General features: G+C 40.5%; 1 protein-coding gene across 1 annotated transcript; it reads left to right on the plus strand.

The window, feature by feature from the left end:
• Positions 1-4,345: 4,345 nt before the first annotated feature.
• On the plus strand, positions 4,346-27,863 carry MTNR1B (melatonin receptor 1B). The gene is made up of 2 exons (XM_079317141.1): positions 4,346-4,568; positions 25,808-27,863. The coding sequence occupies exons 1-2, from the start codon at positions 4,352-4,354 to the stop codon at positions 26,674-26,676; spliced, it is 1,086 nt and encodes a 361-aa protein (XP_079173267.1). The 5' UTR covers positions 4,346-4,351; the 3' UTR covers positions 26,677-27,863.
• The last annotated feature ends 44,226 nt before the right edge of the window (positions 27,864-72,089 follow it).

Raw genomic sequence — 72,089 nt, forward strand, 5'->3', positions numbered from 1 at the left:
GGTTATATATTAGGAAAGCACAACACAAATTGGCAGAACAGTCCCAGGAGAGGAATAGCAGCAGCAGCTTGTGGTACACACAGTGTGTGTGTGTGTGTGTGTGTGTGTACATATATTTTATACAAAGTATGTATATACATATATCCACTTACACTAAAGAATGGGGAAGGTGGAATAGGAGAGCATGTTTAGGGATAGGACGGCTTTGAAATGTTTTGAAATTTGACACTGTCTGAATCACGTGTAATTTTAGTCCTGCAATGACCCTTGGAGTAATCTCCCCCAAGCAGCAGTCCCCTTTAATCACCTCACACTGCAGCACCTGGTCTAAGCTAGTCCTCAAAGCACCTTTTCAGTTTCAACAAAGACACGTGCAAGGTTATCTGTTCCACCTACTCCCCACACCCATCCGATGATCACAGGGCAATAAATGTGCACAGTCTTTGGAAGTGATCTCAATTTCTCTCTCTCTTTTAGCCTGAGATGTACTCAACCTAAATCCCTTCCCACTCCTCCTCTCTGTTTATTCCAATCTGTGGATTAAAACTTCAAAAATGGGTGACTCTTTTCATTGAAAATTCATAGCAAAAGGATCCTCTTATGTGCCATGGAAATTCCGAGTGACTAGAGCATCAATAAATTATTGAGACCGTGATGGTAGATCTCATTTTATGGGCAATTTCCAATAGGTAAAAAGGAGTTGGAAAATTATGGACAACAAAATAACCTTCCTCTAACTAAGGCTTTGATTTCTACATTAAAAGTATTAACGTTTCATGGAAAAAGATAAAACCCAGACCAGAAAATGTTAATAAGTGAATCTTCTGTTCCTACAGAAAAGAAAGACCCTTCTTGATTAGAGAACATACACCTTTTTTGTGCAGGCTCATAACAGCAGTGGATAAACAGACTTTGATTTAAACAGTGGGCTCAGGTTGATTTGAAAATATAGATCTATATAAAAAACCCAAATTGCATAGAAATTAAAGAGTTATAAAACAGAGAAGACTCCATCCCCTGCCATGGTGCACACAGTGAGAATAGTCAACTCAAATTGAGTATAGTTAAAAGTAGGAATACTATTTGGAAACTGTGCATTTTAGCTCTAAGTGCCCCTTGGTTTAGTAGAAATGTGTGCTGAAATAACAAACATAGAGGAGATGTAATTTCTTCTTCTGTGGAATACCTGAAATTCAAGAGATTTTGCAAAAGGGATCCTCTGCCCTGAAATTTCATTTTTGCTCATTAAAAGTTTTGGGTGCTATGACCAGTTACAGATTCAGAAAGTCAAATCAACAAATCACAGAGAGCAAAGTGCTTGAATGTATCACCAGGAAGCAGTTATTTGTCTTCAGAATGAAAAGAAAAAAAAAAAAAAAAAAAGACAAACAAGAGAGTTTTGCTTCAGGCAGCAGGGCAATGCATGGAATATTTGATTGCTCCACCATTCAGGCAATTCCTGGTCTTACCCTGCAACACAAGCAGAGTTTGCCTTTAAAAAACTTCACATTCCTTTCAAAAAGGAACACAAGACACAGTTAATTTTCATAGACATAGAAGAAAATTTCCCCAAATTAAAAAATATAAAGGTCTTAACAATTTAACTGTGAAGAATACATCTCATTCTTTGAGATGGAGAGCTTTCTGCAACGAGTTATTTCATATTAACTGCAACAATGGCTTTAACACCTATTTCACTTTGAAAGAAAATTTGGTTAATTTGAAATAAGGCTACTAAAAAGCTGAGTAAGATCATCCACAGATCATTTAATGCATCTTAATCAATCATTTTACAAAGCAAATAAGATTAACATTTATATTTTTTCCTTTTACAAGCAACTTGAAATAATAATTCCAATCTGAGTTACTGATACTAATGAAGAAAGTGGAAATTCAGTGCAGGAAACGAACATGCTCTTCACAGGTTGCTGAGGCAGGAAAGGTACCAGTTTTATTCCGACCTGCTTGTTTTTCTACTGTCAAATGCCAGCGCATCCACAAAAGTCAGACTCTTGTTCCAAAGCCAGAACACTCATTCTGTTTCACATTTTGTGGCAGGCTCGTACTTCAGGCCAAGCTCAGGCTACAGCTTTCTAATTTTTCTCTAAATCACTTGGTACACTTTTGGGAGTTATAAAACAAAGTGAGCAATGATACATAACAATTGTGTGTGACAGGGAGAAATGCATTGTTCCTCTTGTGGTGACAAACTGCAAACCTGGATAATGCCAGGAGCAAAGCCTACCTTGAAAAGCCACATTTATGCTCAGGGGCAGTTTAAGCCTTTGACAAACAGTTAAAGATAAAACCTGTAGTAATGACAGACAACAAAATGGTACAGTTCTCCTGAAAGCACTTGCACAGATTCTGGAAAGACGCCCAGAAAGAGCCTCAGGCATGAAAATAAATGATAATACGTGTAAGTTTTCCATAACAAGTCCATAAGTCTAGAGTAGTGCATATAATGGGTAGTGAGAATAACAACTTTCTGAAAAGGGAAATTGGAACAGAGGCAGATAAAGGGAAACATTGTAACACAAAATTTATTCTTAAGCTATTCCTAAAGATCATTATTCATGAGTGAAAAATCCTTCTTTGCACTGATGAATACAGAAAACAGGCATTTCCTTGGATCAACTACCTTTTCAACTTCTGGAGAAAGAAGAAGAAAAATCAAGTGAACTTTCTCTTCTATCAAGAATGAGCCTGTCCTGTCATGTGTGCAATTATTACCTTCCTATGTCAGAACTGCAAAATAACTATTTAGGAGTGATAATTCTCGGAAGAAAGTTCTTCCTTGGTTCAAGTCATGAAGGCGTGACTTTGTTTGAAAAAGCTGCAGTTTGAAAAGGTCATGACGCCTTACATATTGCCCTACATTAAACAGAAAGCACCTTAAGTAGGGCTGTTTTCTTATTTCCTTTTATTGTTATTTTTCTTCTTTTTTTAATCAGTGTAAATAAGCCTGGCACAAAAAGACTACTTCAGTTTATCTAAAATTGACTAGGAATTTAAATTGAACATTTCTAATTTGGAAAAAAAAAAAAAAAAAAAAAAAAAAAAACCACAATGTAATTTTTAGCATTTTGGTTAGACCGATACACGTTAAGTCTCAAAGAAGCAATGTGCCACGGTAAGTTATTAGCCGCTAGAAAAGACAGAAACTTGTCCTGTTCTTCCAAACTAACTCCACAAGGCAGGTTACCTCGGGATCTATTTCTAATTCAGAGGGGCGTACTCTGGAAGCAAGACAACGACACAGTGTGACCTGGATGTGCTGAAAACAATGTGAAGTAGGGCACAAACCCCTCTCGAGTCAGGTCTGCCGAGAGCAGCAGCGCTAATTGCCGGCCCCCGCCGTGCGAGCGCGGTGTCACCCTGCCAGCCAGGCACGGCGACCCGCGGCTGTGCCCTCCTCTGCCGCACGCCTCGCTTGTTTATTTAATGCAAATGAACATATGGTCGCTGTCACTTCGAGGGCCCAAAGGAATGTATGTTTCAAGCTTAATTGCAGAGTGCAGCCCGTCTGTCTGCCCTGCAGCCCGACGGGAAAATCCCGCGAAACGCGACAGCTTCCGAAGGCGACATCGGCGCGGGCACGTCCCGTCCGCGGCGCTCGCAGCCACTGCCCCGAGCGCTGCCCTTAGTCTGGACCTGGCAGCTGTGTTCAAACGAGAGGCACAAGGCCACGGCGAAGGCAGTGCACAGCTCCTTCAGATCTGCTGCCAGGCCGGCGGGGGAATGTGCCAGGAACTCCGTCTGGGCGCACCGTGTGCCTGGCGGTGAGAGAGGCGGGGGGAACGCTGGCCTTGCGCCGCCGGGAACACCGCGGTCCGAGCCACGGGAGGGAGGGGAAAAAACAACCAAACCCAGTCCCCAGAACCAAAACACAAACAGCCCCCAAAACAGCGCTCTCCCGGCGGCGGAGACAGCGGCAGGGGCAGCGCTTTGGGGCAGGGGTTTCTCCGCCGCCCTCGCCTGTCACCGCGGCTCTCCGGCCGCGCACGCTGTCCCCGGGGATGGCCGAGCGCGGCCGCCCCCGCTGCCCGCGGATGCTCCCGCGGATGCTCCCGCGGATGCTCCCGTCGCCCTCGCCGTTCGCCGCTTCCCGCTCGCCGCTCCCCGCTCCCGCCGGCCGCCCCTCCCTCCCTCGGCAGGCGGGGCCGTACCCGCCCCCGGGCTTCCCCCGCCGCCCGAGAAAGGGGAGGGGGCTCTGGCACCGCCCCATGCCCGCCCCTCCCTGCGGAGCAGCGCCCGGCGCGCCCCTTAAAGCCGTCCCCGCCACCCGCGCGGTCAGTCCGCGGGGCCGCCGCCGGTCACCGCGGGGAGGCGCCGGGACGGGGTGGCCGCGATGCTGGAGAACGGCTCCCTGAGGAACTGCTGTGACCCGGGCGGGCGCGGCCGCCTGGGCTTGGCGGAGCGGGAGGCGGCGGCGGCGGGAGCCCCGCGGCCCGCCTGGGTGGTGCCGGTGCTGTCCAGCGTGCTGATCTTCACCACCGTGGTGGACATCCTGGGCAACCTCCTGGTCATCCTCTCCGTCTTCAAGAATCGCAAGCTTCGGAACTCAGGTAAGGGCTTGACCCCGCACCCTGCCCGGCGGTGGCAGGAAGCGGCGAGCGCCCGGAGTCCCGCCGCTGTCCTGGTCCTCGCTTCCAGCTGTCCTGAGGAGCCGAGTCCGTGCGGGCCGCCCGCTGGAGGCGGGGGACCTGAGCCCCCATCCATCGGTTCTTGCCCTGTAGTGTGTGCAGGGACCCCAGGCGCTCAGTCACCCTGCTCAGCTCGCCGCCCCTGCGCTCCCTCGAGCTCCGTCCTGCTCTCCGTCCGGGAATGCAGGTCGTTCAGTGGCTCCTCATGAGGCACTATGTGGTCTCTACGGAGCTCCCAGGGAGGGGAATCCGTGCCATCCGCTTAAAATACCGGCGACAAAAAGCGTGCCCAAAGCGATCGGATGAATGAAGGAGGAGCTTTTAAAACTTATTCAAGAGTCCTAAAGATACGGTGCTGTGCATGCGTGGGGAAGCGGCTCATCCCGCTCTCTGGAGCCTGCATCAGAGTTCAAGGTAGTCTTACATGAAATCGCCTTCTTGTCTCCTTCCTCATAGCATATCCTTCAACAAATAAAGTGGGCTGTTGTCTTTGCATTGTGTCTGTAGTTTTTCCTTGTGTGTGCTAGAATGTTGCTCTGCAGCTTTTACTTGCTAAACTTACTGGCTTTATCTGCTCTTCTCTGCCGGGCTGGTTACACGTGTTCCAAACTACAAAACTCTGTAGTTATGCACCAGCTTCCCTGATTTGCCTCCTGGCCAGGTTGCCCGATTCGCGCACATCCCTCTGCGAGCGCATCCTACCCCTCCTCCAGCTTCCCCCATTGATGGAACCGATTGTTCCCTGATGCTCAGAGCTGGGTACACCTGCACTCGGCTGGATGCTGGATGTCGGTGCAGTATAAAGTGCTACCCCCGAAATTGTGGTGTACCTACTACAGTTCTCATAGTTCTTAGCTCTTCCCGGAACTCCTCATACCTTCGGAACTCGGGTTCCCTCGTTTTGCCATGCGCACGCAGGTCGGGATAACCAAACTTTGCTGGGAGCTGGCAGAAGTCCGAAGCGCTGCGTTCCCCGCACTGGGAGCCAGAGGGCTCTGCCATCGCTGCTCTGTGTCAGCAGGTGCTCCCTTGCCTCGGGGAAGGAGTGAGAACTGCTGGCTTGTTTCCGCTGGGGGTGGAGGGGGTGTTGGTTTGGGATTTTTAGCCGGTGTCGCCTCCCAAGCGCTGTCGTGTCTCACGTGCCGTGACCGGAGCTCCTGCTAACGGGGAATAGAGCTCCCTCGCCCTTGCTTTAAGCTAAACCGTGCTTAAGTGCAAAAGCAATTTATGGAGGGGTAAGCATTGCGTTCCCCCATCGCTGCACGTCTAACTGCAGACGGGGGATGCCGGCAAGTCCCGTTCACATGGGGCTGAGCGATCACACCACACCGAGCAGCGCCGGACCTGAGAGCGCCTGGAAAGGATGCTTTGGCTGAGCGAGGGGCGAACATAGGAGGCAGCCGCTGCTCCATGCGCTTGTGCTTGGGCTGTCCGTCCCGGGGCACCGAGCCGAGAGAAGCAGAGCCCTGCCGAGCCCGGTAGTGCCGGCACGCCCCGGAGCCGGAGCCCCGAGGGGGGCCGGGCTGAGCCGGGCTGAGCCGGGCAGGATGCAGCCCCGAAGTGGGACAGGGAGCCCCGAGGGAGCCGCCGTGACTCACCGGAGCTCTCCCGGCCCCCTCGGCGCCGGGGGAAGAAGAGTTCCCGAGGGATTCGCGCCTTGGCTCCGGAGGGGGGAAGCTCCAAGGGAACAGGCTCTCGCTGGAGAGGGAGGCCGGCCAAAGGCATCAAATCCCATCCAGGGGGAGGGAGAGAGGGCTCTCTTCTGAAACGTTCCCTTCGCCCAAACAGCAAAGGGGAAGGTTTGGACTGGACGGGAGTAATGCCTGGAAGAGTAAGTTTCAAGATGCTGATCAAAGTACTCTATGGCACTCTGGGACTGTTGGGAGAAAAACAAACAAACAAAAAAACCAAAACAAACGTAGTCGTCTTATCCGATTCAAATACCCACTAATTGATCTCCTTCTAGGATCATCCTTAATGTGATGTCGCTGACCTTGTCCTAAAGATCTCTTTATCTTTGATAAGTGCTGTGAAGAACAGCAGGGAATTCCTTCAGCATAATCTTCGTAAGGTTAAGTACCTTTTCAATTGGCAGTTCTTAGTTTTACGTCAGGGAGACATGACTCTCGGAGGTGAAGCTGAAAGGGCATGGTTTGGTAAATACCCACAGAAGTCTCTTCAGGTAAAATTTCTTAGGGAGGAAGCAGAGTGAAAGAGGACTGGAAACTGATGTGAGCAGAGTGATAAAGGGGTTGGGAAAGTAGTGGAGAGCTGAGGCAGTACTTGGGAACCCTTAGCCTCTGACAGGGAGAGAAGATGGAAAAGCAGGTGGACAAGAAATGACACATTTGTACTTGCAGGGGGAGTGAATGCAGTAGAAAGTGAAATGGTGAGGAAAAATGGCATGAAAGGCGTTAGACCTTGTCAGAAAAGAAAAACGATGAAGTTAAGGGAATGGTTATGACAGGAAGACATCCAGATGATCGAAGGAAAAAGGAAGAGCTATAGCATCATGAGCACCCAGCTCCCTCTGAAGAAGCTAATGAGAGATTTATTTTGGATGAGCATTTGGGACTTCAGATAAGTCACAGGTGTATAAGGAATAAATTAACCAGTTCTATGTACTTCTGTGGCACAAGAAGTAATCATACTTTCAGAAAGCAATACAGGGCTTTAGCAGTTTTTCCAGGACTTGTCAACACCATTCTGTTCTAAACTTCACAGGGAGATCTGATAACTGGATAACAATGTAATTGTGCATCACTCTCCTGAAAATTAGAGCATGATCAAAAGTGAATATATTCAAATGTTGTTATATAATGGGAGGTACAAGATTGGAGCGAAATAAAATGACCTATTAGCCTTTGGACTTGTGCTTATTATGTTCAGCAGGAGAGAAATAAAGAATGGGTAGGATTGATGTTTCTGGACGTTGCTCATTCTTTCCTCAAACATGGGATTTTTGCCAGCCTTACAACATAATGATTGTTTCAGATCATACAGAAGCCTCTTTCCCACATTTAAATTTGGTTATGGGGAAAATCTGTAAAGACTCTTCCAAGTAATGCATAGCATAATTGGTATGAATCAACACTCTTGTCTTACATAAGTGCACCCAGTCTTTCTGTGAGAGGCTGAGCAACTTTTGATCTCTCAAAGTGATTTAATTTACAGAAATTAATGCTTTTATCAGTTCTAATTTGGGAAGAGAGTAATTTCATCTATCACACTACAAAATTAAATAAAACTTTGTATGTGGAAATAATGAAATTAAATCAGCTTGCCTTTCTATTTGAAATGTCAAATGTGTTCTGAATTTTCAAAAACAATTATTGATTTTGTGTGTCTTCAATTAAGCATGCCCAGTTGAAGGCAGCTTTTACATTGCTGAACTTTAGAAGTGTTAAAGTTTACAGGAGCTCAACAACCACTGCTGGGTGATCAAGTATCCTGAAGGCACATCAAGTAAATCAAAGCCACTAGATGCTTTTAAGAACTTTAAAGATACTTTTGTATAGCCATGACTATAAATATAGCATTATGAGCTGGGGTAAGAACCTGGTGGGAAGCACTCTAAAAGGTGGGAACCAGCAAGGCATCTCCCAGAGGACAGAGATAAAGCAAACCTTTTATACTTCCTTGGTACTAAAGCCAGCATAAAATCAGTGAGAAGTGAGAATTAGGCACATTAACTCAATATAATTTCAAATAGTAATGAGGACTTGGAACCCTTTGACTTTTGGCAGAATATTAATATTAACCTTGGTGCATTGCCAAATAATGCATTAGCAGAAAGTGGTATTTTTAGTGCATTTTGTCAGCCCTCTTCACCCTCTCCACTATTTTCCTTTCTATATATATCAGCTAACACAGCACAATGAGACTGATTTCCATTATAATAGCAAGGTGCTGTTGCAACACAAATCAAAATTCATGTTTCTTTTATCTGTAAGAACATTGGTGTATTTGCATGTTTAGTTCTGTCTAATGTGTATATGGCTCTAGAGATGGACAATGCTTCTCATATGTACATATGTACAAAATAAAAAATCCTGCATGTAGAATTATAATATTGGTACTTATCCATCTGCTAAATAAACATGTTCAGCAATATAACAAGCCTTGTAGTCTTTTCCAATCTCTTTCCCTTTCCATAGCCTTCACTCCACGTCTCTGTGATATACCTGAAGGTAAGTTATCCTTATTGTTAAGTGCTGTTTTCAGTTACTCTTCATCTCTTTGGGCACAGCTGTTCTCTTTCCCTTCTTTATTCCTCCCCTATTATTTTTCCTGTCTACTGAGATACAGGACAGTTGTTTCCTGTGATGGGATCCATCTCTTAGAAAACTACAGTGCAGAAACCTGTTTCTGACACTGCTTGGAAAAATTGGAAAATGCCAGCTGTGATGCTGATGAGAACACATTTTGATGAGCAGATCATGAGATCCCACTCTGATGGTTTCAGCTTTTGTACTCCTGATTTCTTGGACCCTGGATCCAAGGAGCTCTTAGCTCTGGAGCTGGGTGTGTTTGGCCTTCATATTCTCTCTCACATTCAGCTTGAAAGTGCTCAATGCTAAGAAATTGATGGGAACATAGCTTCAGCATCCACAAGCATTCATTGAACCCAACACTAAAAATAAAACTCTTCTATCTCTTACTATGATTCAAACTCATTTTCACTTTATTTTAACTTTGTGATTATTAGCTGCTTACTCAGAGTGGATATCATTATTGTAATTTAATTTGAATGGATTGTTTCTCCACTTGTTTAGAACTTCTGTGCAATATTAATGGGGAGTAAACATATAAACCCTTCAACCTTTTTCTTTTTTCATAGTGAGCAACTCAAATACTTTTAGTTTCCTCTAAGTAACTGTGCCCTTCATTTTTCCTGGGTTTTTTAGGCTTTTCAGACCCCTTATCCAAACTAAATTAATGTCTTAAACAGAAAAGTGACCTGTTCCCAGTAGTGCAGATGAAGTACCACCAATACCCTCAAGAAAATATTAACATTCTATTCTGTTTTATCCTTTCCTGGATGTACAAAATGGACCTGGTATGCCTTGAAGCCACATTTTCCTTTTATGTGGTAGCATCATATAGGTGATTGTTCTGGGTGCAGTCACTTGCTGATGCAGCTCTCTCTTTTTTTTTTTTTTTTTTTTTTTTTTGTTACACAATTATTCCTACAGTACCTGACCTCATATCTCATGTTATTGTACTCTATCCACTTTCTGGTCTTTTAGTCCTCAAGCAAAAAAAGATCTTGACATTTCCATGTATCAGTGGAGGCTCTCAACTTTGTATTATCACAAAATTTCATTAGTTCTCTTTGTGTTTTGTGATGTAATACTTCTGAAACAGACAAAATTAGTTCAATGTAGGTTATCTCCCTCTGGTCCAACAATTTTCTTTCATCATTGTCCAGGCAGTGGTAGCAACAGACTGTAAGTGGTACCCTGGTGATTCCAAGGCTAGATCTATTTTGAGCAACCTCCCAGATCCAGAAAGTCCAACTCCAGCTTTTATTAAATAAAGATGATCAGATTAGTTGGTACAGCCACTTTGTATAAGCTCACATTGAATTTTATTCCATTTGTCTTCATGTGCATCTTTAATTTTCCTATCCCTCTGAGTTTGTCTCTCCAGTCTTGGCTACAATTGAGATTAAGAACCCAAAGATTTCTCAATTCATTCTTCCTTTTCAACAATTTCCCACCTTGAATACAGGTGCCATGTTAACATATACTCTATGGTAGATAAATTAATCTTCCAGAGGTGGCAACATGGTTTTATTGTTCTTATTACTCCCTGACTAATTGCTTTTCTGACTTACTGCAAGCACCATTCATGCAAAAAGAAACAGCATTTGTGCAGCACCATAGCAAAGGAGGAGGAAATGGGTAGTAAAGTGTGAGAGCACCACAGCTGCAAGTGAGTCATGGCAACACTGCTCTTTGGGATGCATGTGGGAGCCAAACTCTGAGAGAAATCAAATCATTCAAGCCTGAGAGAAATCTGCACTTCCCTATTGGCAGTGAAGACTAAAGAACATTTCAGCCCCTTTTTACAGGTCCCACATGTAGCTCTCAGTACTTTCAGAACACAACATTATCTCTGAGATAACAGATGTTAAAAAGTTCCTGCCATCAAGTGTATTCAATCTTTCTGATATTTTTGCTTTGTTGTAGATATGCTAATCCCTCACCTGTCAGCCTGCCTTGTCCCCAAGACCACCACTGTTGTCCTTATTAAAATGTCTAGCAAAATCTTCCTTCAAACCAGGAGACATTTTAACTCGATTTTCAGAGTCCCCCTCCTCCAATAACTTGTCTTCCCTTTCTTCTTTTTTACTGTGTTGAGAGGGCGTTATAGTCATTTTAGAAGTCTTTGCAAAGTCAAAGAAGTTTAGGGGGGTTGTTTGTGTTCATTTTACCCATTTTTGCTCTCTCCAGCAGTTTTCTTTGGTGGATATATATATTACTTCTAGCCTCATTTCTTGTCCCCAGTATCCTTACTGAGACAACTTCTCCATCTAAATCTGGAACTTTTTCTCATATTTTTTCCTCTTTTGGATGCAAATTACAGAGAATATTTTTTGTACCTTTAATATGAAGAAATGCCAACCTTCCTCCACATTCAAGTCCCTAAGCTTCTCAATACAGCTGATTTCACTTTCCTAATTAGCTTCTTTTATTTATCAAAATGTGCAAGCCCCCTTCTTAGTCTGCTTTGTTTATTCTCCTATTTAATTTAACCAAAATAATCTCATCTGCTTTCAATACAACCTTATTTTCTATCGCTGGCTCTTCAGGGATGTCTTTGTTCTTTATGAAAACAAAGGCTGGGGGAAACTGGCAAATAGACTCTGAATTGAAGAAATCTGCTGGGTGTATATCCAGAGCTCAGCTGCCATTTCTGTGCTTATTTTCCCCTTTACATATGAGGACCTGCATTGTCCTGATGTTAAATTGGCTCCATTAGTGTTTTCCTACTAAAAGGGAGACGTTCTCATCCTAATTCAGTTTTCTCCATTCTTCACTGCACATTGTCTTTGCAACTCTTCCCCAATGCAATTTTGGCTTTTACCAGGATATTCTCTCTCACTCTCAATATGTCTCTCTCTCAATATCTCTCTTCATTCTCCTTATAGACCTTTTGGTCAGTATTTCTCTTCCCTGATCACTGGCACAATTCCATTCTAACAGAATTGTTTCCATAAAGTTTTATTTTTGTTTTTCACTGGGCTTGGATCCCCTATTTTATTGCATAGGTTCCTGCACCCTTTAACTGACTCTATTGCTTTTTATATTATCACTCCAGTTGAACTCCACAATGTTTGAGCTCCTATTTTCTATATTTTTTGCCACCACCTTCCTGAAGCCAAAATTCCCTTGCCCTGGGTGTTAAGTGAAGAAACTATATAGTTTCTTCTCAAGCTCTCTTCCCATCTCTCAACTTCAAGTTCTTTTTATTCATTCTGCCAGCTTGGATTGCAAGCTGGTATCCCATATGCTTAGGTGAAGTCTGTCCATGAAGACATGAAACCTCTTCCCAGAAAATACCCCCAAATGATCAATACTCCAAATCTTTCTATATAACTTCTAGAACTATTCAGTCATGTGCCCATGACTCATCTCATACTTCTAATTATGCTTCTTTTCTTGGGAGGAAACAGAATAAGTCCATCACCAATTTCATCCTTTTTTTTTGTGAGACTAGTTTCAAACAGTTACCAAATGAGAAAATAAGTCTTCAAAGGTACTTAGGAAATAATAACTCTAACTTTTTTAACATGCAAATAATTCCAAGAGTAGAAGAGCAAAGTGAAAAGCCAGCATTACTAATTTGCAAAATAAGAAAGTTTCTTTAACAAAAGAGGTGAATCTTGCAGGTAAATTTAGAAAAAAAATGAAAATTTAAGCCTAAGATTGTTGTAGAAAAGAAAAAATCCAAAGGATACAGAATTGTAAAGTATTTCAGAAATAGGAAGTTTGTAAAGTAATTATGAGCCTAGAGGGATTGAAATAAATATTTAGAAGTACAGAAATATCATAAAATAGAAAAATAACTTCTCTATCAACCTGCATCACAGGGAATCCTGTTATGGGTAAAACTATAACTTGGGGCAGGTTATTCTGCAGCCACAGGGTATTTTGTATCCTCCTTTGAAGCAGTTATTATACATTATTGACAAGTTATCATTGCTCTAAATTGTCATTTACTTTTATCCTGTACAGTAAGTATTCCATTTATTGATGAGCAAAAAGTTTATTTCCAAGATCAGGTCCAAGATACTTTTATTTTAGAGTCTAATATTAAGTCCTATTCCATTTAGTAAGTGGAACCATTGGTATGCTTATCTTTAGGGTAAATAGAATGAAAAGGATTTATTTGAGCTGTATGTTTTCTTGAATTAGTAAAGAAGAATCTAAGGGTGTATTTATGCTGTGTATTTCATTTGGCACAAGTCCACCCTACCCATGTTTCAAGGGAAGGAAAACCAAAGGATGCTGTTAGTGCAATGCTTTTGATGCTTTTCCTACAACTCTGTATTCAGGCTCTCCATAAGGCCTAGTCTAATACAGTCACTTGGCTTTTGCCTTTTTTTTTTTTTTATTTCTGCTCAGAGTATGAATAAGTTTCCCTTCATCTCTTGAAATAACCAACACAAACATACTCTCAGATACAGGCAATTCGAAGGAGCTCTTAGCAGCTATATTATGGTATTTCCACTGTGTCTTAGGAGCACTCCCTTTCCTGCCAGCTCTCTCCTGGACTCTGGACTGACATTCCTTTTGCAAGACTCACTGACTGCATGAGGAATGACCCTCTGCAGTAAAGCTCTATTCTTGGATGAACCAGCAGAAGCAATTCAAGGATTCGTGGTGCTCTTTGGCACAGTCAGCCAGAGCTAAGAGACCAAACCTCCCCACAGAGCACTAGGACAACTCATCTTAAAAGACTAATTTTTCATCTATTCTTAGCAAATGGATATTCACCAGGTGACTTGAATTATTGTGTTGAGGATGTTATAGGAGACTTCTCTGATTCCATTAAATCGGTGACAAGCCATTCTCTGCCTCTAGGAGTAAATTCTACTCCTACTCCAATTCAGATCTATTATGAGTATCACTACCTTCAGATATGCTTCAGATTTTAGCTTCTTACAAGTTATCCTTTACAAGTATTGGTACTTTGGCACAGTTTGGTTATTGCCTTGTTTCCAGGAATACATATGGAAACAGCCATGTTATCCAGAGCTGATAAAACCCTTTTTCCATTTTCAGAAAGGAATGCTAATGCCATGGCAATTTTCATCTTCCTAAAAATCAATCCGAGCAGTTGTTCTGCCTTTTAACCTTCCATCTTGATATGGGGATAAAACAGATTTCCTGATAGCAAAATCCCACAGAAACATGTCTAAATCACTGTGATGTGTCCTCCTTAACAACAGTAGCTGCTTTAGAATCTTCTGTTTTACTTTCGATCCCCATACTGATAAGGACTGAGCTATATCAGGAAGTCAGCATTTTCCTGACATTTCAGCTGCACATGAAACAGCTATGTCTTGACATGAAAACAGATAAAAACAACCTAAATATGTTCATCAAATGACTAGAATATTGATTGCTGGGATTCTTTTTGAATTATTTATTAATTGTAGAGGTATCTGATTACACTGTTTAATAAATGCTGCTTAAATTATGTCTTCAGAGAAAACAACACTTCTGACAGACTTACTAATTTTTTTAGCTGTTTTTTATAGACTAGGTTCAGTTTCAGTGTTTAAATACCATATGAAGATAATAATTTATATAATAGTTCCATAAATATTGTAATCATTTTGCTATAGAACATCTGCTTACCTGTTGGTTTAGATTGCCATATTTGCAACATAGGCAACAATTGTTGTCAGAAGATATCACATGCAGCTACAGGAGCTAAGAGTCTGACTAACAGGAAAAATATCTGCTTGGTAGCTCAGCCCTTGCAAATACAATTATGTTAACTAATTGGAAGTTTAGAACTAGCAGCAAGTTGTAAAATATATCACTGCAAAAATGACAGGAACCAATGAGGCATCCTCATGTCTCTATAATTTGCTCCAATACTGCCTGAAATTCTCGGTGTCCTCTCATTCTAAAGCCAGTTCCTTTTTTCCAAATCAAGCATACACAACATTTCATTTGAGTGCAAATAGGGAAAAGAACGTTTTGTGAGATAGCTGTCATCTGTGACTATATATAATAATAATCAATCTAGGTATTTTTATGTCCTACTTCTTATTCAAGTAAAAATAACTTACCTATTGAATATTGTCCACATAGTTTAATGAAAAAAGTGTCTGTTCAAGATGCCCATTCTGTGCAGATCCTATCCATGGTGAAATTCATTAAAACTACATTCTTTAGGACTTTTAAAATATGTTCTTAGAAGTAGTCAGTCCTAATCAGCTTTTCTACTGACAAATAAAAGGCTGTTATATTAAAACATGCTGCTTTTCTTCAAGACAAGTAAGACTGCAAGTTGTATAGTCACTATGTGCCAACTGGGAGTTGTCCATCCCTCCTTTCTGTGAATTGCCACTTAAGGTTCTTAAGAATCTTGGGAATATATTCAAAAGACTAAGTTCCAACCAGCTTGCTTGAAATCAGTTGTTACTTGCTGGAATGCACAGGGTGAAATTTTTGGATTGTTACAGAGGAAAAAAAAATATTAATAGGGGACTAGTATCTTTGTATGCCTTTGTCTTGTTATGTTAGAGGTCATGACAGAAAGAATATTTAAAATTCAAGCTTCCCTGCCACAAGTCAGATAGTGCACCATTATACTCCAGGTGTTTTACTGGCATAAAATATAGTGCCAGAAAGTGAATGTTGTGCTGTGGAAGTTTAGATCGTTTCTACTCAAGGACAAGAAGTCTCCCTGTGATATTTTTCAAGTGACTACAAAAGTACTTGTTATTATATTCACAAGTGGGGTTAGAGGTCATGGACAGAGGATTACTTTCTGAATCAATTTTCATGTTAAACAAGACTTCTCTTTCTTCTTTTATTCTTCACTTCGCTGTTATTAGAAGCAAAATGTATAAAATATTAATCAGATCTTGGGGCAGGCCTTGTAAAAGGATGATTTAACCACACTGATTTTCCTAAAAAAATTATCTACTCATAAGTGGGTTGAAAGAATTTGTAAGATTTTATCTATGATTACCATAATGATAGGTAAAATGGGTGCTGGGTATGAAACCTCAACTACACAATCCAGAGTCCAATTGCAGCACTGTGCATCTGTTGTTTTAAAGAAGAGGAAAAATTAACTAATCTGAGGTCCTGTAATTATGCCTTTGGTTAGATAATCTAAAAACAATACAATCATCTTTAGTCACTCTTATGAAACATCTGGCAGGCCAGGACCATAAAGACTGTAAAACTTGCTGTACAGTCAGCTTCCTGGTTAAAGATGAAGCAAGAATATCTGCTCTGCTTATGGAGAGCAAACAAAATAGTGAGGTAGGTGACCTTCAAACACTCTCAGACATTTTCTTGAAGTATATATATAGTGATTTATATATAGTGATTTCTATTTCAAATTATATTGGTTCTGTCTAGTTTGCAAGTGTATTCACAGAGTAGAAGAGTGTGACTCAGTAGGTTAGGCAGACAGAAGTCACCCACATGTCTCTTTCTGGATCACAGGTCACCAGGTCACTCACTGGTGTACCAGCTGGAGCTGCCACAAGGGGCTGGTCTGAAGGGCTGGTTGCACAAAGCAGCTTGTGGAACAGGATTCTGCAGGGTAAGCTGAACCTAGTATGTGAGTATCTAGATAAGGAGGAACATTCTAGCCCTGCTAAAGCCCATGGGAATTGCTTTCTGGAAATGATTTTGCTGGGAGCTGGTGCCTCCTGCTTCTTTCCATGCAGCCCTTAGGAACTCCATGCTCTACCCCCACAGAGTTCTGTACCTTTACTGGTCTGTAGATTTACTGATCTAGAAATGTTTATTGGTCCAAGCTCTCTGTTTAGCTCAGACACTTTTGTCCAGTTAAAGGTTGTTCAAAAGGTTCTGCTCATAAAGGATCCAAAGGCAGAAGTGTAAGAAAAACAAAGCCCCATCTATTCTAATCTGCACTGGGGTCTCTTCTGACCAAGCAAGTTTAGCTCACTGTTAATGACCTTGTCTGGTCTCTGCATGCATACTAACAGGTATGATCTTAAGTAGCCACTGCTATTTAGTAGATCGAGTAGACCCCTCATCTGTCACAAAAGTGACAGCATCTTGCCTCTATTCCCTAGTGAAAACAGTAAATATCCTGTACCCTGATTCCTTACTGGAACAGGTCACCCTGAGAGGTTGTTGGGTCTCTGGGTAGACAGTGGAAGGCTGACTGGACATGGTCCTGAACAACCCACTGTTTATCCCTCTTTGGATGGGAGGGTTGGACTAGATGAACTCCAGAGATCAAATCCAGCTTTCATCATTCTATGGCTATATTGGTTACATGCCTATCACCCCTCATTTACCTATCTCAACAATATTATGGCTTGCAGGCCCAGCCACAGCAGAGTTGTCTTGTCATTTTTCAAGGTTTCTACTGGCACTCAGAAAAGACCTTGATTCAGCAAATGATCATTACACACTTTGTCTGTATTGAGTTGGAACACAAAGCAGCTTATACTTTAGAAGAGAATACACAATCATCTTCTGTAAAAGCATTTTATTTATTCATCTGTTCACATGCTGTTTACAAACCTATGAGTAGCATTATAAGATGAATCATGTCACTGTACTTTGCTTTAAGACCTTGTTTCCAAAAGAAGCAGATGGCAGAGACTGACAACAGCTTCTGAAGACATTTGTCTCCCTATGCATGTACAGTAAAGAATGAGGTCTTCCAAAAACTCAGAACAGAAAGGGTAAGACTTTTCCATATTGAGAGGTTATAATGGCCAATTTCATCAAGTATCATCTATTTTCTTCCATGTTGAAACAGAAAACAAGAGAAGAAAAGATTATAATAAAGGGACCCCATATGCTGTTAGAAGCATTGGCAACCTGTCAACATGTGTTTTCCAATTAGATGTTCCCTGTACTCTATTTACTGCAGTGTATCAGATCCTATTTTATAAAAATCCAGGATCCTCCAGTGTGTCTGGGAGTCGAACACAGGAACACCCAGAAGTACATAGCAGGAATGATGGGCTCAGATTTGGTTTCTTTAAGCAGATGGAATCAGTTGACAAGTACATTATTAGCACAAATTTTTCCCAGGCTGCAAGTCCTTCACCTGCAGTCCTATGGAAAAATTGGGTAAACAACTGTGGAAATTGCCGCTTGCATGACTTTGGTTCTGTAACAGGAGATGCCAACATTTACACTGGTCAAAAAGTTCTGGGCTGTTTAAGTTGGTTTGCAGGGCTAAACCACAAGATGCACCATATCATGGCTCATCAAATCTCTTGGCAAATTGGTCCTGAGTGTGCCCCACAGTAGCCAATAGTCCCCAGTTTTATTCACTTCATACACCAGCCTCAGTATCTTCAATAATATCTTAAGCCTTATATTTTAAAATAGAACTATCTAATGTCTGAGATTTATTGGTTTGTTTGGTTTTTCAAATTCAAGTAATCTGCTAGCAAATATTAAAATAAAACAAAACACAAACCAAACAGCTTAACAAAACAAAACATGGTTTTAGTATGAACAAAATTATTTTCATTTTTCAATTTCCTGTCTTTTTTTCTAAAAGAAGGTGAAAGTTGTTATTCTAAGGACTTGAACAATGTTTTGTTGCAGTAACAAAGAAAAAAAAAACAACATAATTTCCTTTGACACAAATACAGTTTAAAGACAGTAGCAAAGATGAAAGTAATGAGAAAGGAGATAGAATGAGCTGGTGTTTCACACAGTATAAATTAAAATCTGTCAGGGCATAATAAAGTTTTTTCCAGGGTTTTTAGAAGTGAAGTATCCTTACTTTTTTTGCTTCCACCCTTCAGTCTTTTATGGCTGATCTGGAACAAGTTTTGCGAAGGGCTTTTGTTTGTTTCTTTCACAAAGCAACATCTTATAAAATCCTACATATTTCACCTTTTTTTTTTCTATTACATGCAATATAGTCCTGGGACACTGGGAAAAAAAAGTTATTAAAGATTATAGGTTGCCCAGCTCTTTACAGGATCTAACTAGATTGCACCTGTTGTACTTTACAGCTTTTCACATTGGTCCCTTTGTCAGCAGTAAATGAGTTTTTATACTTGCAGTTGTACATCTAGGTTTCCTATTCTTTCTTGGTTGAAGCAATCAACAGTTGTGATTACTTCAAGAGAAGAAAATTAAGCTGATATGTACTGGCAGATATAGAAAACATGACTCCTATCATGAACCAGGGAACAAACAGTCTGTAGTTGTTATTTAGTGATTGTGCTCAGCACCCAGAGGTTCTGAGGCAGGGCTGCCACTGGTCCCCTTAGTGCAAAGCCCTCAGAGTGAACATATTGGCTTTGCTCCCTGTGTGACATCTGAAACATAGGAGATTTTAAACTAAAGAGGGTAGACAGAGATTAGATATTAGTGATTCTTTACTGTGAGGGTGGTCAGGCACTGGCACAGGTTGCCCAGGGAAAATGTGGATGTCCAAAGCCTGGAAGTGTTCAGGGCCAGGCTGGGTGGAGCACTGAATAATCTGATCCAGTGGAAGGTGTCCCTGCCTATAGTAGGGGGGTTGGAACAAGATGATGCCTAAGATACCTTTCAACTCAAACCATTCTGTGATTCTACAAGTCTCTGATTCTCTCACAACATGGGCCTTTTCCATCCCAGATTATCCTCAAGGCAAGAGCCTGACTTCACTGTTAGGACATGGATATAAGGGATCTTCTTCCCTGAGCCTGCAGCTCAGTTTCAGATGGCTGGACACACAGAATGAGGCATAGCTATACTCATTCTCTGCCTTTAACAGTAGATGGAAGCAGGCACTGAGCAGAAAAAGAGAGCAGAGCAACCCTGCATGATGCTTCTGTATTATTACAACTTGTGATTCCTTCCATCTCAGAGGATTTCCTAAATCTAGTACGGTATGTCTATTAAGTAATCTTCAAATGTAGTACTTCAAATAAGTACTCTTACTAATACTTTTCCAGTCTTCCTCTGAACACAAGTAAAAATTTTACATCTGCAAAATCTGTTAAGGATTTACTACCTAGTGCAGCAACCTTCCTTTTCATTTGCTTTTAATACAGCTAGCCTTATTTAATAACTCTAGTTCTTCTATTGCCTCCATCCCTCAGCATCAGTATGCCACTATGATGTCCTTTGGGAGAAGAAAGGCAGACCAGTGCTGCCACTTTTCCCAGAAGTGGTATTATCAAACAGAGAAAAGTAAGAGCAAGGTTCATGAACCTAGAGTGCTCTTCCTAATCAGTGTCTTGGAGAGTTCCTGCACCTGTCCATCTCAGCTTCCCAGATGTTAAGTCACGAGAAGGATTTCCTACTTTTTTATTTTGATGAGCATACTGATAAAGAGCACTCTATATACAAGTGGTAACCTATGTATTCTGATTCTAGGCTGAAATTCTTGAACATAACCTAGAAAGAGACAAGCACGCTTACCCCAGAAGAGCAGCAGGGCTGGTGAGTAGGGCACTCTCTGGGGACTACGGGAGACATTAACTCAAGTCTTTCTCAAAGAAGGGTTCTTCTGTCATGGAAATGTCCTGACCACTAGGCAACAGTGAAATTTCTAGCAGTAGAGCCTGTCTTGCCTTCTCTGCCTCCCCTTTTCTCTCTGAAAATACCCAGAACTGGAGAAGTTCCCACAACCTCAGAAAGTATCAGAAGCCCAGAAAGTATTTATCCCCCCATAAATGTAGTGCCTGATTAAGGATCAGTGTTTTTCTTTGGAAGAACCAGTCTCTCATTTTCCTCCTGCCCTGCCAGGTGATGCAATATGCTGTCTCTGCTGTGGTTCCTGCACTAGATGGCAACAGAGAACCACCACCATTCCCACCAGCACCAGAGGAAGGAAGCCACAGGCGAGCAGAACTGTGCACCCAGGGGTTACAAACCTCAGGCCTTTTTACTCAGCTTTTAACTTTTGCACCAAACTCGCAGCAAGAACTGGTGCTCCCATATTAAACCAGAGGGAGAAGAAGAGTGATGCAGAAAAAGAGGAGTTTTGTTCTGGATTATATTCATGCCTAGTTGCCAAGCATGCCAAAATCATCATCTCAAAAACTACAGTGCAACTTAGACACCTCTTTTGGGTAAATCTGTGTCGACAACTAAGAGATCTGTTTAATAAGCCTAAAATTCACCTGCAAATGTAGCTTCCAGCACTAACTCACAGTTGCAGATGTAGGGCCCAGAACACAGTTCTGTTCCAGTCCAGGAGTCTGCAAGTCTTAGCCACAATCTCAAGGTCCTTTTTACATGCTAAGCTTTTGGAGTCCGGCATTCTTTCTCAGGCCAGTCCTGTTTGATATCTTTGCCAGTGATCTGGACAAAGGGATTGGGTGCCCCCTCAGTTTGCAGACACCACCAAGTTATATGGGAGTATTAATCTGCTGGGAGGGCAGAGGGATCTGGACAGGTTGGATTGATGGACCGAAGCCAGGTGTGTGAGGTTCAACAAGGACAATGCTGGGTCCTGCACCTGGGGTCACCACAACCCCCAGAGGTGGGTGACAGGGGCTGGGAAGCTGCCTGGTGGAAAAGGACCTGGGGGTACTGGTCAGCAGTGGCTGACCATGATCCAGGGTGTGCCCAGTGGGCACAAGGCCAGTGGCATCCTGCCTGGATCAGCAATGGTGTGGCCAGCAGGAGCAGGGCAGGGATTGTCCCCCTGTGCTGGGTACTGATGAATCTCATGTTCAGTTCTGGACCCCCTCTACAAGAAAGACACTGAGATGCTGGAGCATGTCCAGAGAAGGGTAACCGAGTTGGGGAAAGAGGCAGCTGAGGGAGTTGGGGGTATTTAACCTGGAGAAAAGTAGGCTCAGGGGACACCTTATTGCTCTCTAAAACTACCTGAAAGGAGGTTGTAGCCAGCAATTGGTCTCTCTTCCCAGGTAACAAGGGAAGGGACAACAGTAAAACAGACTCAAGTTGTACTAAGGAGAGTTTAGATTAAATATTAGGAAAAAAAAATTCATTGAAAGAGTTGGCAAGCACTGGAACAGAATGCAGAGGGAAGTGGTGGAAACCCTGTCCCTGGAGGTATTTGAAAGGGATATAGATGTGGTACTGAGAAAGGTGGATTAGTGGTGGACTTGGCAGTGCTGGGTTAACAGTTGGACTTACTGGTCCTAAAGGTCCTTTACAATCTGAATGATTTTATGATTCTATTCCCAGTGGTGGGTTTTTCTTTGTACATATAAGAGGATAATTGTAGTGACCAATAATTCTAAACAGTTTCATAGAACACACGTTTCCTAAAAAAAAAAATAAAAAATAACCTGGACGTTCCATAAACTGAAGGCCAATTTTGATTCATTGTTTATGCTATATTTTTTACTGGACTCTCTAAAACACACTGTTCTAGCAGAAATCTATTGCCAGTCCCTTTCTCTTATGTCAAAGTCTGCAGTACACCTCACAAATATCTGAAATCATGAAACAAAACCACAAAAGAGCATATCACTGCCTTTAAACTGTCACATTCTAAGAAGACAAACACCCTTCTGGCATTTGTTTGCAGCATTATGTTACACCTTCTGTTAGCAACACATTGTTGAGCATTATACCAAATTAGCATGTCTCAGTAAATCAAAGCTTACCCTAGGTCTTGGCTTGTGCTGTCACAGGGAATTCAAATGTCAGTGTGTGAAAGACTTAATTCTCTGCTCCACCTGCTGCCAATGCCATAGATCTAAGAGGGTGAAGTCTGTATGTAACATATAAAAACTTATTAAACAAATGTGTAACAACCAAAGCACTACCTAAAAACAAAAACCCAAAAAACACCATGGTCTATAATGAAGCATTTTCACCAGTTTAAAACCAAAGGCAGAATAAAAACCTTTTAAAAAATAGTTGCTCATTGCAATTGCTTCTGGTTTTGGTAGAGACATTAAAAGCCAGTTGTCTTTTCAGAAGGCAGATGCTTAGCCCTTAAAAGTTTTTGCCTTACCAAAAATTTTGTTCCATGAGCAAATTCCTGCAACATCAAGTTATATCAAGATTACAAGAGGGTGTGACAGCTCCCTTTGTCCTGTTAGTTGTAATAAAAAAACCAACCTGCAGGAATGCAACATGAAGTACAGATCTAGTTCTGTTGCACCCCAAGTCAGTATTAGAATTATTTTCTTTTTTATGCATTCAACTATCAGTGTTTTAAACAACACAAGTGCATATTTTTAATACCTAGCAAGACATTTGGCATTTAGTAGCTACTGCTTGTAATTAAGGGGTCTTTCTATTCTAGTGGGAAAAAAATGAATATACCTCTCTCTCCTATGAAACTGAAATCTAAGAACAAAGTTCATCAAGTAAATTCCAAATGCAATGATAATAATTCCAGATAGATGAAAATTTTGTGCTTTCTATTTTGTTACAAGCAGAAAAAAGTTACCTCTTAGTTATATTATAAATGTAATTTAGACCACTCTAAAAGCCCTGGGTTAGGTGTATTTCTCCAAGAATATAAATTTGATTTTTTAATTTCTTTTTTATAATTTATGAATTAGAAAAGTTTCTCTCTCCTTCTGTAGATTATTCATTGCAGTAATAAGCTTTAAACTTAATTCTGAAGTCATCCACAAAGACAGAAAAATACCATTGGACCTTACTTTGCAGTGTAATGGGAACATTCAACTCTGTAAAAAGCCATAGAAGTGACAAATCACCTGAGGTCTTTATAGATATTGGACCATTTTTCTTCTGAGTTGTAAACTAGTAAGTTATGTTTTTGTCAAGTTCCTTGTTCACTCTATTCATTGCACCTGGAATTTTCAAGAAGTCTTAAATTGCACTCAAAACTTTGGAAATATTTTCCTAAATGTACTTCACAGTAAATTTCCAAATGTGATTGAAAGACCTGAATGCCCACTCTATTTCAACTGAACAATTACATTTTGGGTAGAAGCTGATACTGGAAGGCCTTAGACTTTAGATTAATCTTAGTGCACACACTAGACTAAATTCTCTCTTTCTCCAAAAGGCATTTTAGAACAGAGAAAAGAGTCCTGTCTTTTTTTCTTCCTTCTTTTCTTCCAGCTTCCAACTTCCAGCTTCTCTGTCCTAATGTCAGATACGGTGATAAGAAAACACCAGGGAAATTCTTGTTTCTTGATGTAAATATATTCTGAAAAGATGCCCCTTTTCTTTTGTTAGTTTTGTTTTTTGCCCTATTTACCACATGGCTCCAAGAGGCCTTCACACCCATCTCCTCCACAAAGGGGTCAGCTTTAGGCCAGTACTGACAAATACTTGTTTTATGTTTTCTTAGAGTCCTCAGTGGCAAACTCCAAGCATTGTGTTTGCACACTTCCTTTTTCTTGCCATTATTTTTTTTCCTCTGTGTCCAGTTTGAAAGTTCCATGTTGTGACTGAAGCTTGCTTGGATTCCCAACAATCAGAGGAACTGGTTATATCCTTCCTGCCTTGCTTATTTGAGGTTACCATGGCCCAATGACAACTCAATCGTCTCCCTAATTTGTTCAATCTTTCCTCATAAATCATAAAGCTGCAGCTATGAAAAGACTTGTGTAGCATTTAAAATATATAAAACAGGCTACTAAATACATAACAAGGAACTATCTAAAATAAGTTGTGCACCACTCTTGAGATGGGCTGCATTTTTGAGGGTACAGATGGATAATCCTGCTTTCCATTAAGTTTACTTGTTGCTGTGCAAATTTTGATGAACATGATGGTCTCCTAAAGCATATGAGAGCAAGATAGCTCCCCATCCCTTAATTAAGGAAACTGTAGATGTAAAGGAGGCAGAGCAAACAGAGTAGATATGAAATTCTGTCATTTTTGATGAGTACATTTCTACATGATTGTTGCTTTTATGACTTCCAGCTAATGCCGTTCTTAATATGATACGGAGAACAGCTTTGTTAGTTGAGGACAATTAAGCTCAGAATTTGTAGAATGGAGCATCTAAGTCCTCTTTTCAAAAAATGATTATGTTGCATGAACAATTTTAAAAATTGCTTGGATTTTTTCCATATCAGTTCATGCTGCAAGGGACTTCCGGGAAAGAAAAAAGAGTGTGCAAGCCATGAACAAAACCATACAAACCATATACATTTTTTGTTACCTAAATGCCAAGAATTCAAAGTTAGTGCCTCTGCTGTCTAGAGTGAAGTTCCTAAAGAACATTTTTCAGGAATATAGTTTCCTACCTCTCTATTTTATAAAATACCCTTAGATACAATGTCAGAAATTTCAAACTGATGAAAAGAACAATGGTAAAAGAGAGCCAAGAGGGTTCAACTATATAACCTATATTCCCTTAATATCATCATCAGAAAATATGAATACTTCCTCTTGCATGAATGGAATTTTTCTTTGTATAATTAAATATGCCTTTCTGCAGAGGGTGGCAAAGACAATTCACCCTTAGGCAATCCAATGAGAAAATAACTGCAGTATGGGTAGGTCATTCATGCAGAAAAATATCTATTCTACAGAGTATTGTGTAGCAATTTAGAGTATACATAAGACAACACATCCTTTCATTAGCTATAGACCTAGTCTTTGTATATCCTTCTCCTTTTTGCTTCTCAAGCCCATTAGCACTCCAGTGGTAGGTTAGAATGGCATAATGGCTTACCTACATAGCACAGTTTAGACTTTATTCCTTTTTCATTTTATCAATCCAGCATGGAGTTAGCTACACATAAACAACTCAACATGCTCTTATGCAATGGCTCACTGGTAGCTAGGTTTACTAAAGATAAAAAGAGCAAAGAGGATATAATCCAGTCACCAACAGATTTGAAACATCTTGTTGCTGCAGATATTTCCGTGGTGTTCCAAGCTGCATTGTAAAATCATTTCCCTGTTGATCCTATATAGCAGCTGTTTGCTGACATCACCAATAGTTTAGCATTGCAGACATCCAAAATAATGTAACATTTTTCTTCTTCTTCACAGCTATGCTTGCTTTCAGACTTATGCTTCTGTATTTTTCTTTCCTTCCAGGTAATGCATTTGTGGTGAGCCTAGCTTTGGCTGATCTGGTGGTGGCCTTGTATCCATACCCGCTGGTGCTCTTAGCTATTTTCCACAATGGATGGACACTGGGTGAAACACACTGTAAAGCAAGTGGCTTTGTGATGGGACTAAGTGTAATAGGCTCTATTTTCAACATCACTGCAATTGCAATAAACAGATATTGCTACATATGTCATAGTTTTGCCTATGACAAGGTGTACAGCTGTTGGAATACAATGTTGTATGTCTCCTTAGTCTGGATATTAACAGTAATTGCAACCGTGCCAAATTTTTTTGTTGGCTCTTTGAAGTATGATCCACGCATCTATTCATGCACATTTGTCCAGACTGCAAGCTCCTACTACACAATAGCTGTGGTGGTCATTCACTTCATCGTCCCTATCACCATCGTCAGCTTCTGCTACCTTCGAATTTGGGTTTTAGTGCTTCAAGTTCGAAGACGAGTCAAGTCAGAAACAAAACCAAGATTGAAGCCAAGTGACTTCAGAAACTTTCTTACCATGTTTGTTGTTTTTGTGATTTTTGCCTTTTGCTGGGCACCTCTAAACTTCATTGGATTGGCTGTAGCCATTGATCCTACAGAAATGGCACCAAAAGTTCCTGAGTGGCTATTCATTATAAGCTACTTAATGGCCTATTTCAACAGCTGCCTTAATGCAATAATATATGGTCTTCTTAACCAGAATTTTCGGAATGAATACAAACGAATTTTAATGTCACTGTGGATGCCGAGGCTTTTCTTCCAGGACACATCCAAGGGAGGAACTGATGGCCAGAAGAGCAAGCCTTCTCCTGCTTTAAACAACAATAACCAAATGAAAACTGAAACCTTGTAAATGTGTAATAGTCAATGCAAGAGTTGGTCATGGAGAAAACCAAGATCATAAGTGTAATGTTCTGGTTTTGGGGAGTTTCCACTTGGATCACACTTTATGACTGGAATACTGTCTTCATAGTAAAGCACATTGCTCTGGATTCGTGGTTTATACAAGATATTAATTGAAAATGTGTTTCAGAATTAAAGCAGCAGGTGGGCACAAGCTGTTTTAGTTCTGAGAGCTGAATCCTGCTTCCAGACATATGAACGAGGTATTTTTTTACTTCAGAGGGAGTTTTGCATTCTTTATACAAGATCAGGATTCATTTCCTAGAAGATGTAGTGAGTCCAGTGTACAGCAGCTCATCAAGGGTCTGGAGTGGTATTTTCCTCCCTTCTGTATCTCAACAGAGGGTGAGACAGACACTCTTATTTTCCACAATAAGCCAAACATTGCATTTCTGCACGTGTACTGGTGACAGTAATGGTGTCTTTGAATCCAATTTGTAAACTAGAAAGAAGAATATTTGTGCAAAAGCAAATATTAACATTAGAGACTTTCCTCACAGGTTTTTCATGCTTACATACATCAAGAAAGGGAATATAATGTGTCTACTCTGTTCACCTTTTGTGGTTGATACTTTGGTAGATAATGTAATTGGTTGATTTCTCACAGATCTACCTTACACAATATTCTTTTTTTAGAAAGGATTAAATTTTCATTGAACTTCATTAATTTACCAAAATATCTATCTAAAATGTCATTTGATGCACTTTAGAATACCTTACACATTTGTGACAGCCTGGAAATTATTGCATATGACCTGTGATCTGGAGTGGCAACTGGACATTAGACAGGACATCCTGGATCATCCCAAATGATGCTAGACCAAAAGAAGATGCCCTTTTGACTATAATGGTGGCTGATATACTTGACTCATATGTCTACATCTAATCTCAAACAAGACCCACTGCTGGTGTCTAACCTTCAACAAGGTTCCCTATAGTGGAGAAATGTTTCCTTCCATCTGTGAGGATAAACACACATCCAATGAAAAGTTTCATTGCTTTGTGGAGGTGCTGGTCTCCTTTCACTGACTTTAAAAGCAGCTTTAATTACTAGTTCAAACACCTAATTTTGGATAACTAGAGAGGGATTTATCTTGTTTAATTTGAGATGAACGCAGTGTAGATGTTTGCACACAGTCCATTTTCTAAATATTCACAGTAGTCCTTAGAGTTCTAGGAAATTATTCCTTTTCTTTTGAAATAGATTTATTGATCAGAGGAGCTGATCTGCAGAAATCAGTAGCTGTACCTTCACTTATCTTTGGCAACAAAGATCAGGTAGCTCTCACACACACACACACACATTTCAGGCAAAGATGGGTCATCTTAATTCCATAAATAGTTTACTTACACTTCATATTTGCCGTTCATAAAACAAAAATATTTTTTTCCACTTTATTTTGAAACTCAGCTCAAATTGCAACTGGATTTCTGCTTTTCCAGTAGCACGTTTTAACAGTGACTGTGAAGATCAGATTACAATTTGGGTTTTATTCTGGAGCATGATAGTAATTTACACGATGTGTTTGCACTATCTCTAAATCAGCCTAGGGATCTGTGAGAGAGCAATGAACTTATTTTATCATTAGGCTTGAAATGCACATTGCTCTTAGCATTTCTTAGCAGTGCTGTTCATGGAAGAGGAGCTAGGTCTCTGGAAAATCCATGTCAGATATCAAAATGGGACAATGGGACAATTCAGGTTGCTGTTACATTCCAGTTTGGGTTTCCTGACCTGGCTATTATGAAAAATATTCCTGCAGTAATAGCAATTTGTACAGCAAATACACTCCTTCCAAAGCCATAAAGTTGTATTAAACACCACCCCTATGTTGCTAGAATGATAGAAAAATATCAAATAACCACAGTATATTAAAAGTGTGCCAAAAGTCTATGTAAAGTACAGCAAAGTAACAAATGTGATTATTATTTTATGGGCTTTCATGTTCTTCACATGATTTCCGATCATCTCAGAAGTTCAGTATGCTCAGACTCATACAGTAGTAGACTGATAATCTGAAAATTTTGTGCTTAGGGGTAATGAAGAAATGGGACAAATATAACCTCGAGGCAGAAAATAAAAATACTGTGGCTAAAAGTGGCAACCATTAATAAGTGGTTTTAACCTGAAACATAATTTAGTAATTTTGAAACTATTTTGATACATATTGTCTTTCTTCATGACTTCCACAGCAAGATGTGGATCACAAAATCAATACACATGTTTATCTATGTGTAAAATTTCCTCCAGAGTAAATAAGGAGTTTCAAGAATCTGAAACTTGTGGGAAAGGACATAAAATTTGATTCCTGACAATCCTGCTTTTTCTGACTTCTCTAAAATTGTATACTTCAAAGTCAAAATTGGTCATCTGACTTACAGGTGAATTATAATTAGAAGTAAATTGATAGACCTTGGTCTATGTCTCACTGGAATGTGTCAGAATAGAGTCCAAAAATTATTGGTTTAGCTCCATAAAATGAATTTAAATGTTGGAACCATTTCTTTGGCCATAAAAATGAGCTGCTATCACTCTCAATACTCGTGACGAGAAGACTTGAAATTTGCATGAAGTAATTTTTCAAAATGATATCTGCTCTTTAAAAATTAAATATCACTTTCAGAATCCTTGTTCTGATATGTTCCAAACTACCCTAAATGTAGCTCACACAAGGAATTGAATAGAATAGAATTGAATAGAACCACTGAGTTGTGGCATGGCCTGTGTTGGAAGGGACTAGAAAAGTGATTTCATTTCAGCCACTCTGACCTGGTCAGGGACACCTTCCACAGACCAGGCTGCTCAAAGCCCCATCCAGCCTCAGCCTGAACACTCCCAGGGATGGAGCATCCACAACTTCTCCAGGCAGCCCATGCCAGTGTTACACCACTGTCACAGAAAGGACTGTTCCAAAACTAGATCCTCCCTCACAAGCAATGGGAAACTTTTGGAACAATGATAAATTATTAGATGTGGATTTTACCACAGGATTACCTGAAAGGGGCCTTGCACTGCATGGTGGTGGCAAAGTCAACTTTGCTACTATTGTGCCAGGTTCTGGTATGAACAATAGCTCACACCTGTTAAAATAAGTTTTATATCACATATTACTACATAGCATTGCATTGAGTAGACCTGGAAATAAATCAAATTCATAACATTTAAATTTTCTTGTAAGTTAATGAAATGCATAAAAATAATATTTAGATTGCTAAATCCAGCTCTCAATGGTGAAAAGTCTTTGTGTAGTAATGTGTATTTCTAGCTCCATCAGAAGCTTTAAATTAATTTTCTCCCTTTCCTTACTTTAATTCAAAATCCATTTCCCCAAATTTAAGTTTGAAGGAAAACTTTATAAATGCACTGTCAAGAGAGTTGGTATGGTTACAGCATGATTTGAAAATATAGTCAGGAAGAACATATCAGCTCTGAAGAGGTTTATGCATCTTTGAGGAAATTATTATTTTTTTATATAAAAGTATTTACACCAGCATATCTGATATAGGCACTTTAAGAAAAAAGAGGAAAAAAGTCAGGTAGACCCTGTGTCCTGCACATGGTAACTAGTGAAGGAAAAATTAGGGCCTCAGGGACAAAGTCTGTTTCCAGAAAATGTGGAGTGTTTTCAAACTTTTAGTGTTACCTTAATTAAAAAGTGTTGTATTTTCTGTTAATTGAAAGAAGTAAATGTATTCTACAACTGTTCTTACAGTATATTTCAGATTAGAAATAAGCTTACTCTCACACAGATGGGTGAGCACCAGCTGTAAATTCTGTTTCAGTAAAGAGAGAAGTGGAGCTGTGGTAAAGTCTAAATGAGACTGAAACCATGCATTAGTCTTATCCTGTCTCTCTGTGCAAATAAAAATGTCACTCTCAAGGAAGAATTAAAACTAAAGGTGCAGTGCTATTTGTGTTGACTTTGTTGAGCTTTCTCACTAAATTATTGACTGAATGGAATAATTCTGCCTGGCTCACTCTCAGGGGCAGAAATGTGTTTCTGTCTCTCCACTTCTTCCTTTAAGAACATACTTAGATAAAAATTATTGTTTTCATTTCCCAATTGTATTTTAATGAATTGCACCAGTCTGGGAATTTGCCAATGAATACGTATATATGGAAGATTGTATATATTTCTTAATATGTATATAAAACTGTTTTGGTCATCTGAACAATTTGTTGCACTTAAAGATGTTTACAGATTTAATGGAAAATGAGGAAGACAATTTATTTTCAGTCATCTATTGATATGTTGTTAGTTTAACTGGATCTTGCACATCATTATTATCTATAACAATAAATCAATATTTTAGCTCAAGTCACAATGAGCATGCAGTGAGACCACTATGAATGTCAGCTGCAGAACACAACTGATTCCTCTTCATTGTCTTGTTATTACTACCTTAATCTCACTAATGAGGCTATTTTTTCAGTCTATATTTATAAATATTTTTGTGGCATAAAATTACTCCAGGTTAAGAACATGAAGGAGCTGTGGAAAATTTGATACTCCTAATTTAATAACTGGAGTTGGAGGTTGATGCACTGTGTGACCCCCTGGGCTCAGTCACAGAGTGGAACTGCCCCATTCACCAACTGTAGAGACTCTTGTGTTCAGCCCTGGAGGTTTTACTCCTCCTATCCTCGTGGATAGCTGGGAAGGTCCTATGGAATGTTGCTGTGGTTCACTCACAGAAGAAGTTAATCTCATGGGATTGTACAAGCAAAACTCCAAATACAGTGGCTGTAGAATGAAGCCTTGAAATTTCTGTATAAAGGGAGAATTCTTCTTAGGGAGAGCAAAGTAGAGCTGGCCACAATAACTGCATTTTTTAAAATACTTTTTTATGTCTGAAATACATAGCCACTGATTTTGCTCTTCTGTAAACCTACTGAGGTTACCTGTACCTGCAGATGTGATACAATCAACTAAATGCATGTGAACTGATAGTGCAGGCAATCATAAGTGAGGTCTGTTGATACCAGATGTGTTTTATTTACAAACTAATGAACAGTGAGGTTTTGTTCAAGGAAGGGGAAAAAAAAAAAGGAACCAAAAACAAAGCCTGTGAAAGCAATTTATATGACTATAGTTTTAAATTGCTTATAATTAATACAGCCAATTTGCCTGTATTTAGCATAAGTGTAAGCATTGCATCCTGGGAGCAAAAATCCAAAAGACTTTGAAAAACTAAATTATACAGTCATGTTTCAAGGCAAAAGATACTCTACTCTAGAAACATGCACTTTCCAATTCCTAATTTTCAAAAGTCTCCATAGGACATTGAAGATATACACAGGATGGCATGGGGGCAAAATGTGGAAGATGCACAATTGTGAATTTAAATGCTTTTCATTTTGCCCACAAAAAAGAGCTTGCCTGACTACTCAGGAATACACATCAAAACTGTTGTTAAGGGACTTTAAAATAAAGACTACCTCTGGCTTGAAATGTTCATATCTCTGTGGCAATCAGTATATGAGTGGATAGAATTTTTCCCTCTCATTCCCAAGAATACTGTCAGAATTCCAGAATCATGTCTTAGGCTGGGAGGGATCTCCAGAATTCAAATTGCCCTATGCCCTGCTCAAAACAGATCTAAACTGATCAAGATGTTCAGGTCTGTGCTCAGTTAATTTTGTACACGTCCAGGAATGGAGACTACACAACACCTCTGGACATCCTGCATCAGTATTTGATCATCCTCGTGGGATTTTTTCCCCCTAATATTTATTTGGAATCTCTCACCTTGCAACTTGTTCCCATTGCCTCCCATTCTATCACTGTGTGCCCTCAAGAAGACTCTGTCATTCTCTGATCAGCTAGTTGTGAGCTGCAGCATGGTCTGCCCTTCAGCTTCCCCAAGATGAACAAACCCAGCTTGCTCAGCCTTTTCTCACATGCCTGTGCTCCATGTCCTTTATCAACTCTGTGCTCTCTGCTGGACTCACACCAGTATATCAATGTCAATTTTGTACTTTATAGTCCAAAAGAGGACACACTGTCCTAGATGTGCTCTTAAAATCATGGAGCACATGGATCACTTCCCTTGTGCTGCTGGTGCCCTTTTCCTAATGCAGCCCCTTGCTGCAAAAACATGTTGCTGGCTTATGGTGAGCTTCTTGTCCACAAAGGAGCCCCACACCCCTTTCTCCAGAGCTGCTTCCAGGATGGTTGAGCCCCAGTCTGTTGTGGTAATGGTGCTATTCCATCCAACATGCAGTATCTTGCTCTTATGGAACTTGTAACTTGCTCTTATGTTCCTTGTAACCCATAATTTGTCCAGGTCCCTCTGAGTGGCAGCCCTGCCCTTCAGAACATTGACTGCTTTCTTCAGCTTGTTGTTGTGTACAAACCTACTAAGGATGCAGTCTGTGCCATCATCTGGTTTGTTACTGTAGACTTTAAGCAGGATTGGTTCTGTTACTGACCACTGAGAATTAGTTACCGACCATTACCTGGACTTTGTACCACTAATTGCAGCTCTTCGGGTCCACCAATTGAACCAGTTCCTCACCCACTGTTTTGTCTGCTTATACAGCCCTTATCTTCCAAATTCAGTGATAAGGAGAATGTGGGAGATTGTGTCAAAGACCTCATTAAAGTCAATGTGATTTCTCTTGGCCACAGCGCCCATTGTCTCTTCTCAGAATGCAGTGAGGAAGGTCAGGTATGATTTCCACTTGCTAAACCTGGAAAAACAGGTAAAGCCTGGAAAAGAGAAGGCTTCAGGATGACCTCACTGTGGCCTTCCTGTATGTTGAGGGAACATACAGAAAGGATGGGGCAGACTTATTTGTGAGGGCATGTAGTGACAACACAAGGGGAATGCATTCAAATTGAAAGAGACTAGGCTTAGATTATATTTTAGGAAAAAATCTTTACTGTGAAAGTAATGAGGCACTGGAACCAGTTGCTCAGAGAAGCTCTGGATGGCCCATGCTGGGAGGTATTCAAGGCCAGGTTTGACGGGACTTTGAGCAATTCAATCCAGTGAAAGGTGTCCCAGTGGGATGAAACTAGATGATCTTTAAGGTCCTTTCTGACCCAGGACACTCTATGGTTCTGTGATTCCATGATAAATATGTGGTGGGTGCTTTTAACCTCCTTCTCATCTATTTTTTAGTTTCAAAATGAATTATGAGTCTATTTGTTCCATCATCTTCCTAGAGACTGAGGTGAGACTGACTAGTCTGTAGTCCCCTGAATCCACCTTCTTGCCCCTCTTAAAAATGATGTGACATCTGCTTTTTCCAGTTCTGAGGAGTGTCCACAGATGCCATGACATCTCACAAATGATGCAGTGGGCATCACAATATCATCAGCAAGCTTAGATGCATCCCACCCAGTTCTATGGACTCGTGTATGCACAAGAGGCTTAAATTATGCCTTTCTTCCTCTGCTGTGGATACCGGTTTGCTCCCATGGATCTTGCTAGAAGGCTCAGGGACCTTGGAGGCCTGAGGATAAGTCTTCCAGTGAAAAAACTGAGATGAAAAATACAATGAGTGCATCAGTATTTTCCCTGTAGCTTCTTATTAAGCTCTCTGCCTCACTGAGCACCCAGAATTCTTTACCCTTCCTTTAACACCAGTCTTCACAGACACTGTCCTAGTTGCCCTTCACATTGGTCACTCCAGGTGACCAAGGTCTTTATTGGTCTTTATGTGCTGTGTGAGGGTGATTACTGAACAAATTCAATTTCAATCTCTGTACTCCAGAGCCTGAAGAAGTCTTTCCCTTTCCACTCCATTTGCAGCCTGAGATTGTGGCTGGGAGATGGAGGTGTTATTTTGTGTGACTTAAGGTGAGCTGGCACAAGGTAATCTTGATGACCCAAACTGAATGCACAGCCCAGGGTGAGAGAGGCTGTGCTGGCAAGTCATTTAACATTCCTCAACAATGACATTTTGATCAAATGCTAGAGCAAGTTGAGCAGGACATATTTTTGTGAAGGAATCAATCAATAAAAAAGATAGAACAGGCTTTGGGATTTTTTCCTTCCTGTATTTCAGCAGCAATGTAGAGAGTTCTAAAGGATATTTTTGACATGGAAAATGTTATTATCATATTCTGCTCACTTTCACTACTATTCTGCTCTTTTTCACTATTCTCAATCTGAATTTCACTGGAAGTCCATTCATCAGTCTAGTTCAAGCAGTTGTGTCTCACAGTGTTATAGCATCCTTGTCAAAAGTTGCTTAGCCAGAGGAAATACTGCAAACTTATTTTCTGTTTCCTTTATAATTAACTTTGTTTAAAAGGCAACAAACCAGAAATATTTAAAAGTGCATATCATACATATAACTTTCAAAATTTAACCTAGATTTTTAATGTTTTATTGTATTCACCAATTCCACATGCCTTAATTTATAAATTTCAATCCATAAAGTCAAGAGGTAGTGATCCAATGTTTTGCAGACAGCAAACCCTAATTCAGTATTTAATCAACTGCAGCCTTTTTGTCATGCTTCAATTACTATGTCACTGGGAATTAATACAAATTTTATATTCATAGAACTAGGTTCCTTCAAGGGTTAATTAATTTTAGTCTAAGCACTTTACACAATAGCACAACAGGAAACTGGAATGTCAAGCAAAATTACATCATTAAACACAGTACATCAAAAATTCTTCCCTTTGCCTTGAAGTAGCACTGTTCTTAAATTGGGTGTCACTGCAACACCATGAAAGCCATTCTGCTGCTAAATTTCAAGCAGATATTCAGTATTTTATAGTATTTTATACAATATATACAATATATATAGATATAAACTATTAAAAAAGATACTTCAGGGATTGATCTGGATACTCTCGGGTTGGACTTACAAAAAGTGAATACAATGGCTCTAACAGCCCATTCTGCTATAGATCATAAATTGGTAGGGCCTTCAAGTGACCTGTATTAAAGTCCTTGCTGCATACAGAGTTTGTGTGGAAAACAATTAAAAAATAAAACTACAAAAAATCCTCAAACCAGATGATGACGTCCCATATACAGTGACCACCCTTCAAATGGAGTAGATGCAAGGAGCTAGGTGGCTGCAAGTATCAATTACTGGGGAGAAAAGCATATGAATTCTACAGTTTTGTGCTCTGTCATGTTTTCTGGCTGACTTTCCAAAAGATACACTTGCTTCTAGAACAGCTTCTGCCACCATTTTAACAATTCCAAACCAAAAAAGTGCATTAATTGAACTGAAACTTTTGAATGAAAGATGGTGTTATTTGAAAGAATTTGATGTGCTACTGATGCATTTAGTTCTGTGCTCCTCCCCTATGCCTCCTCAGAGGGCTTTATTACAGTAAGGCTACGCTCTCATGTCCTTTTTGTCCTCATTTTCTTGGGACTGGACAGGAATTTTACAATAAATTTGAATGTGGCTCTTTCAACTGCATATAATTATTAAAAAAGGCATCAGAGACAGTGAGGTCTTTCCCACAGATTGTTAATGGATGGCATCTGAAGTTGCAGAAATCACCAAAGAGCATGCATGCAAATCATGATCCATTCTGTCTGTTCTTAGGCCAGTATGCAGCAAGTGGGACAATATGCAGACACCATGGCTTTCATTGTTGTTGATCTTCTTGAATAATATGTTTTTGTTACTCAAATTAATTCCAAAAAAGCTGCCTCCAATGAGAATATATTTTAAATATCTCATACTTTTTATTCATGAAATTAATATGAATGATAATCATGGCAGGCATCATTCTTAAAAGCCAGTACAGTCATAAAAGTCAATCCATGGTATGAGAACCTCTCAGAGGTCACACACCATGCATGTGATTACTTGCCTACACTGAATACTCTCCAGAGCAGTAGGAATCCCTGTCCTACATGGCTTCCTGAAAATGAAACCCAGGTAAGCATATTTCCTACCTTGGCTTTTTTCCCTTGATCCAACAGATTTTCTGACACTACAAATCAAAAAAGCCAGACTACACTGGTTGTGAGGATGAATTTGTTGTGTGCTGCTGTGATGCAAATGGTCCAAAATGGGAACTATTTCTGCTCCTCAGAGTAATGACCTCTGGAAATGACCTCAGTTTCCAACACATATGCAAATTCAGCACTGATGATCTTCTCACACCCTCCTGTGGGACACAGGAAGATGTCTTCACAAACCAGATTCTCTGAAAATGGTTCAGTAGGCTTAGGATTCCCCAATGACTCTGTCAGCAATATTTGCTCTCCTCCTGCTCTAATGCTGCCCCTAGAACTTCTATCATAGGACTAGATGCTAAAGAAAACACCTAATTATAATGAGACTAGTGATAAAACTACAGGGGTTAGACACAATCAGAATAAAATGGGAGTATTTTGGAATGAAATGATGTTTAAGGTCACCTTCACTTCACAGACTATTCTATGATTTTATAGTGTTTCTCTTTTTCTTTTTTCATAGATGATATTTCTTGTAAGTAGTTTGAATGGGATGCTTTAGAGTTTAATGATAGAAAGCTAAAACATGCAGTATTTTTCATGTCTTCATGGAAGACTCCAAGTAGAGAGGTTTGGTCTGATGTCTTGCAAGCATTAGTATTCTAAGTTTAGAACACACCACCTTATGACCCCAAGGTAAGGACAAGAAGCCAACACTTCTCTCAGCTTCCAGTTCTGGCTTCCTGGATTTGCTCCACTGAGGTCCTGGGCTTTGCTCCCACCCAAACCCTTGGGGCACTCCACAGCCTCAGCATTTATGGGCCTTGCTGAAGCAGCTGAAGAGAGGGGAGTGCCTCCACCATGTGCTAATTCCTCATGATTCCATGGAACCTGAATCCTTTTGGGATCTGTTCCCCTTACACTTCTGTACTGCCCATAAATGTAGGTGGAGGACCCAACCTGCCCAGCTGCTGGGAAAGTTTGGTATGGTGGCAGCTTATTTTTAAAAATAGGTAAAAAAATATCAGCTGCACATTTGTGTGAACATGTAATACCACACATAAAGATACAAACTCCCTGGAGTTGTTATGCCATAAAGGACTGTACAAGCAGGACGGGATTAAACTGTTATTTAATAAGTCGCAAACCCACTGTGAGCCTTTAGGAGGGATATATTTAAGAAATCAAGACATATCATTCTTCAGTTTGTTCCACAAAGTGGGAAAATTCACTTGAAATTTCCCAATCCATCCTATAATTCTATTTTCTTAAGTTTATGATAAAATGCTCACTTAAATTGTCAGAAAACGGATGCAGGGGTGAACAGTTCTATGATGCAAATGACATTTTAAATTACTTCATCCCTCATCAGAAGTAAATGGAAAGAAGTTTATTTTATTTTTCCCCAAACATCACTGCCTATTTATATTTTAAAAACCAGCATATGTATTAAAAATATGTTCCTTTAATTTTAAAGGCCTTTTTTTTTACTTATAGACTCATTATTTCACTGCAATTTCTGTATTGTAAAAAGTGTATGTGCTTTAGAAGGGCAAGCAGTAAGCACAGTGTCTCATTAGGCCACAAGTAGTTAACACATTCCTATTTTCCAAGTGGCTGAGAGCTGACAAATGTCTGCTGCATTTAAGCACTGTCTTAATCATTTTAATTGGATAAATTGTTACACAAAGTATTTAAAAATTAGGAAAATTTATTTTTTGAAATCTCTTAGAAGAAATCACTTGGCAGGCAGGATTTTTACCACCTCATACTTTATGTCTAGTTTCTTTTGACTTTAGACATACTGGTAAATTTCTTTATCTAGAGTGTGAAGCACCAGGGAAAAAAAGCAGGAGCCCAAGTGCTCTTTAGGAAAACTTGATGAAATATTGCTTGTAGCATCCATATTTCTCCTCTGCTATATGAGATGTGACAGCAGTAAGGGCTGAATCATTTCCTATGGTTCTTCAGAGACAGTAGCTGATGGAAGGATAATGGCTCTCTATGGCTCTCTCTTCATGTAGAAACAAATGCTTCAGATTTTACTGAGGCTTCCCTGGTCACCCAAGTGTTAAATTAGCTGATTTTGAAAGGATGAGTAAACTAAGCCTAAGAGATTTTTTTTTTTTTCCCAGATATTCTCATTCCAGGCAACATTGCATAGCTTGCTTTAGAGTCTCTGTCATTCTTCTCATAATCCTTTTCATTTATTTTTACTGGATCAGCACTGGCTGCAAGATTTAACTTGGGGTTTTCAAAAGCCTATGATTCTTCCTTTGAAAAGGCAAAATGCCCTTTGCAAAAAATTCACATCCTCAGCTTTGAACTTCAGCAGCAGCCTATTATTCTAACACTTCATATAAATGTTAATGTGCTATTTTCTAAACTTCAAACTGCTAAACTGATGCATGATTTCCAGACTCCACAATGAAGGTTTCCATGTTGGAATGACATTTCCTCTAGATTGCACAGAAACAAGTCTCCATAATTACAGAGAGAAAAGAGCAAGGCAAGGGCTCCAGCAGAAGAAAATGTACCTGAGTTGTTAACTGAATAGCTGCACTGAAATAGAGGACACTCATTCTCAGGCTGCACAGCATTTAAAGATACTTGGAAAAGACCATTTAAATCCTCCATGCAGCCACAAAACAAGATAGAAGCCTCACCCCATCTATCTGTACAACTGGTGCATTTATGCAAGACATACATACATGTACAGTCCCAGCTAGTTTCAAACTGCCAATGAAAACAGGGATGCTGCCTTTTGGTGTTGGAGGGAGTCTTCACTTTAAAAAAGTCATTCTTCATCATAGGTGGCTACTGTATGGCATCTGTTCTGCAACAAGTTTATATTTTAAGTAAATAAAAGGTAAGTAAAAACATCCTGAGATTTCGTGTCTTGGTGAAAGGAGAAGCAATTCTCTTGATCAGAGTGAAATCAAGCAAAAATCTCCAAGAGATCAAACAAAACATAAAAAAAAAATCAGCTGCCAATTCTGTCCGTCATTTGTTATTTCCTTCAATCGGTGCAGGCACAAAATTTCAACCCTTTTTTCTTGGAGTAGGAAGAAACAAGCAAGACAAGTATGGAATATCTAAATGTACTGAGCATTTCTCCCTGTATTCAGGGATCAGCTACGAGGGCACAATTGTTACACATGATGCATGTTCTCCATCTGACTATCTGGGTTCTGGACCATCCAAGAACAAAATGTGGGTTTAGATTTGCCTGGCTCCTGTGAATAAGACTGTCATGTCATTGTCTTTTTGCTGGAGCATTAAGCTACATATCAGGCATATTAAGCCACCTAGCACTCACACATGGGTGTGCAGGGTCCTACAGATTTCCTGAGGGCACCTCCTAGTTGCTACAGAGCCACACTTTCAAGCTGCATTACGAGTTTCTGGACTCAGGTCTTCAAGATGCAGAGAGTAGATTCACTAATTTCAGCTTAATTTTGGTTCCCCTATAGTCCTTAATTTTAATGTGCTTTCAGTGTACTGGATAAGGAATATTAGGTTCAGTTTTCCTCCACAGGTGAGTAGAAATTTCAGGCAAATTAATAAGTCTAGAATCATGTTCCTATAAATCCATAGGCAGTGGGATCATACCTGACATATCTGAGGATGTATTTTAAGGCATGTGCAACCAAGAATCTGTGGGGAATATTCAGATTTCTGGAGAAACACCAGGGCATTTCAGGTCATTTAAAATGCCTTTGCATAGCCTGGTCAGTTGAACCTCTTGTGTCTGGTCAGACAATTTGCTTCCAGTACCACATGGGTTCTGTGAGTGGATCTGTCATAGATGACAGCTTAAACACTAGGCTCATAAATGTTGAATTTCATTTTGATGTCTTAATTTATGACTTAAACCTATTGCTAGTGACTTCAGCTGATGTCAGATCTGATCCCATTGCAGTGTAAGCACCATACCTAGCCCTGAAAACAAGGAGTTAAGGAGCAGAAAATTTTCTGGTCAGCAAGAAAGACAGGCAGCAAGACTCCTTCTAGAGTTGTTCCTTTCTTTTTATCAAAAACAGAAGCAAAACTAAGATGAAACTCATCAGAACAGTAGGCACAGGAATAATAGGGAGGTGTAGTCAATATAAGCAGAATCAAAGAGTTCTCTGGAAGGTAATTAAAATTTTTCTGACATACTCTGCTGTTCTAATTGAGGTCTGCTAGAGCAAAAGGGCTTTGAGAAATTACTATTTACTCAGTATTTCTGAAAGGTCCTTTTTATTTACAGCCATTTGGGTTTATTGAGTAACTACACAGGATATTTATAGTATCTGCAGTCTGTTCACCATTCGTTTGGAAACAAACAGAGCACATCCACAGTTGGTAAGATAAAACCCTGTATTATGTCATCATGATGGAGGCAAGAGCCTTAGACACAGCATTTAGGGACACCCCCACAAGGTTCTGAATCACACTGTGTGTGGAGCTGTGGGCAGCTCTCCCTGTTGCCTCTCCCTACTGACTCAGAGGGGGCTGCTCTAACATAGAATAAAGAGGATTTTCTGTGGAAAATCTAGCCAGGAATCAAGCTAAATCAAGTAGGCATTTGACATACAAAAATCTAGAAAAGTATTTAGGATTTTAAAGCTTTGCAACATTAATAATGAAAGACTGACTTTCATCAATTAGCAACATTAATGTACCTTTGCAACATCATTAAGGAAAAAGTGGCACCAAGGAGTGAAACCTCTGATTTGCCCTGCTGTGTTGTAATGGTTCCTGAGGATTTGGAAACCAAGGGGTAATTCCACATGAGAGTTAATTTTGAGTGTAGTCTCTGCATGCCTCAAAACTAAGGATCTCTTTGACATAAAATTTTCAAATTTTTCCATATTCCCAAAATACCACTTTTCTTGCAAAAAGCAGCTCAGATAATGAGTGCTTTGACAATTTTATTTTACACAAACATCTTTTATGCAAACACCTAGCAGTCCAGGAACTAAATTTAATAAGGGAATTACTTAAAGTAATTAAAGACAATAATTACAAGAATTTACAATAATAAGTGTCTAGTGTACCTTAGAGCATGTCAGTGAGTTTTCTTTTTCCTACTATAAAACCCCAAACCTCCAAAATGTTTTCGAACAAACTTACGGGCTTGACTCAGCTAAGTGAGAACTGACTTGTTTTTTTGATCATTTAGAAGTCTTAAGTATCTAGTGATCCAGTTGAAAACACATCCAAAAGACAAACAATTCCCAAGGCCGAGAAACACAACACAGGCTAAAAGCTTAATAAATTCAGCTTGGTAGTCAGTGGTGGGCAGAGCCGATCTATGGAAGACTTGACATGTAATTTAATACAATGTCAGCTCTTTAAAGGAGAAAAAAGAATGGTTCCCAAAATAGCCAAGGGAAATATCTCCACTCTTATCAAGAAGGGAACTATCTTAAAGTTGGGCATGAGGCTTTTATCACTCATTTTCTCCCTTTCAACTACCTGTTAGGCTAGATTAAATCCTGACAACCACTCTTATTGACTTTTCATTATTTATAGCTCAAAGTTAATTTGAAACTTTGCTGTGCAGTCAATAGTAAGCTCTTTTCCACAAAGGTCTATATTCATGACTTGTATTCAAAATACCAGAAGATTGGTGTCACATATCCTGTCTTTGGTTTTGGCTGACTCGGGTGAAAATTTTTCTGTCCCTAGGCTGGTCATGGCTCTTCGCATCCAATGGCACAACTGCCCGTGTAATTGTTCCTTGGCAGAATTAATTCAATACAACTAAGACTAAAAGAGATCTACTACCTAAGAGAAGGTAGATCTTGCATAATCAATCAGATTAGAGAGCAGTTCCACAAGCACTTTCTTTTGCTGGCAAATAAAGGTTCAGAGTCAACGTCAGCAGCTCAATGAAGAGTGATTCCAGCAAAGCTCTGGAGACCCACAGGTAACTGATGTGGTTTGAAACCACACAGAACAAGCTGCTTTTAGTCTCCTTCTTCAGGCACAAGAACTTGAAAAAGGATAATTAGAGTTTGGATTCATAACAAGAAGAATAAAACTCTTTCAGGTGCTTTTCAGGCAGACTGGAGTGCTTTGGGTTTGTGACAACTTGTCATCCAACCAGGCACTTCTACTTGATGATAGGAAGTGCAAAAGTAGGTAAATATGCTGTTGAAACATCTTCACAGTTTACAAATATCTTGAACTCAGATTTGGGTAAAGGTACAAGCAAAATTTCCAATTCATTTAAATAATTTGAGGATAAGAAAGAAAAAAAATATTTTAATGCAAGAAAAACTCATCTTAACTCAGCCCTAGCCGTGGGTGATCATTAAAGATGTCCATCCTCTTTTCCTGTTGGTTTTCATTCAAAATCTTTTGGTATAGCAATAAAATACAGGAAATTTCAATACACGACTGAGACTCAGGGAAATTCTCTCTAATGCTTTAGTTTCTGGACTTTACTAATGACCAGTTTACTCCATAATGCCTCTGATACAACAAAGTCCTTGTTCAGCGGACCACCGCTTTTGTACTTCTGCTCTGCCTTGTTTAAATGCTAAATACTAAATATCAGTCAGACTTTCAAACTATCTTCCAGGATAAAAAGTCTAATTTTACCCTAATTCTGTAGAGGTGCTCTCAGTAAGGCGCTAACAGATCATTATCATTGAAGCAAATTAGGTCCTCAGCTTCCCACTTATAGCTATTCACCACTGAAAAAAATCTGGGCTGAGATCTTCCATCTGCATTGAATATTTCTCTTTTTCACTTTCCACCTTTTTATGGGAGACATTGGGCAATAAATCATGATTGTTATGATTTGGTTCAGACCAGAGTGTACATAATGCTTCTGGAACATTGCAAAACAAGTCTTGGCTCACAAATGAGCACACTGGATACAAGGGAGATTTACAGACAGAAGGATGTAATCAAATGATGCACTTTCAGACTGAACTGTTAGTACTGCAATTGAAAAGAAAGGAGTCATAGCTCCTGTTTGCCTCTCTGGCACCAAGTTAAAGACAGAGCTCAGGTCTTGAACCAGGTTCTAAGAGTAAATGTTTAGCTGATCAGAAGGCCCATTCTTGCTGAGACACCAGGTTGCAGAGGTGCAAGACGTCACAGCTCTGAACTTCCCAGCCTGGGGGAATTGGCACATATAGGTAACAAAGAGCAGCAAACAAACCACAGCTGAAATGCAAAGACTAGACTTATTTCATTACCTCACTGACACTTCATTCTGTGATGGAACTAAAATCTTCCAGACCTTGAGGAAATAAGGTTGGGACTCTGTCAGTGCAATTCAGCAAGCCTCAGGTTGCAGAGACAGTCTCTATATGCTCTGAGTAAGAACTCAACGTTTTACAAGGAAGAAAGCCAAGGTGAAAAAACTCTTCAATCTGCCTAGTCTTCCCTGTGCAAGTGTTAATATCTTCATTAGTCATAATATGTCACTTGATCTTACTTCCATTAAAAAACAATTGCTTAATTTCCTTATCACATGCAGCAAGGGATGAGGCCTGGCAGAGACAGCTCCTTGTGTAAGAATGGGTAGCACATACTGTGAGTAAAGACAGTTCTTGATTACTTTGACCTTTCATCATTATTATTTTGCTTAATATTGTAATTAGAATATGTGCTTCATTTAGCCAAGAATGTGATAAAACGTAATTATTTCTGGGGTATTTTTATACACCAGAGATGATTAAGAATTCAGTCAGTGTGTGATTTTCCATTTTCTTTCCTATATCCCCTTTTTAACTTCAACTCATGAGAACTATTGAGTTAGACCAAACTTTAATTATTGCATCCTTTTGCTTGACAGATTGAGCTATATCACTAGAATCATTTAGCCTAACACCATGGAATCATGATTTAAAACAAATAAGCCATTAAGAATGAAAAAAGGTATGAAGGAAGGGGGTGAATCAGGGCATTAAAAAGGGCTCCACTGGTGGAGTAAGGAGACAAAACCAGTATCATAACTGAAGGAGTGAGAGACAGGCCAAGATAAATTTAGGAATATCTTGATCACTTGTCTAAAAACTTTTAAAATCACCTTCTGGAGTAATCTTTTAATCAATACTTGAGATTTGATTTTCAGTACATGCAGTAAGGTCAAGATTTGCCTGATTCTCTTGATTTCCTATGCAATATATTATGTTACATCATGCATACAAAAAAGCTAAAGTCAGGAGCCCACTGTTAACTGCTTGTCCCAATACATCTTTTCTAAACATGTACTTCCACAAAATTTTGGGGGATTTGAAATGTGAATTGGACTTTCCTCTATTCCTTTTTGCATCATTTTTTACCCAAAACAATGAAAATTTTTTACTTTGCCAGCAGCACATTTTGCATTTGTACTGGCAACAGTGATAACACAGAGATATTTTAGTTACTACTCAGAAGAGCTTTAAGGTCTTTTCTGCTTTTCATTCCACCCCACCAGCGAAGAGGGTGGGGGTGCACAAGATGGATGAGGACACATCTGGGACAGCTGATCCCAACTGACAGGGATATTCCAGGCCATATGGCATTATATAAAGTATATAAAGCTAGGAGCGGGGAGAAGAAGGATGGTGATTTTACTCTTCCAATTCTTTCCCACATCTCAATGTGAGGAAAGTGAACAAGAGGCTGTGTGGGGTTTAGGTGCCACTTGGGGTTAAACCACAATACAGTTGTAAAGAGAGGAAAACTGCTATGCCTTGGTCTGAGTAAGTGGCACACATTTTCCAAATCAAAGTCAGACAGGATCACACTGACTGTGGAGTTGAATAGACATAAGACTGTCAGTGTTCCAAGAAGCTCCTGCAGATCCTTGAACTGTGAGTGACATCTCATAAGTAGCTCAGGATTTCTTGAAAGATCAAACCATTTAGTAAGAAGTTAGATGCCTCAATGAAGGCAGACTCCAGATCCTACAGTGATTGTGAGGTTAAGACCTCTGGTCATCTAGGCATCAACTTTGTCAGGTTATCTTCTAAAATGAGCAATGCAGCTAAGAGTTGCTAAAAGGTTATTTATTGCAGAAGCACATCAGTCTCAAAAGGCAGTCACAAACATCAAAGTCCACAGTAAGGTTTGTATAAAGTCCCAAACAGAAGTGGAAGCTGCTTCTGTCAAAGGTCCTGGGAAGCTGATGTTGCTGCTGCAGCTCCTGTCTTCTTCTTGGGTGTTGGCTGATGACACTGAGCAAAAGCAAAAAGAAAAGCAATGACAGGAATATCAGAAAAGCAATGGTAAAAAGCACCAATGCTTCTCAATACATACTCTTATATAGGATCTTCTCAACAAGCTAAGATACAAGCTCAAACCACCACTCCTTAACCTATTAGAATTCTAGTTTCTTAACACATCATGTTACAAAGACACTACACATACAACTTACCCTGTTCTATCTGAAAACTGTAAGCAATATTCTTACTATAGCTCTATTATATCTAAACAGCTACAGTCCTGGAGACTCCACTGAAAGCATTAGCATGTTTTTCCAACCTTCACTAGAACTCGCACTTCTACTTTGGTATCGAAACTTTTTACTTACTAAAAGCATTATAGCTCATACTAAAACTTACTTACCAACTCATTTATCCTAAAACTTAAACTTACACCTCTACTTTATGTGTGAGTGGTTTAATATACTTCAATCTATCTAAAGGATTTAATTCAATCCCTGCAGCCAGGAATGCCAGACCTGTCCTGGGGGGCATCAGGCACAGCATGGTCAGCTGGGCAAGGGAGGGATTGTCCTGCTCTGCTCTGACCTGGGGAAGCCTCATCTTGAATATTCTGTGCAGTTTTGGGCACCATAATGTAAGAAAGGCATTAAGCCATTAGAGGGTGTCCAAAAGAGGGCAACAAAGATGGTGAAGGATCTTGAGGGGAGGCCATAGAAGCAAAGAAGCAGATGAGGTCACTTGGAGGAGGTTCAGCCTGGAGGAGACTGACAGGAAAACTCATCACAGTTTACAATTCTTTGTGAGGGGAAGAGGAGGTGCAGGCACTGATCTCTTCCCTTCAATGATGAGTGACATAATCCAAGGGAATGGCCTGAAGCTGAGGCAGGGGAGGTTTAGGCTGGGTATCAGGAAAAGGTTCTTTCCCCAGAGGGTGATTGAAACAGCTCCCCAGGGCAGTCCTCTCAGTCACATGGTGTGAGTCTTGGGGATGCCCTGTGCAGGGCCAGGAGATGGACTTGATGATTTTTTTGGGTACCTTCTAACTCAATCTGTGATTTTCCCACTATCATGAGATTTGTATTTTGGTTGATTGGCTTTTTTCTCACAAAGTCTCATCCATACTCTTCGTTTGGTGACCCACTTGTTCTGTATGCATTTTTTTCCCTTTCATCCCTACACAGAGATTTTCAGCATGACTCACTTCCTACTACATTGGAGACTTCAGATCTAGCCTACATCTTTGATATGCAAGGAACACTTCCTTCCTTTTGTCCATGAACACATTATACCCTTTAATTAATACCTTTAATCAATATGCCAATTATGTGTGTTTTCTCTCCAAGTCCATTCTGTAAATTAAATCACATTCTGATCCTCTGCATGAATAATTTCAGGTTTACAGATGTATTCCCCGTGGTTTTTCTCATATAAAGAAACCTAAAATGTTTAGCAGGCTATTCTATAATCCCCTCTTACACTCCTAAACTCTGTAAAAGAAAATATCTCTTCCAGTCTCGTGGCCTTTGTCCAAGTCAACAAGTCAGCTTTATCTATACTCATCTGTAGTGTACTGTCCATTGATGCTCTTAGTCTCGGTTTAAAGCCCTCCTCAGCAGATCCTCAAAATAATCTTCAAAGCCTCTCTTTCCCTATCACATAGTCTAAACTCTGCCATCAGTCAAAGAATGACTCATGAAATATCCTTGGATGAAGCAGTGAAAGCCCTCCTGACAGCACCATCTGCTTAGCCATGGCTTTGTCAATTCGATACATTTTTATGTGGATGTGCTTTGTCCCTCCACTGGAGGAACAGATGGAAGTCCCCAGTCCTTCAATTTTCCTTCCACCATCTCACAGTCAATTTGGATCAGTGCAGGAACACTAGGAGGGCTCACAAGAAAAAGCAGAATTATGCCTTGGGCAACAGTCTGGATGTACCTCAGCACCTTTCAGTAATATTTCACCTCCCGGGTACTCTCCAGTACATCTCTAGGAGTCCTGACAATCTGGGCAGAGCTTTGTCCCTACAGTCCTCACAATACTGCTGACTTTGACAGAGGCTTAGAAAATAGAAGAGATAATTTCTAGAAGAGAAATTTAGTCATTATAAAAATTTACCCAAACACTCATACACTCATCTAGATCTCTGTCCCTTTGGCAGCATGGGTTGCCCAGCTGAGCCCAGCTTTCAGCCTGTCATGCCTGAGTGGGCAATGGAACAGATGACAAATAAATAGGTATTTTCTCCTTTATTTTACTACCATGTTATTTTAGAAATGTCTCAATTTTGAAAAACAAAAATAAAAACAAACAAACAAACAAATAATGGTTTTTTAAAAAACCACCATCATCCAAAAACTGAAATTAAGCAAAAAGTTTGCAAAATTCAGAAAGTTTTGAAAGATGATAGTGAAACAAATAACAAAGAAATGGAATCATAGAATGGTTTATGTTGAAAGGAACCTTAAAGATCATCTAGTTCCAACCTCCCTGTTGGGCAGGGACTATTTCACTAGATCAGATTGCTCAGAAAGAAAGAGAAGAAAATACAGTATTTGCTAATTTTCTTCCTTTGTATGCTTTTATAACTCACTTTATATATGTTATATTTTGACCTCCCAACCTTTTTAGAGATTATACTTATTGAACAATATATTTTAAAAGTCTGGAACACTAAATTCTAATAGAACAACCCAATAACTGCTTTATAAGCTAAATTTTTATCACTGTAATCATCTAGAATCATATTACAAGATAAGCTATGCTTTTTACTCTGTTCCTAGCCAAAACCAATTCCAATTAACAACTCCAGCTCAATTTTCCCATGCAGTGAACGTGCTCTGCTGCAGGAAAGTGCTACACTTCTGTGAGTAACATGACTATTTCAGTGGACTGTGACAAGACTTCAGTTATGTCAAGAAGCCAGAGTGATAATGAAAGGGATTTTAAAGTCAGCTTATTTTCTGTCTTCATTTGTGTTAGTAAAAAAAAATCTTTGTAAGGTTAATGCATCAAGCAACACATATTGAGAGCACCAGACTGCCTACAGTACAAAAGCAAATCATCTGTTTTCCATTATTTGGAAACTTTTATCTCCATGTAATTAATCAGAGGTAAAGGCATAATTTAAAGCTACATTATTCTTGCTGCTACAAGGCTTCCTATTTGCAATGTACTTTTTTTTCACTCCTTGCTATAAATGGTTGAAGTCCACAGGTAGCCTTGCCAATATGTGACTCCTGGCTACACTGAGCTCTTGCCAAAGAGGGAATTCAATTACCGACAACAGACCTGCAAATTAATAGTGGTCACTCAGGACATGGCTATGGTTACAAGAGATGGTTTCTCTGGGATATTCCTACTACCAAGGCAAGTACCAGCAGTTCATAACCTGCCATATAAAACTTGTAGTTTTATTTTTTTTATTTTATTTTTTACACTGACCTCTCAATCCCTTGAGCCATTTTGGTGGTATCCACATGTATGCATAGAAACAAAGTTTTTCATGGCCTCACAATATATGCAATACTGTACACATCTGGTTTTATCTGAAAAGTGTTTACCTTTAAGCATCCAGCAAGAAAATAGTTATTTTGATGTTACTCCAAACACACTACTGGGTGTATCATGTTCTGGTTCCCCTTTAGCACTGGGTGTTTCCCACTGGTCACTGGGGTGCAATCCTTATTTTTTCAACCCAACAGAGTTCTGAGATATCTCATTTTTATGACATTTCCAGGGTCACTTTGAGTATACAGCATTGTTTCTGTTGTTTTCAATAATAGCAGTGTGATCTTTTCTGTAATTTCTTCAAAAGACATAGCTTGTCAAAGAATTCTAGAAATACCTAGATTGAAAGAGACCTCTGGAGTGCATCTGGAGTTGCCCATAGCCTTGTCAAATGAGTTTTGAATTTTTTCAGTGATAGATATCCCTTGAACTCTCTCAGAACACATCCTAATGCCACACAACACTAATGCTGAGAATTTTTAACTTATACTGGTTCAGTTTCCCATGCTGCAACTTTTACAACATTGCCTCCTCTCCTTTCACTGCACACATTCAAAGAAATGATGGTTTCATCTTCTCGACATTTCTCATTATGGAAGTGAACAACTGCTACTAAATCAGCCTTCAGCTTCCTTTGCTGAAAGATAAACATACTCAGTTCTCATCAGTCAAGAACATCTCCATGCTAATGGTCCTTCACTATTTTCTCTCTCCAGTTTGTTGATCTCTGTTGTGCACCAGAGATCCCTAAACTGGACAGTGTAGTTCAGGTTCAGCTGCCTTCTTCCCTAACATGAATGCCAAACCACAGAACTTCAGTGCAGGGAACCACGTTTGTAGAGCACTCAACACCATGGGGCTCTGCACCTGTGTGGATTTTGTTTAATGAAATCTAAAGGGGTTCAAGATAAAAATGTTATGGCTTCCAGCCTGTAAATTTTTAACACCATGTATGAAAAATATAGGGACAGGTGCCTTCACGACTAGTGCATCAGTCAAGCAAAAGAGGAGTGAAACTGCTAGAAAAAGTTCTGATAAAAAAGAAAATAGAAAGTGTTTAGGACATTCAAATTGTGAGAGATTTGTAAAACACGAACACCATGTCCACATGCTGACACCTGTCAAGAGCACAGGGGTCATAAGCTAAAAACTGCAAAAATAATCAAGATGTCTTTTCTGTAGGCAGAAGACGGCTGGTGGTGACCCTGGCTCCTGCTGAACGCTGGGCTCACTGCTGTGAGCACATTTCCTGCGACAGATTCTTGTGTCACAAGAAACCCAACGCTCCATCCACAGGCACAGGGGGACCAGAAAAGTGATCCAGGCTGCAGCTGAGCCCTGCAGCCAAACTGGAGAATCCAGAAATAAATCAGAGCATCTTGGTGTCCCAATCTGGGAATGTGTCCTAAGCCGCAAACACAATGAGCAAGAGAGAAGATACTCAAATATATCTAATTAAAGTTCTTACCATATTATTTCACCATGGTAGCCACCATGAAGAAAATTAACTCTACCCTGGCCAAAACCATCATAGTCACACAAATATAAAATTCTAAAACATGATTCTGTGCTATTATAATTTTATTTTCTTTCAAGTAATATTGTTCAACATTTCTAACCTTAAAATCAACGCTTTTTTTTCTCTGCATAATTGAAGTAGCCCACAATGAAAAAACAAAAATACAACAATTGACAATAAAATAATATAAACCTCTCTGACTATGACTGAAAAACCACACTTTGGAAAGGTTCATTTTCTTCTACATCATGAGATGAAAAATAATTGTCATCATTCCCATGCAAACCATCCACTGTGATTTTTATTTCATAAGAATGCAATTATTGTGAAATGTAAAATCACCTCTAAAAGATGCTTTAACTCCCTGAAGGGACATTAAAATTTATCAGCCTCACATCACAGAGATCTTGATGGTTTTTCTGCATTTTGGTTTCAGTTAATATGGCCCCAATGACCTCAGCTTTCATTTAAATGTCAGAATAAGATTAGATTTCCAGCCTGGGTAAATTCTGACAATCTACTTTATTGTGAAACTAGCCTGCTAGTCTGAGAGGACCAAAACTTATATCTTATCTTTCCAAGTACCCAGGGAAATAGATAGCTTTGTCTGGAAAGACAAATGGAATAGGGACAACAATGGAAACCTATTCAGAACAGGAATCCTAGATGACAGTTGTTCAGCTCTGAAAAGAGAGAAGCTGCAAAGAGCAGATATTTGACAAGAGTTTTATTCTGTGTTAGGGGTAAGAGATTAATCTGACTCATTTTATACTCTATTTTTTTATCGGTTTAATTTGCAAATCTTCACATGTGCTGGTTTTGTCTGGGACAGAGTTAATTTTCTTCACAGTACTTTGTATGGGGCTGTGTTTTGGGCACGTGCTGGAAATAGTATTGATAACACAGGGATGTTTTAGTCTCTGCTGAGCAGAGCTCACACAGGGCCAAGGGCTCTTCTGCTTCTCACCCCACTCCACCAGAGAGGTGGTTGGGGGTACACAAGGAGTCAGGAGGGGACACAGCTGGGACAGCTGATCCCAGCTGACCCAGTGGATAGTCTATACTGTAAGATGTAATCCTCACAGATAAAGCTGGGGAGAGAATAAGGATGGGAAGACATTTGGATTGATGGTATTTGGCTTTCCAAGTCACCAATATGTGTGATGGAGCCCTGCTGTCCTGGAGATGGCTGAACACCTGCCTGCCCAGAGGAAACAGTGAATGATTTCCCTTTTTTCCGCTTTGCTTGTGTGCACAGCCTTTGTTTTACCTATTAAACTGTCTTATCTCAACCCATGGATTTTCTTGCTTTTACTCTTCAAATTCTCTTCCCCATGCCATCACTGCAGGGAACTGAGAGAAAGACTTTGTGAAGCTCAGTTACCAGCTGGGGTTAAACTATGACAAAAGGTCAATCAAGCTACTGCCAGGAAAATCTCCCAACAGACATCGCAGAAAACAAGATAGAAGATGTCATGTTATAATGATGATATTTAAAAGGGAATAAAATCTTAAAGTGAAAAAAGATCTGAGATATTGCCTTTGTAACAAGGGATAGCTTGGCTGCTTGGCCACCACATGAGACGTCCTGGCAGGCAGACCCGATTATGTAAGTGCCTTTCTTATCATACCCACTAACTCATTCAATTTCCTCAGCTCATCCTAAAATTCAGCTCTTTGTTTCTAGTTCAGGTTTCAGATGCTACTAGTCAGCAGCATGAACTGTCTGACCAAACATTATATAAAAAATCACAGAGGAAATTTCCCAAACACAGTTTTAAAAATGATGAGATTCAAAACAATGCAGTTGTAAGCCTTTTTTGTTCCTGCTAGGAGCCTTCTGCCTTTCAGCTTTCCAAATTTACACAATTTCGCTTATGAGATTAAAAAAAAAAAAAAAAAAAAAAAAATTCCATAGCTATCAAGTATCCCATGAAGGAAAAAGAATAAGAGAATACAATTATTTCCACGGACCTTAAAAGTATTCTGTGTAACAGATTATTAAGGAATGTCTATGCTTCAGCTGCCAAAACATAGGGTCTTTGGATCTGATTCAACTCCAAGAGCTGGCAGACTAGAAGTCTGCCACCAGAAATTATAGTCAGTATCATCCAATTAATTTCTTTTCCTTAGGACAAGCAGCCTAGATTCTTCAAAACTAAAATGTCATTTCATGTAGTTTTCTCTTGTCACACTTGACTGTATCCGTAAGTGAAGTTACCACCTTGCACATGATCTGTCTTCAAAGCAAACAATAAAATTGTGCCTTCCCACCTGCAGTGCAGCTGAGATGCTCAAACAACCTTGCACCTCAGCTCCTGTCAGCCCCAAATACTGCCATCAGTGCTACCCACAAACAGCAGAAGTCAAAACTGCTGGATTCCAACTCTGTCCGCACTACAGGCTGCTCTCTACTCAGTGCCAATGCAAATGTTACAGGATTTTACCTCACTGGCTGCAAGACCACGCTCATCATGCTCCCTTCCTGCCTAGGGGTTTTCTCAGCTGTGAGCCACAGCCCACTGCCCAACAATCACTTCTGTGACCAGATTGCTAAGGAAATCTACTCAACCTGGATTTTCCACTTTATAACTCATTACTTCATGGGCAAAAGTGAAGGAGCATGCAGTACCATCAGAATTCAGGACTGGTGAGAGATGCCAGCTGGATAATATAGGTCAGTAAGAGCCCCATAGGAGCCATAGGAGTTCCTACTACAAAAAGTCACATCAGCATCTTCAGCAGGGACATTGATCAGGACACAGCAAAGTGAGCAGAGCTCAGTGTTCACTGCATTAAAATATATTCCTTTGCTCATTTTGCCATATACTGTTCCTAGCTGGTTGGGACATAAGCTCCACATCTCATGGTTAAACTTCACAGTGTACTGAAGCAAATTTTTTTTGCTCTTAATGGAAAACTCCTTCCAATAAGAACGTCTGCACAAACAGATGTTACCAAGCACTGACTTCTTACCAAAATTAAAGAACCACAGTCATCCAACCCCATAAATAATTCAAAATACAGTCACATGCAAACATGTCCTCCTCTGCACCCCATCATATAATGCTCTCCTTCTACCCCTTAACAGATAAGGACATAATTACATACACTTCAGCAATGGATTCATCTTCAATTTCTGCATCAATTTCCCATACCTTACACCACTTGGAGCTGATGGAACTGTACATTCACTTTGAGGAGTAACCCACTGGACTGCAAGGCTCTAGAGAAGTGACCACTAGTCATCTTGAGTCAATTTGATGTGTTCCAGTTAAACGTAGCAACAGAACAATAATGGCTATCTCCAATTTGCCTTCTACATGCTATTTTCTCATTTCTTCCTCTCAAAACCAAAATGAAGGTACAGGGAGAATGCTGGGAAAGAGACTTTCCTCTGTGCTGCCATTTGTTTATGTGTGTCTTGAAGCTTGTCCTTGTTTTACTGCATTGAAGCAGAGCTGGAATACACCAGCTCTCATTGTTCCTGTGCTAAAACTCTTCTCCAGCTTTCAATTCCCCTTTAGCATTCTTACTTGGCACTTAGCTCTGATTTCATACTTTTTTTCTTTTTAGTGAGTCTCAGACCATTAATTCTCTACAATTCACAGACATCCAACCTTCATTGCCAAGATGGTCTTGTGTCATGTAGTTAACTTTGCAAACAGATTGTTAAATGCTCCCCCAAGAGTCAATTCCATTTAACATCATCCCACAGTAATGGTTCACAGGAATATGGATCAGATGCTTTCTCAATGCTGGACCTCAACAGGATGGACAAATGAGCTGACAGAAACCTCACGAAGTTCAACAAGGAGAAGTGCAAAGTCCTGCACCTGGAGAGGAACAACAAAATCGAGTCAGGCTCTTTTCAGTGCCAGGTCCAGAGGAAATGGGAACAAACAGAAATGCAGAAGATTCCCTTTGAACATCAGGAAACAGTTTTATTCTTGTGAGCGCTGGCACAGATTGGCCAGGGAGGTTGTGGAATCTCCATCTTTGGAGGTACTAAAAATTGTTTAAACATGGTCTGGGATAATTGGTTCTGGGTGGTCGTGCCTGGGCAGGTGGGTTGAACCAGGTACCCTCCAGAGGTCCCTTCCAACCTAAACCATTCTGTGGTTCTGTCTAAAAGCAATAATGTTTCCCTTATAGAAACTTTCATCCAACCTAAGATGTTATCTTGTCATATTATTGGAAACTATAGGAGGAAGAATGAGATCAATAATTGGTTCATGCTTCAGTGACGAGAAGTGAGCACCACATGCAGTTGGGGTGAGGAGAAACAGGATTTCCAGGCTTTATTGCTACTTCCCATGCTGCTTTTATGGATAGAATAGCTTAATCCCTCTGTGGATTCCTTAATCCACATGAATAATGAAAACACATTTTACTCTCTTACATAATTACCACTGGATGGTAATTTAATGGTATGTCACTTAATGACCTTAACATGTTTTCACATCATTTATGTGAAAGATATCACACACAGTGGTGACATCACACACAGTGGTAACATCACCTATTGAGATGAGTATATCAGCAAGGCAATTATTATATCCTAATCCAGGAATGCATCCTAAACAACAAACTTGGGGTGTGTAAGGAATTTCAATATACTCACAACAAGATTAAGACACAAATGAGGTTGAATCTTGGCAACCAAAATGATAACTCACCTTTATTTACTATCAAGGAAGACAGTAAGGAGGAATGATAGAAGAGTAGGAAAAAGCAAAGAAGTGGAGAAAGCAAGAAAGGATCCCATGGCCCCTTATCACACTGAGTCCTCACCTGCACATTGCATTGGTGGTGCCAGGGCTCAGGTGTGAGAAGCTGCCATCTGCTCCTTTTGTTTTCTAAGTGTTGGTCTTCCCTCCAACAAACCAAATCAATGGTGAAACAGGTTATTTCATTGCAGTTCCACAAATAAAGGACAAATTAACATGTGGCTTAACATGCGAAATTGCTTTGCATAAACATTACTATTCAAATACAGGTTGTAGAAATGCGTGTGCTGCTTACATGAATATTAACAAAAGCGGGGCCTATTTGAACAAGGCACAGGCATCCTCCAAACCTCAAAATAAGAATCTGAGACAAAGCATAATCGTCTGTAAGCTCAAAATTCTGCCAATAGTGTTCATTGTTTTCATAAAAGCAGCCTTTGTCTTCAGTAAAGCAGCTTTATTCCTGAAGTCATTTTAAGCAGTGTATCCCTCTTTCTCTGACCAGAAATCAGCACTACTTTGAAATAAATATTTGGGTTAAAATCATTTTAACTCTTTTTTTATTTGAATCATAATGTTTAGCCACCAAAGCAGTTAAGTTTAAAATCACTCAGCCAAGGACAAATTCCAGCTGTGGAATGTTTGAAGAGAATGGCAGCACTACAGCAAGACGTTTCCTGTGTTTGATGGCTTGAAGAGAACCAGACACTTTGGTTATGGGGGGAGAGGGGGCATTTGTACAAAAAGGACAAACCCAAGAACCAGCATGGAAGTAAAGAGACCACAGGAGCAAGTGCCTGGAAGGGGACTTTTCAAGCTCTGTTTGAAATACTGCAGCTACAACTTTTAGAAGTGTTCTATCATAAAGTCAGTTTCAATCAGAGCTTTAAATGATTGACATTGTGTAATAAATTGCTATCGGTGTAATCTTGACTTTTTGATATTTCCTTCTGTAAAAAAATTGGTTATTGTTCTTTATCATTAGGAGAAACGGTTTGATGAGATTTGGAAGACTAAGCCTCAAAGCAGCTAGTGTGCAGCTAGGTGGACTTCAGAGTGGAGTTATTTTCAAATGGACTGTAGAAGTGGGAGATATGCAGGCTTGGAAAAGAATTTTGGTATCTTAAGCTGCTTCTGTCTTTCAGAATACCTGTTCTAACATTGCTCTTGGATTATGATTTTAGCTTTGCAGTTTTGAGAAAACAGAAAGATAATAATAACTGAGTTTTTGACACCCTGTCACAATCCTTCACGCATTTTTTCCTAACCTAAGGATTGTGGCTGGAATAGCAAATCCAAAAATACTACATTTTCTTCACTCTTGGCAAAACTATTTGCTACACGACAGGAAATGGAGACCAATCAAGTGGCTCCATACACAGAGAAGGCATAAGTTAGACAGCAATTGAATCATAAGGAGTCTCTTCTAGAGACACTTCTCTCTTCTACAGTCTCTTGGCAATGCTCTTACCAAAACATTACACAGCAGTTAAGATAGCAATGCTTTTATCTATTCCCCCAATGAACCAAAAGGAGCACAGCCTGCAGTCAAAGCAGCATGCAGAGGAGAGGAGAGAAGTAAGGTTAGCATTTAAAGCTGAGGTGAACACTTCAAAAATTTCTAATTATTTGTCCTCAATTTGTTTTTACACTTTCTCTAGTAACAGTTTCCAAGAGCAGCCATGACACATGTCAATCTGCAACTACAGAAAAAGAATTAAGTAGAAGACTTTCAATCTAAGTAGTCTGCATCCAGATAGTTGCAGTGTTATTAAATACTCCAAACTTTTTCAAAGTCCATGTGTAGGAGTTTACTGACTCGGCACAAGTGTACTTTCTTCCACTTTCATCTCATTCTTTTTCAAAGTGCTGAATATTTAAATACTTTTAGTTAGTTACTTTATTTTTTTCCTTGAAGCCGTGATGAAAGTTTGATTTGAGCTTCGACCATTTCAACAATTCCAACAATTCCAATGTAATAAGAAATTTTTAGTATTCTCCTATGCCAGCATTGCTTTTTCAGTTGATGATATTGCTGGCTCTTGAGCATTTCTGTCAATTCCCCTTTTTGGGAAGGAGAGAGGTTTTTTCTTTTCCACCTTTCCATTGATGTCTGACACTGAATTGATACTAAACAATTTTCAACAATGGTTGCGATATGTATAATACAGATTAAAGCCTCGAGTAGGGTAGCCGACCCTCCGGTAACTTATTCCTGATTTCCTGCAGAATTTTGTTTAGCTGATTATCTCTGCAGCCTGCTGTAATTCCATGGGGAATTGTCTGGCTCACTGAGTCAGAGATAGGTATACAGGTGGTGATATTACTCAAATTGCACATTTTGCCAAGCCATTGAACTAAATCTAGTATAAGTTTCCCAGTTTCTCCAGAGGAAGCTACAGGTCTTTGAGCTACTATTCTACAAATATAGAAATATGGTCTTCATTCATCTTTGCATTTCACACAAACACTACCATACACTCCATAACTATCAAAAAAATTCACTTGATTCCAAGTACAGTTTATTAACATTTCTTTTCAATCTTCTCTGTAAAGGTTTTGCTGTCTGCTGAACAGTCCAGTGAAGTGTTTCCTGCTTTGGGGCTGGCTTTGTCCAGGTGTAGTGAATCCAGGAGCCTCAGCCAACAGTTTTCACAGACATGTGGGTAGCCAGGAGAACCTGGAATGGTCCTTCCCACTTTTTCTTAAGTAGTTCATCATTCCACATGTGGACGTATACCTAATCCCTGTGTTGATGAGGATGTACCTGAATGTCCAAGGCTGTTGAGGATGTTAAAGGACAAACCTATGCAAAACCGAGAGCTCTTTTCCCAAAGATAATGCATACTCTTTTAAATTACTGTTTCCTAACACATGGCTTTCTCCTGAGTTAGGCAGTTTGATACAGCCTGCCTTAAATAACTTCATAAGGACTTAATATTTTTTTCAGTCCAGGCTAATAAGGTTTAATAAGGCTAAAGACAAAGCCTGAGGCCATTTTAGTGAAGTTTTTTGACAAATCTTACTTATTTGCCATTTCAAGTTTTGCTTTATCCTTCCTACTTTTCCACTGGACTGAGGTCTCTAAGGAGTGTGGAGATACCATGTGACTCCCAAGCACTTTGCATAAACTTCAAATTGTTTCAGCCACACAATGAAATTGTCGGAAGACAGGCCCAGTGGTAGCCCAAATCTGGATATAATTTCCTTTAAGAAAACGTCTGTTACTTCTTGAGTTTTGTTGGTGTGACAGACAAAGGCTTCTGGCCATCCAGAAAAACCTATCTACCAAGAACAATATCAATAATAATCTTTCCAGGGTAGTTCTAAAAAATAGGTCTTGCTTTCAGACACTTTAAAGAGGTGGGCTCTTTAAAATGAGTAACCTCCCCTTAGTTCCATCCAGTCCCTGTCCATCAATAAGGAACAAATAAAAACAAGTAGATATAAGTGAATGGAAAACAATTTATAGATAAGTGAAACAGCAACAGGAAAAGAAATAACAGAAGTAATCACTAGATAGTAATCCTTACATACAAAATTGCTAACTTCTACACATGTCATGAGAACAAAATAAGAGTAACTACTCAATACACAGTAACCACTAGAACAAAGTTGCTAACATTTACAAATCTCATGGGAACAAAATAACAGTAACTAATCACTAGATAATAATCACTAGATACAAAATTTCTAACTTTTACAAATCTCATGAGAACAAAATAAAAACTGTAAGTAATCGCTAGATAGTAATCACTAGAGACAAAATTGCTAAATTTTACAAACCTCATGAGAATGAAATTACAGTAAGTAATAAATAGGTAGTAAACATTAGAGACAAAATTGCTAACTTTTACGAACCTCATGAGAACAAAAAAGCAGTAAATAATAACTAGATAGTAATCACTAGAGTCAAAATTGCTGACTTTTACAAATCTCATGAGAACAAAATAACCGTAACTAATCACTAGACAGTAACCACTATAATAAAATTGCTAAATTTTACAAATCTCATGAGAATAAAATAACCGTAAGTAATAACTAGGTAGTAACCACTAGAGACAAAATTGCAAACTTTTAAAAACGCCGTGGGAACTAACTAACAGTAACTAATCACTACATAGCAATCACTAGATACAAACTTGCAAACTTTTACAAATCTCATGAGAACAAAATACCAGCAAGTAATCTCTAGATAGTAAACACTAGATACAAAATTGCTAACTTTTACAAGCCTCATGAGAACAAAATAACATTACGTAATCACTAGATAGTAAACACTAGAGTCAAAATTGCTAACTTTTAAAAATTCATGAGAACAAAATAATAGTAACAAATCACTAGACTGTAACCACTAGAAGAAACTTGCTAACTTTTACAAATCTCATGAGAACCAAATATCAGTAAGTAATCACTAGATAATAATCTCTAGATACAAAACTGCTAACTTTTACAAATCTCATGAGAACAAAATAACAGTAACTAATCACTAGACAGTAACCACTAGAACAAAGTTGCTAACTTTTAAAAATCTCACGGGTACAAAATAACAGTACGTAATCACTAATTAATAATCACTAGATACAAAATTGCTAGCTTTTACAAACCTCATGAGAACAAAATAACAGCAAGTAATCACTAGATAGCAATCACTAGATACAAAATTGCTAACTTTTACAAATCTCATGAGAACAAAACAGTAAGTAATGACTAGATAATAATCGCCAGATACAAAATTTCTAACTGTTACAAATCTCATGTGAACAGACATCCAAAATGGTGGAAACACCCGCAGAGTAGCCAGCCCCAGCAATTTGCTGACTTTGCAAACTTCACTCCAAAGCAGTTGTTGATAGTATGCAGAAAATCACGATGTCAAAAACTGGTGTTCACAGAGAAGCTCTGCAAAAAATGAACATTATTTGAATAAAGGGAGAGTCTAGTGGGCCATAACCCTGCAGCGTCTCTCAAGTTTTTGGAGGATCCAGCCAATTTTGATCCTAAACTCCCAACTTCATGTTGCCCTCCTCCTTTCCACATTGGCTGAGGTACTAGGAATGTACAAACTTCCCAACCACCTATTATATATATCTTCCTTCCAACATATACCCCCACAGCCATTCTTCTAGAATATGGTTGCCTCTTTCAGGTTATCTAGTTATATGGTCTGATCTCTCCAAGACTATCTCTAGGAAAACCGGAAATTTTAAACGTTTTCTCACATGAACTAGGCTCTGTGGATCACGAACAGGGCAAGCTCTGAGTAGCTTACTGCGGTAAGAGACTTGCTGGGTTTTCTCTAAAACTTCAATTGTCTTGGCTTGTTGCTGGATTGAGGCTTCCAGCCTTGCCGTTTCAATTTGGAGCCTGAAAAAGAAGTACAGGCCTTATGATACAAGTCCACAAGAGAACAATGAAAGAGCATGAAAGAACATCTTCTAAAACAAAAGCATCTTTGAAAATCGTGCACTAGCATCTCACTAGGATGCAAGATGACAGTCCTGTTGTGTTCACAGAATCACGCAAGGTGAAGCCTTGCTCCACTCTCTTACCGTCGAATGCGCTCTTCCAGCCGGGGGATAGCTGCAGCTGAAGAATCCATACGCTCAGCCAGGCGGCTTTGCATGCTCCTCAGAATTGTTACTACCTTACTCTCCTTTAGGACATTCTTCAATGACTCAGCATAAGAATCATTCGTGTGAGAAGGTTCTTTCAGGTACTTGAGCTGTCAAACCACAAGAACAATCCCCAGTAGAAAACTTTAATATCTTAAAAAAATAGGGTGCTTTGACTCTGATGATAACTTTCAAAACCTCTGTTCCTTCATCTCTCCTACACCGATTTCCTTGGCCAATAGCTAAGGAAATGATCTTTCATAAGCATGGCAAAATCGGTGCAAATGTGACAACAAGAGCAATGCTTTTACTGATGAAATTACATCATTAGATCAGTTGGCCAGCAGGTTTGGGGAGGCAATTCTCCCTTTCTACTCTGCTCTTGTGGAACTCCACCTAAAGAACTGGGTCACCCCCTGAGGCCTTCAGCACAAGGCATATACCAGAGGCCAGAGTAGGGCCACAAAGACATTCACAGGGCTGCAATACCTCTCCCATGGAAAAAAAGCTGAGGGACATGGGATTTTTCAGTCTGGGAAAAAGCAGGCTCTGGCCAAATCTTCTAATAGCCTTTTAGCACAGAAAGAAGGACAGGTATTTCTACCAAGGATTGTAGTGACACGTCAAAGGGCAACACTTTAAAATGAAAACACTATAGATTTAGATTAGATACAAGGAAGACAATTTTCCAAGTATTGTGATGGAACACTGGGCCAGGTTGTTCTCATGACTTGTGCTCATCCCTGGACGTGTTCAAAATGAAGCTGAATGGGACTTCAAGCAGCTTCTTTTTACAGCTCTTCCAATTCAAATACATATGAAATTAGGTCCAAAATACAGCTCAGGTCCAGATTAATTACCTTCTCTCACCATTGTTTCAAAATGAACTCACTAGCAAGAACACATGCTTACAATGATAGGCTCTATTTAGTGATATTTGCATCTGTCCCTAGGAGTCACCTGTTTCCCCTGCTCAGAATCCATTTGAGTTGAAGAATCAACCTTTAGCTGAAGGTCTTCTCCCTGGAACGCAGGAAGCTAAGCAAGCAAGAAAAAAGAGAAAAAAGAATTAGGAAACGAATCCTCAGAAGAATGCAGCCACTGAGAGGTTCTATTTAGGGATATTTGCATCTGTGCCTAAGAGTCACCTGTTTGTGCTGTTCAGAATCTGTCTGAGTTGAAGAATCAACCTTTAGCTGAAGGTCTTCTCCCTGGAAAGCAGGAAGCTAAGCAAGCAAGGAAAAAGAGAAAAAAGAATTAGGAAACGAATCCTCAGAAGAATGCAGCCACTGAGAGGTTCTATTTAGGGATATCTGCATCTGTCCCTAAGAGTCACCTGTTTGTCCTGGTCAGAATCCATTTGAGTTGAAGAATCAACCTTTAGCTGAAGGTCTTCTCCCCGGAATGCAGGAAGCTAAGCAAGCAAGAAAAAAGAGAAACAAGAATTAGGAAACGAATCCTCAGAAGAATGCATCCACTGATAGGCTCTGTTTAGGGATATTTGCATGTGTCCCTAAGAGTCACCTGTTTCCCCTGTTCAGAATCCATTTGAGTTGAAGAATCAACCTTTAGCTGAAGGTTTTCTCCCTGGAATGCAGGAAGCTAAGCAAGCAAGAAAAAAGAGAAACAAGAATTAGGAGACAAATCCTCAGAAGAATGCAGCCACTGAGAGGTTCTATTTAGGGATATTTGCATCTGTGCCTAAGAGTCACCTGTTTGTGCTGTTCAGAATCTGTCTGAGTTGAAGAATCAACCTTTACCTGAAGGTCTTCTCCCTGGAATGCAGGAAGCCAAGCAAGCAAGAGAAAAGAAAAACAAGAATTAGGAAAGGAATCCTCAGAAGAATGCAGCCACTGAGAGGTTCTATTTAGGGATATTTGCATCTGTCCCTAAGAGTCACCTGTTTGTCCTGGTCAGAATCTGTCTGAGTTGAAGAATCAACCTTTAGCTGAAGGTCTTCTCCGTGTAATGTAGGAAGCTAAGCAAGCAAGGAAAAAGAGAAACGAGTTGGGAAACGAATCCTCAGCAGGACTGCAGCATCACACCGCCTTCAAGCAGAGATCATGAAAAACGTGACTTCTGCCAAGGGTAGTGTCAGAGCTCAGGAAGAGAGCTAAGTACCTTGTTCTCAGAAGAGATGAAATGTTCCTCCGGTTCTACTCTTGCAGCTGATAATAGAGATCAAAAATAAGACTGTTGCTGCTGTATGTGCTTATTTCACTTTGTTTTCCAAAAGCGAGTCACTCCAGAGAGACTCACAAAGGTAACCATGCAGTCCCTCTGAAATTACCTTTGATGTGCTTCATTGCAGCAGAGCTCACGGCGACTCTGTTTTGGTCTGCAGCAGGAACTTGTACATTGTCCAACACTTTCCCTTCACCTTCAGAATCAGTCTGCATAATTTAAAAATGTCAGAACTGGCACAGGCTGCTTCCACCCTCAAAGTTTCTGCTTCAGGCAAGAGGCCTAACACCAGAGGTATCAGGTGGTGGAAAGAACAAAAAGACCAAACAGCACGTTTGGCATCTCTCTTGCACAGATCTTTCAAAACACGACAAAGTCCACCTGCCCAAGCATGCTGGTTTCACATGGAGGCGGGAATGGCAGCGGCCTGGGAAGAGCAGCACAAAAGCCTGGAAACGGAGGGGCTGTCCCCTCTCTGGGAACTTCCTCTGTGGGCAGTGGGAACCAATCAGAGACCTGATTTATTGATTGACATCCCAGGTGGCCAATGAAAATTATTACGCTTTCATAAATCACATTGCTAAGGGTGATTTGCCCTCTTTGTCTTTCCGGCTGTGAGGCCGGTAGCAACCCCCAGGGCCCCGGCCGCAGGCGGCCCCGGCTCTGCTCTACCCTGCTCGGCTTTGGCGCAGCCCGGCTCGGCTCCTGGTTCCGGCTCAGCCCACCCCCAGGGCCGGGCTCCGGCCCCGGCCCTGGTTCATCTCCAGCCCTGGCACGGCCCAAACACGGCACGGCCCTGACACGGCTGGCCTCGGCTCCCCTCTCCACACAGCATGGAGGAGCGGGGGGGCAGGGGAGCCACCGAGGGCGCACCTTTCCCCCCGCCCCGTTCTGAGAAGAGAGATTCCACATAACCACATGGCTCAGAGGTTTTCCAGCAATGGCCTGGCCCAGCTTCTCCATGTCCTGCATGCAACTTTAACCCTTTTAATGCCTGGATAAGACTCTAGATCTTCTGAGCTCCCCGGAATGAGAGGAATGAAGAGGAAATCTACTGGAGTCAGTGAAATGAAAGCTAAGTTTCCAGATGGGAAAAGATTGAAGAGTTGCCACTGTTAAGTAGATGAAAACCATTTTTGTGGGCTATAAGGGGACTGTGACTACACTAAAATTCCTTTAAACTGAGAAATATACTTGGGGAGGTTGGGTGCTTGAGCAGAGGACCTCTTGCCTCGAGGAAATGGGGCTCTCTGTTTTGGGACAGGAAATATGGACAGAGACATTTAATAGAAAAAGATGTGAAGAAAATTTTGATTTCAGCACCCTGCTTTTAAAAAGAGTACCCCAGTGTAGCATAAGACATGGCACAGCTCTGGAGGGACTGTGGAAATAGGAGGAAATTCATAGTTGGCAGTTATTGCTGATGCAAATTGTGAAGGTGAAGACACTCCCTAAGCCTAAACCAAAACAGGAATTTTTCTCTCTAGAGTGAATAGAAATGATTATTTCAGTAGATAACTGACTGAATTGTTTCCTGTTTGTTGTTGTTAAGAAATGTAGAATGAAGGACGGGGGACGAGGAAATAATCTAGAAATCTTGCTCTGACTTCTTTTCTTGTTAGTAATAGATTTTTTCATTTAACCTTTTAAGTCTGCCTTGAATCTGCTCCTAAATCCTGTCTCTAAAAGAAACCAAATATAATAAAATTGGCAAACCCAAGTCACACCTTGACACCTATCGAGAGAGAACCTAGGCAAAAGAAATTCGGGATCATCCACAACCATCCGGCATTGACTTGATCCACAGAAAAGATCTGTGAGGTAGGAAAAGCAATTCTGACAATGCCTAGAAGCCTTCTAGGACTTCACAGGACTGTAACCAGGAGAAGTTCTACTTCTTTACCCTAGAAATCCCACATGGACATCACCTGTAAAAAGTTCCAGAACTCTAGCTGGACATCACTTTCTCCCTGTCCCAACTCACCAGCTTGTCTGGAGGAGAACTAGTGTGTCAATGACCAAGATATGAACATGTGGCAGAAGCAGCAGCAAAGGAAAATGGAGCAGGTGAGTCAGAGGGAGCCCCACTATCTGCCTCAGGGAAGGTACCTCAGAATCCCAGGGAGAATCATACTCTTCATCTTTTGCTTCTCTCTCTGCTGGCTGCAAGACTCCATCTTCCTTAATCCCTTCTCGACAGGCTTGTTTCACGAACCCTAAGAAAAGATAAGCACATTTTAGCTGCAATGTTTCTTCTTCTCTGCCTTTCTGCATTTGGTTCACTCCAGAGAGGCACACAAAGCTAACCATGTAGTCCCTCTGAAATTACCTTTGATGTGCGCCACAACAGCAGAGCGAGGATTGAACTTATTTGTGTTTGCAGCAGCAAGCTGGACAGCAGCTGACATTTTCCCTTCCCCTTCAGAATCAGTCTGTGTTAAGTACAAAAACACACATGAGAAGTGGCACAGGCTGCCTCTCCACCCACTTCCACACCCAAAGCTGCTGCTTCATCCAAGAGGCCTAACAAGAGAGGGATCAGGCGGTGGAAAGAACAAAAAGGGCAACCAGCGCGTTTGGCATCTCTCTTGCATAGATCTTTCAAAAAACAACCAAGTCCACCTGGCCAAGCTAGAGAGAACCTAGGCAGAAGACACTGTGGATCATCCACAACCATTTGACATTAACTGGATCCACAGAAGAGATCCGCGAGGTACGAAAAAGCCAATTCAGACAATGCCTAGAAGCCTTCTAGGATTTCATAGGACTGTAACCAGAAGAACTTCTACCTTTTTACCCTAGAAATCCCACATGGACATCACCTGTAAGGAGGTCCAGGACACTAGCTGGACCTCACTTTCTCCCTGTCCCAACTGAACAGCTTGTCTGGAGGAGAACTAGTGTGTCAATGACCAGAATAGGTACTTGTGGCAGATGCAGCACCAAAGGAAAATGGAGCAGGTGCATCAGAAGAGCCCCCACTGTCTGCCTCAGGGAATGTACCTCAGAATCCCACAGAGAATCATTGTCTTCATTATTTGCTTTGCTGTCTGCTGGCTGCAAGACTCTGTCTTCCATCATTCCTTCTCTACAGGATGGTTTCAAGACACCTTAGAAAAAATAAGCACATTATAACTTATTATGTTTATGTCTCTTTGCTTTTATGCGTCTGCTTCACTCCAGAGACGCACACAAAACTAACCGTGTAGTCCCTCTGAAATTACCTTTGCCACATTCCATTACAGCAGAGCGAGCATCAAACTTGTTGCTCTTTGCAGAGGGAGGCTGGACAGTGGCTGACATTTTCCCTTCACCTTCAGAATCAGTCTGCATAATTCAAAAATGACAGAATTGGCACAGGCTGTCTCTCCACCCACTTCCACACCCAAAGCTGCTGCATCATCCAAGAGGCCTAACAAGAGAGGGATCAGGTGGTGGAAAGAAAAAAACGGGCAAACAGCACTTTTGGCATCTCTCTTGCATAGACCGTTCAAAACACAACCAAGTCCACCTGACCAAGCTAGAGAGAACCTAGGCAGAAGACACTGTGGATCATCCACAACCATTTGACATTAACTGGATCCACAGAAGACATCTGTGAGGTAGGAAAAACCAATTCTGACAATGCCTAGAAGTTTTCTAGGATTTCATAGGACTGTATCCAGGAGAAGTTCTACTACTTTGCCCGAGAAATTCCACATAGACATCACCTGTAAGGAGATCCAGGACACTAGCTGGACCTCACTTTCTCCCTGTCCCAGCTCAACAGCTTATCAGAAGGAGCAGCAGCCGTGTCAAGGCGCAAGACATGAATGTGTGCCAGATGCAGCATCAAAGGAAAATGGAGCAGGTGACTCAGAGGGACCCCCACTGTCTGCATCAGGGAAGGTACCTCGGAATCCCAGGGAGAATCATTGTCTTCATTTTTTGCTTCTCTCCTTGCTGGCTGCACGGCTCCGTCTTCCTTCATCCCTTCTCTATAGTCTAGTTTCAGGATCCCTAAGAAAGGATAAGCACATTATAGGTTATTATGTTTATGTCTCTTTGCTTTTATGCATCTAGTTCACTCCAAAGAGGCACACAAAGCTAACCATGCAGTCCCTCTGAAATTACCTTTGCCACATTCCACTTCAGCAGAGCAACCATAAAACTTGTTGCTGTTTGTAGCAGGAAGCTGGACAGCAGCTGACATTTTCTCTTCACCTTCAGAATCAGTCTGTGATAAGTAGAAAAACACACATGAGAAGTGGCACATGCTGCCTCTCCAACCCCTTCCACACCCAAAGCTGCTGCTTCATCCAAGAGGCCTAACAAGAGAGGGATCAGGTGGTGGAAAGAACAAAATGGACAAACAACACATTTGGCATCTCTCTTGCATAGATCTTTCAAAACACAACCATGTCTACCTGCCCAAGCTAGAGAGAACCTAGGCAGAAGACATTGTGGATTATCCAAACAATTTGACAGTGACTGGATCCACAGAAGAGATCTGTGAGGTAGGAAAAACCAATTCTGACAATGCCTAGAAGCCTTCTAGGATTTCATCGGACTGTAACCAGAAGAAGTTCTACTTCTTTGCCCTAGAATTTCACATGGACAACACCTGTAAGGAGGTGCAGGACACTAGCTGGACCTCACTGTCTCCCTGTCCCAACTGAACAGCTTGTCTGAAACAGCAGCCATATCAAAGCACAAGATATGTACATGTTGCACAAGTAGCATCAAAGGAAAATGGAGCAGGTGCATCAGAAGAGCCCCCACTGTCTGCATCAGGGAAGGTACCTCAGAATCCCAGGGAGAATCATACTCTTCATCTTTTGCTTTGCTGTCTGCTGGCTGCAAGACTCCACCTTCCATCATCCCTTCTCTACAGGATGGTTCCAAGATCCCTAAGAAATGATAAGCACATTATAGCTCATTATGTTTATGTCTCCTTGCTTTTATGCATCTGGTTCACTCCAGAGAGGCACACAAAGCTAACCATGCAGTCCCTCTGAAATTACCTTTGCCACATTCCACTGCAGCAGAGCGAGCATCAAACTTAGTGCTCTTTGTAGCAGGAAGCTGGACAGCAGCTGACATTTTCCCTTCACCTTCAGAATCAGTCTGTGTTAAGTACAAAAACACACATGAGAAGTGGCACAGGCTGCCTCTCCACCCACTTCCACACCCAAATCTGCTGCTTCATCCAAGAGGCCTAACAAGAGAGGGATCAGTTGGTGGAAAGAACAAAAAGGGCAAACAGCACGTTTGGCATCTCTCTTGCATAGATCTTTCAAAACCCAACCAAGTCCACCTGCCTAAGATAGAGAACCTAGGCAGAAGGCACTGTGGATCATCCACAACCATTTGACATTGACTGGATCCACAGAAGAGCTCTGTAAGTTAGGAAAAACCAATTCTGACAATGCCTAGAATCCTTCTAGGATTTCATAGGACTGTAACCAGAAGGAGTTCTACTTCTCTGCCCTAGAAATCCCACATGAACAACACCTGTAAAAAGGTCCAGGACACTAGCTGGACCTCACTTTCTCCCTGTCCCAACTGAACAGCTTGTCTGGAGGAGAACTAGTGTGTCAATGACCAAGATATAAACGGGTGGCAGATGCAGCATCAAAGGAAAATGGAGCAGGTGCATCAGAGGGACCCCCCCTGTCTGCCTCAGGGAAGGTACCTCAGAATCCCAGGGAGAATCATACTCTTCATCTTTTGCTTCTCTCCCTGCTGGCTGCAAGACTCCATCTTCCAGCATCCCTTCTCTACAGGCTTGTTTCATGAACCCTAAGAAAAGATAAGTACATTATAGGTACAAGTGTTTCTTCTTCTCTGCCTTTCTACATCTGATTCACTCCAGACAGGCACACAAAGCTAACCCTGTTGTCATTCTGAAATTACCTTTGATGTGTTCCATTGCAGCAGAGCGAGCATTGAACTTATTTGTGCTTGCAGCGGGTAGCTGGATAGCGGCTGACATTTTCCCTTCACATTCAGAATCAGACTGTTAAGTACAAAAACACACGTGACAAGTGGCACAGGCTGCCTCTCAACTCCCTTCCACATCCAAAGCGGCTCTTTCAGCCATGAGGCCTAACAATTGAGGGATCAGGTGGTGGAAAGAACAAAAAGGACAAACAGCACATTTGGCAACTATCTTGCATAGATCTTTAAAAATACAACCAAGTCCACCTGTCCAAGCTAGGGAGAACCTAGGCAGATAATCCACAACCATTTGATATTGAATGGGTCCACAGAAGAGATCTGTGAGGTAGGAAAAACCAATTCTGACAATGCCTAGAAGCCTTCTAGGATTTCATCGGACTGTAACCAGAAGGAGTTCTACTTCTTTGCCCTAGAAATAACACATGGACATCACCTGTAAAAAGGTCCAGGACACTAGCTGGACATCACTTTCTCCCTGTCCCAACTCAACAGCTTATCTGGAGGTGCAGCCGTATCAAAGCACAATATATGAATGTGTGGCAGATGCAGCATCAAATGAAAATGGAGTAGGTGCATCAGAAGAGCCCCCACTGTCTGCATCAGGGAAGGTACCTCAGAATCCCAGGGAGAATCATTGTCTTCATCGTTTCCTTGAGTCCCTGCTGGCTGCAAGACTCCATCTTCCATCATCGCTTCTCTACAGGCTGGTTTCAAGATCCCCAAGAAAAGATAAGCACATTTTATCTGATTATGTTTATGTCTTTTTGCTTTTATGCATCTGGTTCACTCCAGAGAGGCACACAAAGCTAACCATGCAGTCCCTTTGAAATTACCTTTGCCACATTCCTCTGCAGCAGAGCGAGCATCAAACTTGTTGCTGTTTGTAGCAGGAAGCTGGACAGCAGCTGACATTTTTCCTTCACCTTCAGAATCAGTCTGCATAATTCAAAAATGACAGAATTGGCACAGGCTGCCTCTCCACCCCCTTCCAAAGCCAAAACTACTTCATCATCCAAGAGGCCTAACAAGAGAGAGATCAGGTGGTGGAAAGAATAAAAAGGGCAAACAGCACTTTTGGCATCTCTCTTGCATAGATCTTTGAAAACAGAACCATGTCCACCTGCCCAAGCTAGAGAGAACCTAGGCAGAAGACACTGTGGATCATCCACAACCATTTCATAGTGACTGGATCCACAGAAGACATCTGTGAGGTAGGAAAAACCAATTCTGACAATGCCTAGAAGTTTTCTAGGATTTCATAGGACTGTATCCAGGAGAAGTTCTACTTCTTTGCCCTAGAAATTCCACATGGACATCACCTTTAAAAAGGTCCAGGACACTAGCTGGACATCACTTTCTCCCTATCCCAACTGAACAGCTTATCTGGAGGTGCAGCAGTGTGTCGATGGCCAAGATATGAACGTGTGGCAGATGCAGCAGCAAAGGAAAATGGAGTAGGTGATTCAGAGGGACCCCCACTGTCTGCATCAGGGAAGGTACCTCAGAATCCCAGGGAGAATCATACTCTTCATCTTTTGCTTTGCTCTCTGCTGGCTGCAAGACTCCACCTTCCATCATCGCTTCTGTACAGGATGGTTCCAAGATCCCTAAGAAAAGATAAGCACATTATGGCTGATTATGTTTATGTCTCCCTGCTTTTATGCATCTAGTTCACTCCAGAGAGGCACACAAAGCTAACCATGTAGTCCCTCTGAAATTACCTTTGCCACTTTCCACTGCAGCAGAGCGAGCATCAAACTTGTTGCTCTTTGTAGCAGGAAGCTGGACAGCGGCTGACATTTTACCTTCACCTTCAGAATCAGTCTGTGTTAAGTACAAAAACACACATGAGAAGTGGCACAGGCTGCCTCTCCACCCACTTCCACACCCAAAGCTGCTGCTTCAGCCAAGAGGCCTAACAAGAGAGGGATCAGGTGGTGGAAAGAACAAAATGGACAAACAGCATGTTTGTCATCTCTCTTGCATAGATCTTTCAAAACCCAGCCATGTCTACCTGACTAAGATAGAGAACCTAGGGAGAATACACTGTGGATCATCCACAACAATTTGACATTGAATGGATCCACAGAAGAGACCTGTGAGGTAGGAAAGCCAATTCTGACAATGCCTAGAAGCCTTCTACGATTTCATCGGACTATAACCAGAAGGAGTTCTACTTCTTTGCCCTAGAAATTCCACATGGACAACACCTGTAAAAAGGTCCAGGACACTAGCTGGACATCACTTTCTCCCTGTCCCAACTCAACAGCTTATCTGGAGGTGCAGCAGTATGTCGATGGCAAAGATATGAACGTGTGGCAGATGCAGCAGCAAAGGAAAATTGAGTAGGTGATTCAGAGGGACCCCCACTGTCTGCATCAGGGAAGGTACCTCAGAATCCCAGGGAGAATCATTGTCTTCATCTTTTGCTTTGCTCCCTGCTGGCTGCAAGACACCATCTTCCAGCATCACTTCTCTACAGGATGGTTTCAAGATCCCTAAGAAAAGATAAGCACATTATAGCTAATTATATTTATGTCTCTTTGCTTTTATGCATCTGGTTCACTCCAGAGAGGCACACAAAGCTAACCATGTAGTTCCTCTGAAATTACCTTTGCCACATTCCACTGCAGCAGAGCGAGCATCGGACTTGTTGCTCTTTGCAGAGGGAGGCTGGACAGCAGCTGACGTTTTCACTTCACATTCAGAATCAGTCTGCATAATTAAAAACGTCAGAATTGGCACAGGCTGCCTCTCCATCCCCTTCCACACCCAAAGCTGCTGCTTCTTCCAAGAGGCCTAACAATAGAGGGATC

Source organism: Erithacus rubecula (assembly GCF_903797595.1).
Source record: "Erithacus rubecula genome assembly, chromosome: 1".
NCBI lineage: Eukaryota > Metazoa > Chordata > Aves > Passeriformes > Muscicapidae > Erithacus > Erithacus rubecula.

Bases quoted from the DNA above. Each gene is read 5' to 3' on its own strand.
- MTNR1B (XM_079317141.1), top strand. From the start codon at position 4,352: ATGCTGGAGAACGGCTCCCTGAGGAACTGCTGTGACCCGGGCGGGCGC. The intron at 4,569-25,807 runs GTAAGGGCTTGA...CTTTCCTTCCAG, and splicing joins TCGCAAGCTTCGGAACTCAG to GTAATGCATTTGTGGTGAGC.